At 38.2% G+C, this 72,089-nt stretch overlaps 2 protein-coding genes and 1 long non-coding RNA gene across 4 annotated transcripts; 2 read left to right on the top strand and 1 right to left on the bottom strand.

The window, feature by feature from the left end:
* Nucleotides 1-32,258: 32,258 nt before the first annotated feature.
* LOC138877066 (uncharacterized) lies at nt 32,259-36,307 on the bottom strand. Of its 2 annotated transcripts, none has more exons than XR_011402381.1 (4): nt 36,038-36,307; nt 35,895-35,967; nt 33,526-33,637; nt 32,259-33,353 (listed from the first exon to the last, which is right to left on the bottom strand). It is a non-coding gene; the product is annotated as an uncharacterized lncRNA (long non-coding RNA). The 2 variants fall into 2 exon arrangements; XR_011402380.1 differs by having other exon boundaries at nt 35,895-35,960; nt 36,038-36,300.
* Nucleotides 36,308-38,417: 2,110 nt separating this feature from the next.
* On the top strand, nt 38,418-39,089 carry LOC138878059 (uncharacterized). Its single transcript, XM_070157716.1, has 2 exons — nt 38,418-38,477; nt 38,565-39,089. The coding sequence occupies exons 1-2, from the start codon at nt 38,418-38,420 to the stop codon at nt 39,087-39,089; spliced, it is 585 nt and encodes a 194-aa protein (XP_070013817.1).
* Nucleotides 39,090-47,328: 8,239 nt separating this feature from the next.
* On the top strand, nt 47,329-48,277 carry LOC138878058 (uncharacterized). Its single transcript, XM_070157715.1, has 3 exons — nt 47,329-47,334; nt 47,421-47,689; nt 47,818-48,277. The coding sequence occupies exons 1-3, from the start codon at nt 47,329-47,331 to the stop codon at nt 48,275-48,277; spliced, it is 735 nt and encodes a 244-aa protein (XP_070013816.1).
* The last annotated feature ends 23,812 nt before the right edge of the window (nt 48,278-72,089 follow it).

Here is a 72,089-nt window from a genome sequence, read left to right as displayed (position 1 = left end):
AAAATGACATCAAAATCCACCATGCTCAATAGCAATAGATCTACTCGGGTCTTCAGACCCCCAATAGTCACCACACATGATCGGTACACACGGTCTACAACAACAGTATCACCTACCGGGGTAGATACATGAATAGGTAAAGCAAGAAACTCACGGGGCGTACCCAAATAACGAGCAAAGTATGATGACACATAGGAAAAGGTGGAACTGGGATCAAATAATGTAGAGGCATCTCTGTGGCAGACTGAAACAATACCTGTAATGACAGCATCTGAAGCAATAACATCTGTCCTGCCTAGAATAGCATAAAGATGAGCCTGGCCACCTCCTGATCGACCTTCCCATCTGGGGTGACCCCTAGCTGCCTGACCCCCACCCCTAGTTGGTTGGGCGGGTGGTGAAGTAACTGGAGCAGAAGTCGATGGCTGACCCCTCTGCTGAAGCTGACCATCACGTAGTCGAGGGCAGTGCCTCCTCATATGTCCAAACTCTCCGCACTCATAACAACTACCTGGTGCTAGAGATGTGGACTGAAGGGAACCCCTGGCACTGGAATGACCAGTAGAAGGACCTGGCATGGAAGAACCCTGAGTTGACGGGGCATGAGATGAACTCTAAGCTGGGAGGGCACTAAGTGATGACTGGCCCTGCTGAGTACCGTGATAACCATGAACCGAAGATGCCCCACGATAACCTGGGCAGGCTGACTGAGCAGGCCTGAAAGAACAACCTCTACCATGCTGGAACTGGCCCCTCGAAGGAGCACCACTATAACTGCTCGATCCTCGAGGCCTCTTGGCCTCCCTCTCCTCTCGATCTTGACAGCGAACCATCTCAATCTCGCGAGCGATGTCAACCACCTCCTCGAACGTAGTACCCAACACCCTCTCTCAAGTCATAAGAATACAGAGATGATAGTTAAGGCCATCAACAAATCTCCCGATCCTCTCACGATCTGTCGGAACCATCCAAATGGCATGACGAGCCAACTTAGAAAACCTCGACTCATACTGTGACACAGTCATATCCCCCTGTCGCAACCACTCAAACTGTCTATGCAGCTCCTCTCTGCGGGACTGCGGTACATACTTTTCCAAGAAGAGAGTGGAGAACTGCTGCCAAGTAAGGGGCGCTGCTCCAACCGGCCTATGCCTCTCATACGCCTCCCACCAAGTGAAGGCATCCCCAGAAAACTGAAAGGTAGTAAATGCCACACCACTAGACTCAAGAATCCCTACTGTACAGAGCATCCGCTAGCACTTATCCAAGAAATCCTGGGCATCCTCGCCCTCTGCTTCGCTAAATGTCGGAGGCTGGAGTCTACCAAACCTATCAAGACGACGCTGCTCTTTATTCGTCATAACTGGCACAACAAACTCCTGAGCTGGTGCAACCGATTGGGCTGGAGGTGCCCCCGGCGTCTGAAGTCCCTGCACTACCTGCTCAGGTGTGCAGGCAGCGGGGGTCTGATTGCCTCCCCTGGCTTGTGAAGTAGTTATTGCTGTAGTGGCTAAAATTGCTTGAGCCAGGCCAGTGCAAACTGATAAGATCTGTGCCAAGGCCTCCTAAAGACCCGGAATCACGATGGGCACAGCTGGTGCCTGAACTGATGCTGCTGGAGCATCCATAGCTGGAGCCTGATCCGGAGCTAGGGTAGCTGGTGGATCTACAGATGCTGCCCTCGCTGCTCTGCCTCTGTCGCGACCATGACCGCGTCCACGGCCTTTGGTGGTCTCAGCTGGTGGCACTGGTGGTCGTCCACCTCGTCCGGTAGCTCGCATCCTCACTAAACCGGGGTGAGAGAATGGAATAACAGAAGTTTAGTACTTGGACTAACAAGTTCGCACGGCAAGAATTTCAAGAATATGAAGTTTTTCCTAAAGGTTCTGCATCCTCTCAAGATTAAATACAGACGTCTCCGTACCGATCCGCAAGACTCTACTAAACCTGCTCATGACTCGTGAGACCTAAGTAACCTAGGCTCTGATACCAACTTGTCATGACCCTAACCCCGAACCCGGTCGTGATGGCGCCTCTCGTGAAGACAAGGCCAGCCAGACCAAAGCAGAACACCTCATTTAAATAGTAAAATACCATAAATAGTTCTAAAACATGATATAATAACCATAATTTGCAGAAGCAACAATAACAACAGTAGAAACCATCCCAACACATCCCAAACCGGGGTGTCACAAGTCATGAGTAACTAATAAATCCGGATACCGGTCTACTAGATACGAAATCTGATACAGAAGTTCAAGGACATGAAAATAGTAAGATAAGGGAGGCACGGGGCTGCAGACGCCAACAACTACCTCGTAGTCTCCGAAAACACTGCCTGGACTAGGAGGATCAGCACTCAGGAGCGGACTCTACGATGCCTGAATCTGCACACACGGTGTAGGGAGTAATGTGAGTACTTCGACTCAATGAATAATAATCATAAATAATGGCTGAAAGCAAGAAAACACGTAAAGGCACAAAGCAATTCTATATCAAGCACTAAAAATCACTTAAAGTAGTAAATCAGTGAACACGGCAAGTGAAATCTCTTTAAATCAAGTAAAACGGTAATTTAGCAGGTAAATAACAAGCAGAAATCCACCCCTCGAGCATAGTGTCAATCACTCAGAACAGTATCAGCTCCTCGGGCTCACTCTCATCATTTGGTGCTCATTCTCAGCTCTCGACCCATATATCTCTCATAATAACAGAAATCAGAATAACCGCTGTGGCGTGTAGCCCGATCCGTACATCGCTGAGGTGTGTAGCCAATCCATAAAGATAGTTGATTGTGCTCACTGGGAGTGTGCAGACTCCGGAAGGGCTCCTATAGCCCATGCGATATATAGCTGCGGTGTGCAGCCCGATCCATATAAGTATTGTTGCGGCGTGCAGCCTGATCCATAACATATATAATATCCTCACCATTGGGTTCTCAACCCCTCTCAGTCATTAACCTTACAGCCTCTCGGGCACAATAATAGGAGATAGAGATCTCAGCCCACAAATTCCTCTCATTTAGGAGTAGTATGATAAAACCAGCTCGAATCATTTAAAACAGATAGAAACATGACTGAGGATTTGATTTTTAACAAGTATAGTGAGGAAAATCAGTCAAAATCCCCGAAGGGTTCAGATAGTTTGTCACGAAGCCCAAATATGGCAATCAGCCCAAATCATGATGATAACAAATAAAATTTCACTCAAATACACGGTAAAAATCATCAATCGGGACGGACCAAGTCACAATCCCCAGTAGTAAAAGACCCCACGCTCATCATCTAGCGCGTGTCTCACCTCAATATAGCACTACGATGTGCAATCCGGGGTCTCAAACCCTCAGGCCATCATTTACAATCATTACTCACATCGAACCGGCTAATTCTCAAAGCTCGTGATGCCTTTGCCCCTCGAATTGGCCTCCACGCATGTCGAATCTATCCAAAATCCGAACGAATACGTCACAATATGCTAAGGGAACAAAGCCCAAGCGAAAACATTCGAAAAATATCAAAAATCCCGAAATTAGCAAAACCCGGGCCCCGGGTCCCCGTCTCGAATCGGGTAAAATTTACATTTTCAGAATCCACATACCCTCATGAGTCTAACCATACCAAAATTATCCAATTCCGAAACCATTTGGTCCTTCAAATCATCATTTTATATTTTTGAAAGGTTTCACAATTTTCTTCCCAAATTCCATCCTAAATCATGAACTAAATGATGAATTCAATGATAGATTCATGTACTCTAGCCAAATCTGAGTTAGAATCACTTACACCAATTAATTTCTTGAAAAACCTTCAAAGAATCGCCAAAATCCGAGCTCTCTAGGTCAAAATATTAAATAAAACCCAAAACCTCGTATTTATAGAGTACCTCTCAGATTTCAGCCTCCGCGGTCCACACAGAACCACCGCGGTCCACGTAAAAGCACCACGGTCCGCACAAAACCACCGCTGCCCGCACAAAACCATCGCGGCCGCACTTCATTTTATGTGGTCCGCATAGCACATACCGCGGCCGCACTTCCTTTTGTGCGGTTCGCGCGGGTGGGTTCCTAGGCCTGCAACCCTTCTAGACCTGCTACAGCTATGATCTTGGCCTAAAACATCCCGAAACCTACCCGAACTCCTGGAATTCCGAACCAATTGCAACAAAACATCCCATGACATCGTTCAAACTTGTTCAAAACCTTGGGACGCTCACAACAGCATCAAATCACCAATTTAACAGGGGATTCAAGCCTAAGAACTCCAATAACTCTTAAATTATGGTTTCGATCAAAAGTCTATCAAATCTCATCTGAATGACCTAAAATTTTGTACACGCATCCCAAATGACACAACAAAGCTACTGCAACTCTCGGAATTCCTTTCCGACCCCTATATCCAAATCTTGCCTATCAACCGAAAATCGCCAAACCCTATTACGGTTGTGCTTCTAAGTCACAAATCACCTCCCGAAGCTAATCGAACCATTGGAACTCACATCCGAACCTTCTGACACATAAGTCAATGTCCGGTTGACTTTTTCAACTTAAACCTTCATAAAAGAGACTAAGTGTCGCATTTCTTACCAAAATCCTCTCCGAACTCAAACTAATCAACCCGATCACATAGAACACGGATAACGAAGTGTAGAGAAGCTGAAATAGGGGAAAATGGAGTGGTAACTCATGAGACGACTGGCCAGGTCGTCACATTTCTTCTTAAGATTTTGAATGTAGAAACATCCGGTGAGTTCTCTGTGTTGAACCTGAACCTGTCCATGAAATCTGACGCCATGTTTGCCCAATTGGACCATTTCTTGGGATCTCAGCTGATATACCAAGACAAAGCATCCCCGGTAAGACTCCTCATAAAGAGCTTCTTCCGGATCTTTTCATCTTTCCCGACCCTGACAAGCTTGTCATAATAGGTCCTTAAATGAGCCTTGGGATCACCTGTGACATCGAACATCTCAAACTTAGGATGTTTGTACTCCTCAGGCAGTTCCATATCTAGCTGTATGCACAAGTCTTCATAGTTTAAACCTTATATTCCTCTGTCGCCTTCAAAACTTTGAACTCGGCTTGTTAACTTCTTGAGTTCTTCAGCCATGTTTTTACTGAGCAGGTCCTTCTCAGAGGATTCCGGTGTATAAGATATTGGTTGGGTGGAATGAGGTACAGTTTCCATATATATAGGGTTGCTTTGATGGGTGCCAGGGATTTGGGTGTAATCATGGTCATTGGTGGAGTTTTGGGGATCGGGAATGGGTTATGGCATGTTTTGGGGAGTGTGGTAAGTGGTAGTTGGTGGGTACTGAATTGATTGATGGTGATGTTATGGCGGAGTTGGTGTGGGAAATGGATTGATAATTTGGGGTGTAGTTGCATATTGATTTGGCGCGGGAGGATTTTGGTTTTGTGTGTTCTGAGGAGGTGCTGGATTCTTTGCGTTTTGTTGGTGGATGTTGGGGACATTTAAGGTAAGTGACAGGTTTGCCAAGTTGCGCACCTACTCAAGTTCTCCTTGAAATTCCAGTATCTTTTGTTCCTGTCTCAGGACTAGATCATTTGGGGTCGGAGTACTACGGCCATCGAAGGTTTCTGCGTTCTCAATATTCTCCTTTCGGATACTACTTAAGTCATCTATTTTTTCTTTTCCTCTGCCTTTTGTATTACTTGGAGGAGGAGGAGGAGGAGGTAGGCCTCTAGATCTGGTATGATACGCTGATGAAGCCAGTATGAGTGAACCAACCTAAGGGGATGAGAATAATCAAAATAAAGAAAAAACAAACAAAAAAGGTAACAAGTCAGCGAGGATTCTGAAATGTTTACAGTATTTAAACACATATTGCGAAAATGTAAATTCGCGTCTTAATTTGAGAACCTCGTTGTGCCCGAAGTAGGCCTAGCGACAAATAAATTTGGAAAACTTTAAATGCCAATAAATGTCATTTCATAATATAAAAATAGACGAATCCCAAAACGACACTAAGGCAATAAAAATAAGTCACTACTAGCACTTGGCCTTATTACATTTTTAGGAAAAAGCAAATAAATCTAGCCTATTTGGTCCCAGAAGGACCTTCCCCAGATTCGATCTTCCGGACTCCATCATATAGATCCCCCAGCTCGCGCAGCCCCAGGAGCAAGTAGGCTCTGGCTAGATGTCCTCCTTCAGCTCCTTCAGCGTTCTGGAAATTTTCAATCCTCTCTATAACTTTACCTTCCATCTCCACTATTCCTCGCTCCAGATATTCCAGTTTCCTGTTGGAAGTGACTGCCATCTCTTTCCACTCCTCGATCAACCTCACATTCTTCTCATGTATTTCCTTGTGCTCATTCTTAGAGTCGTGGACCCTCTTACACAGCCTGTTGTATTTGACTTGAGCTTCAGCTTCTTCATCTATGATTTTGTTCCCTTGACCGGCCCCTGGTGTCACCATTCCTTTCAGATTGTCCTCTAACCATGTCGGGTAGAGAGGCTCGCACCCTGCATGATACCTATCTGGCTCAACGGTGTTCTTCTCCACAATGATTTTGCAGTGCCACATGTGCTGAGCTTGGTACTTGTAAGGGACGTCATCGTCTTGGAAGTCTGCCCTAAAATGGCTCATCTTGACAACCCTTGGTACAACCTGTTTCTTGCATGCTTGCCTCATAACTCGGATAGGGACATAAGGGTATATCCCTCTCAACCCGATCAGCACCAAGTGCAAAGCATCCCCGGATGTAATGATGAATTCGTCTGTTGGGAACCATTCAAACATCCATTACACATGTTCCTTGGTCATATTGTTGAAGAACCCTACCCATTCTTTAGTAGTTTCCGGCTGAGCAAACCTGTCTGGAATGTAAGTCATCTGGAAGGTAATATGGTCGTTCCAAGCCCTTCGTGGAAATTCTTGGCGATAGTGACCCTTTTGGAAATGTTCCAACAACCACAACTGCAACAACAAGTTACAACCCTCGAAATGCTTGACCCCTCTTTGACAGTGCTTTAGAGCCTGTAGATGTCAGCTAAGATCATAGGAACTAGGGTATATGTCTGCCTATTAATCCCTTCCATCAAAGTCTTGGCGACCATGGCCAATCTAGTGTGGATTCTTCCCTTTTTCATTGGGAACACTATCAGGCCTAAGAAGCATACAATGAATGCAGACACTCTGTGGTGGATGTGACTCAAAGAAGTGAGAGAGATCTCATCATGATAGGTGCGAAAAGACTTGCTATGGTCATACCTCTCATACAGGTATTCGAAAGGTATGTAAGACTCCTTCAAGCACACTAGGTCGACATTCTTCTTCAGCCCCATCATCTTTAAAAGCCCCTGCCAGTACGGTTTTCTAGTACCAATAGCTTGGGACTATCCCAAACTAACCCTGCAAGCCCTCCAATTTATTCTAGAAGCGGTGTCATTTTTATGTCGCCGAAATGAAACATAGCCTTTTCACTATCCCAGATAAAGTGGCAGCCTCATTCATCTTGTTGTTTGGCTCAATATCTAGCAAGGAAGACAAGTTACCTAGGTACTTTCTCACATATTTCTTGTCACTTGAGGAAAGGTCCTCCCACCAATCTAGCAGCAATGGTGGGATGTTGTTAACCATACCGAATCTTGGGACCCCGTGCCTCATTTTCTGCAAAACAAAAGGGTTAGGCCTTACCCCCACCAGACTCGACTATTTATACATTTACGATCATCATATCGGCACTTAGTTCTCCAAATTAATGCACAGAACGTGGTTGTATCCGTTGGAATCATGGAAACCCCGGTGGACTTTGGATAAGGCTTATCTTAAAGGATCATTATGTGGACAACATAACTGATCCGACTAGGTTTGACCATGATGTATGCACAATGTCGATCAGAGTAAGGATACTATGGGGTTTTAGATTGGTACCCTCAAGCGGACAACTTGAGGGGGAAGGCACGGAACCGTCGATTACACCGCTGATTGACTAGTTTTACCGCAAATAAGCGTTTCCGAATTTAAGGGTAATAAATAGGAAGAGCGCAACTACTCACTACTACAAAAGGGGGCTTTAGCGGCAATTATTTAATGACGATAAGCTAATTGCCGCTAATTTACTCCTCTACACATAATATTACCGGCATTTGGAATTTTGCCAAGAAAGGGCGTTCTTGTAGAGGCAATTCAATGTAATTGACGGTGAAAGTTACTACTTAAATTTTAAATTCAATGTAGTGGACAATTAAAGTGAGTAACTAAAATTTAAGTGCGAATTTTTACAAATTTTATCCTCCCTCTAATATTTTTCCCTGTAAAATATTCCCTCCCTCTATCACACACACACAATTATGGTCAATTTGCATAAGGGTTCTCTTTACCATAGTAAGCCTCAGAAGCACTAGGGTTTCTTGACTCATCTCTCTCATAGTCGTCAGCCCCAGGTCATCTCTCGAACAATCACCAAGTAATCGCTTTGTTCTCTCTATCTATATTTTCTCTTTTTGGTTGTAATTTAAACTTGTGGGGAAGAAATTTTCAATTTTTTTTTGCCTGTTTCGTGAAATGTTCATTGAACAAATTATTCGTGTTCTTTGTATTAACCAGATAGTCATCATATTATTAATTAGTCTACTTTGACTCCAATTATACTTGACTAAGTAATTAGATTACTAGTTCCATTTTACTTGTAAATTGCCTTTTCGTTTCTGAATCATTGTTTGTAAGGCTTAATATTTTTTGTCGTTAAGCATGATATAGGACCTAAATGATAAATGCTTTATTAAAAATCTTAGTATTGAAATTAGAATGATGGAGATGAAACTTTTTGGTAAGGTGGGGGGTGGAGATACAGAGAATGGAATCCTTGGTGAGGAACAAAAAATTCAGTTTTGATAGGAGTATTTACAGAAAGTTTGATGACATTACAGAGATAGGGTAGTTTTCCCATCTTCTCTGCCAAATTAACCTTATTCCTGCCTTTTAAATCCTTTCAATTTTTTTCTTCTGCCGAAAGGACTAAAATAAGGGTTCTTCTTGTCTCTTAATAATTATTTAATTTATTTAAGTTATTTGTTTTACTTATTAGAGACAATTTATTTTAATTACATTTTATATGATTTGATAACATTAAAAGGAAGTTTATAATATCAGTGCATAGAAATTAAACTCTACATTATTATGTCTAACATTACACACTGATAGCTAAATATTTTTTTTTTCTTTAAATAATCAATAGGAAGTAAGTAAAACATAACTGAGCAGCGGTAATTATTTTCATTGAATATATATATCTTTATAACTTAAATTGTAGTCTTTTAATTATTAAATTGTTTTAATGTTTAAACTATTGCTAAAACATTCAAATGATATGGCCTATCCCAACTTAAATTTTATACATAATTGATCCCAATGCTTTTCATTATATAGAGTTAATTGTAAAGGCAGTTAACTTCTGTAATTTATTTTATTATCGGGTTATTTCTAGAATTTATTAGTTGTGTCTTAGATTATGTGCTCAAATTTGGACTTTCGCTGGTCTATTTTACCAGGAGAACATTTTGATTAGCTTCTTCATGATTTGTTTCTTTTTCAACTATATAGTCATTGAAAAGGAACTTGACCTTTGAGATTTTATGGTACTGGTTGTTATTTGTGTCTAAGTCTGTTATGAATCAATCATCAGAAAGTCACAAACTTGCGAGCTAAAAGTTTGTAGTATCACATCCACTTGATGATGTTTCAGTTTATCTTTGTACTATCTCAAACAGTGAAAAAGAGAAATGGAATTGAACCAAACTAAATCTAGTGTCATTTCATCCAATAGTTCTTTTTCCACTTGCAATGCCTATTACTTTTTAGGAAGCCTTAAAGTAACTGGGTAAAGTTGTTACCGTGAAAATAACCTCTTGTAGAAATGCAAGATAAGAATGCGTACAATAGGCTTTTGTGGTCTAGCCTTTTTTCGGACCCCACATATAACAAGAACTTAGTGTACTGAACTGTCCTTTCTAATGCCTATTACCTTTTAGGCCAGAATTCATAAGATAACTTTGTCTACTCTTTAAAATAGTGAAGATATTAATGTCTTGTTTGATTTTACTTTTATTTGATTATTTTTGGTGCTCTATAATGCTGAATCTTGGCACTTAATGAGTTATATAGGTATATTTTCCAATTAAAACATAAAAGAGATCAAGTATTTGTCTTTATGTGCAGTAATTTAGATCATAAAAGATGTGTCGAGTGTCATTCATTAAGTCTGATAGTTAAAGTTGTGCTGACATGCAGTTTAGTTAACTTTTACAATTAATGCACCGGAATCCGAATGCATATATATATATATATACTCTAATCAAAATCCACCTTAAGGTGGGGTGTAAATTAAATTTGCGCAAATATGTTTGTTAATGTTTTCTTTGTGTTGAAAATGGACTTTCATTAACTTTTCTTTCTTTAGATTTCTTTAAGTTTAATTATTTGCTGCTCCCTTTTTCCAAATCTAGTTGCCGCTTTCTCTGTTGGAAAGTTCTAATATTCCAACTACTTTCTAAATGGGAATTATTTTTGTATACAGTAGTTTATACTATTTTATATTTCATATAAAATGAGAGTAAAGCTTATATTCATTAAAGGTCGAGTTCTGCATTATTTTACTACTGTAAAACTTAAGCCTTGCTTTGACATTTTGTCTAACAAAATAAGAAAACGTAATGTGTGAGTACTTAGTTAAATACAGTTTGACAGTTTAGAGTTTGGTGCATTATACTACTCTTCATTTTGATATGGTTTATGACTCAGTATAAATGGGCATAGTTTCAACCTTAGCTATGAACTTTGATGTACACAATTTATCAACCAGTTCTAGATCCTTTGCTTATGGAAACTGAGGGATATATATATATATATATATATATATATATATATATATATATATATATATATATATATATATATATATATATATATATATATATATATATATATATATAACAGTCTATTGAAATCTATGTAACTCGGTCTCTCCCATGATTATTAGTTTGTTGAGTTAACTTGATACTTTTATATACTTCTGCTCCTTAAATACATAGTCTATGTGACAATTATTAGTTGAGTACATCTCCTAATTATTTTTAGATATTCCTTTGTTCTATGTGCCATGTTTTGTGAATATTCTTCTAACCCGTAATATTTACTTTTTTTAATTCTACAAGATTATGAGTCTGCCTTAGTGCTGGATGCTTGTCATTTCTGTTTATTTATACGAATGTACTAAGGTTAATCACTGGTAACTATAGTTGAATAATTTAAAGGAAATCTTAGCTCATTTACAATATTGATTAATTAAGCTTAGATAATTTTACACTACAGTAGAACTCTTACTTGTGAACTTCATCGCCTCTTTTGCAAGAGTTGTTAGCTTCATGTTAGAAAATGTAACCCTAGGCTCATCGAAAAAGTCATACCACTCAAAACATTCCTCCATAGCTGATAGAGGGGTCTGTTGAGAAAAGGTCTACTCGATGGTGGTTGAGGCAACAACATGGATATTCTTGAGCAAGAAAATATAAAGACTCAACAAAAGTGCTCGACAACTAAAAGAAAGTAATCTGAAAGAATAAGATTTCTTGTTACTGAATGCTTCTTGCTTGAAATATCAAATAACCACACTACTTGGGATGTTTTTATATATTAAATTTCATATTTTGACACATTTATTTTATTATTTCAGGTCATGCATTCTGATGTTCGAAAATTTCGCATGCGAAAGATTTCAATATGATAAAGAGTTGCGGAAATTATTTGAAGTCATTATCGATAGGATTGGTTATATTAGTACGAACAATATAAGTTTTCCTTTTAAGTTGTGACATTAATATTTTGGTCTACTTCTTTCTTTTGTTTGTTTTAGATTTAGTAAGTTATTTTATGAATTAATAGTAATATATTTTCAGTGTCAAACTTCTTTTCCACCAAGAAGCTCTCTTTACTAATAATTTCGTTGGATTTACCAATAATATTTTCTGGACGAATGTAGTAGTCATTGTTAATGATGGATAAACCATTATCGTTAAAGCTTGTGACTTTTAGCGATAATTTAATTAAATTTTCTAGCCATAAAAATGGTCACTAAAGGATAAATTAAGACATTTTCACAATAGATATTGTAGCTATTTTAATTGCCACAAATAATTGTTGTTAAAACTACTAACTTTTAGTGGCATTTTAATCAAATTTACCGGCCGTAAGAATGAACGCTAAAAGGTCATAGTTAACTGTTATGTATTGGATTCAGCAGCCAAAACAATTGCCGCAAATAATTACCGTTAAAACTAATGGTTTTTAGCGGCCATAAACCATACCCTTTACCAACTTTTGTTAGAACGGCCGCTAAAGGCTTTTCCGACCCCCGCATTGCCAGCTAAAGACTAATGACCGGTAAAGCTTGTAGCGACGATTTATTGCCGCTAAAGGTATTTTTAATTGTCACTAAAGCCTCTTTTTGTAGTAGTGACTCATTTAAGCGTTGCTATAGGATTTGATACGCACGAGTGGAATATGATGTGGAGCATGATATATGCAGCAATTAATAGCATGTTGTCAAGTATTTGCACATATGAAAAATAAATATAGTATTTAAATAATTAAAATACAGTTACGGAAAAAGAAAACAAAGAGAAAAGTCAGTTTTATGAATAAATGCTTAAAATAGGCAGTTAAGTTCAAATAAGGGGAAAGGGTACGGGATAAAACATGCTTGGACCGATTCACAAAAGACAAGTTCGTTATGGTAAGAGCCTAAAAGCATCCCCAGCAGAGTCGTCATGCTGTCGCACCCCCTTTTTTCCCTCTGGGGAGAGAAGTCCGAGTTTCGGCATTCATGGGGGGTAATAACTCATTTCCTTTTGGGAATTGGGTATTTTGAAGAGTCTCCACCTAACGGATTATGGTGCGTTAGGGCACCTAGAGCAATTAACTCTTGCATTAGTTTGTGTTACCAGAGATTTAGGGTAAGGGCTCGAAATAACCTTGAGGAGAAGGTGTTAGGCACCCCTCTTGGTCCAAAACTACGGGTCCCGGCCAAACTTATATTTATGAATTAGTCCTTTAACAGATAAGTAGTTGAAACAAATAAATAAAGCATGTTGGGCATTGTATGACTCAAATAATAAGACACAGAATTTGAACAAGTTGTGTGCATAAAAAGAAAGTAAAGTTTTTAAGCAAAGGGAATTTGGGAAAGAGGGGTCCTAGGTTGGTTAGCCTACAGGATCACCCCACGCAATGCCCGGTAAACGAGTCTCAATGAGGGGCTACACGTGATATTAGTGTGTAGTCATCATATCCCGTTATACCCAAGTCCCTCCCCTTGGTCATAGCCTAAAGCGTTCTAATAACTTTGACAATGTCCTATGTGTGCACTACCCGTCCTTTCCTTGTGGTCCTGGAGGTATTTTAGGATCTCTAAATCTGGGCAGTTTTAGACAACCCCTAAGGTGTTTTAAAAGGAAAAAATTCTAGGCGACAAGCAAGAACAGTTAGGACTACATATAAAACAAGTTAGAGGCTCACAGTTACCTCCTCAAACATACCACATGAATGCACGTCTTCAAACAACATTCAAAGAGAACAAATCCTAGAACATAATATCTAAGTGAGCAGGGGTTATAAAGCACTGAATTAGGCCAATATATGAATGATCCTATTTAACTTGCCTACTGATCAAAACTGTTAAATCTGAACAACTTTAAGTAGCAGAAATGCAGTTTCAAAGTTGCAGGATTTAAAAACGCCCTATAGGCTTGCTTAATGCAGAACAGTGATGTCCTAAGAGCATGATAACTACGTCTGATGTAGTAAATTAGTGAGCAATTTTAAACGGGCATTTGAGGTCCTATAGGCATGCATCTAGCAGTGGTGAATGAAGACAATGTTTAATAGATCGATTAAAGAAGCGGACAATTGATTAAGACAATTTCAAATGAAATAGCACGAATTAGACTAAATTAATTTTAATTCTATAGGCAGAAACTTATATCTAGTTGTTATAAGCATGATATCTAGTTGTTAAGATCTGATGTTAGAAACTTATAGGCATGATATCTAATGAAAACAAATGTAAATACCCGTTGTAACAGAAACTGAACTTGATCACATTCTATAGGCATGGTATCTACTTATGAAGTTGATTTTTTAAACCTATGGACATGATTTCTATTGCTGGAACCACTTAAACCCCATAGGCATGATTTCTAGCATGGTAAGGCAAACATAACAAGTATATTAATATGATCTTATATGCATGGTTTCTATCATGGTAAAGCAGACATAGCAAGTATAAAATCCTATAGGTATGGTTTCTACCCATGGTACCCCACAGATATGTAACTACCCACCCCTTTTCACTAATCACACCAATATTCGTTTACAAATAATTATTATAAACCAGATGAATGAATTACACAAATAGATAAAAGAAAAAAGAAGAAGTTACACTATAGGGAGCCTGAAGCAGGCCCAAGTGATTTCCCAAACCTCCAATAACTTCAGATGCCAAATTCCATAAACAATATCATTGTCTAGGTGCTCATAGTTCCCTAAGGATCTCAAGGATCCCGGACAGTGCTCACACCTAGACTTTATAACCAGAACTGAGTAAGTGCAGTATGGAAGAGCCAGCTCCAGTGCATCAAAGTTCAGAGGGATCCCAAGGCAGTCACACACTGGAGGGGCAGAACTTAAGGACCTAGGAGTAGAGTGGGGTGCTTAACATAGTTTTGAAAAGGTTTTGATAAGAAGAACGGTACTGGATTGATTCAATAAGTAAAGAAGTTTTATGAAAATAAGGATTGATCAGTAGTAAAACAGTTTGAAAACAATGGAAACATTTTTAAAGTAAATCAGCAAGCAAACAAGCTGGCTACAGGACAAACAGGTCCAGCATCTCTTAACAACAGAATTCACACAGGGGTAGTGGGAATTGGGGACATAAAGAACACATTAATGTCATAGTGAAGCACATAACAACAGGAACACAGAAACTTTTCTAAAGTTTTATTGGATTAAGGAATTAGTCATACAACTGGAAGTAGAGACATAGAGCATGAATCACAGAGCAACCATGTGGAAACATATTACACTTGGACAAATTAAACATAGAAACAGGGTTACCTAGAGATATTAGGCAACTTAGCAAAACAGATTAAACCAAAACCTAAGTAAACAGATTGATCAAAACATGCTGACATACATAGGACAACTCAAGTTGAGGCATGCTAGATAAAGCAATAGGAAGATCCTTAGACATATTAATCAAAAGTTAAATAGGACAAAATTCATATATGCTAGTGATTAAGCAGTGTAGTTTAGGCATGCTAGGTGAAACAATGATTTAGACATGCTAGTTACACATTGAACAGCCAAATAGTAAGTAGGAATAAGACTAGAAATCAATGAACTAAAGCAATAACAGAAAAAATAGGTTTTTGGACTTGAAATTGAATTAGGACATACCAGTTAAGGAGAGCAAACACAGAGTATAGAGCAGGTATAGCGCAATAACTAGCCTTGGCTTACAGCCAGCTAGCTCAGGAAAAGTAGCAAGTTAACAAGAAAGGGCAGGGAGCTTTTAAGTGTAAGAAAGAGTTATTGAACTAGTGTTCGTGTGTGGAGGTGAGAATAGAGGAGAATATATATAGTAGTTGAGAGCAGAGTAAAATAAGGTAAAGGAAATCAGTCTTCAACAATTAATGAAGCCACATAATCAGTCAGGCACAAAATCAGCAAGTCTTCCCTTAATTAAGGGATAATTAACCAACGGTAAAGAGCAGGACATATTTAAGGAAAGAAAATCAAGTAAGACTTAGGTTCAGAGTAGACAATTAGGGGTAAATACATAAGGGTTCAATTAAGAAAATAGTTAGTGAAGAATCAGTAAATAACACGGTTAATCAAATAAGGTAAGAAAACTAAATAAGGTTGCAAGAATATGGAAATAATCGAGAATCAGCATATAGGTATTATCATAGCAAATCAGTGAATCAAGGACTCGAAATAACACTGATTTGAGGAAAATAACATAGTTTTCCATGAATAAGCAAATAAGCCAAGTTTAAACAGAAAGAATCGAAGGTTTAAAGGAAAGTTTGCAAATCAAACCAAGAAATAGGGAATTCAGAATCAGTCGAAGAGAGAGTCGTGAACAGAGTTAGCATTTAGCATATAAATAAAGTAAGATATGGATAGTCAAGAGCCGACATACAACTCTAGCAAGCATGAAAGTAAAACAATATTGATTCAATGAGAAAAAGGCAAGTCTTGAACAGTCAAGATGGATACAAGCATATAGAATCAGTGTAAATTTATGCAAAGAAACTCAGTAGAAACATATCAAGGCAAGATAGTCATAAGGAATCACAGAACTCAAAAACGAGAACTGGTCAGTCATACTGATACATAGAACCAAACGAAAAACCCTTAAAAATTAGGGTTTTCAACATAGACGAGTTAAAGATGTAGTAAACTCATAGAACCCGTCAAGATATGCAAGAAATAGAAGCTTAAACAAAGAATCAGTTAAACAAGGTTTTAAAAGAAGTTCCGAAAACCCTAGTTTTAGAATAAGATGAAAAACACTTGAAATCATACGATTCTTGTAAAGAACCTCAAGGACAGTGTAAAACATTCAAGAAACAAACTCAAATCGTCCTAGATCTGTACAAATCTAGGAGGTATAGAAAAAAAATTAGGTTTTCGAAAGAACCCATGTAGAGATAAAGAAACCTGTTTAGAATTCCAAGGATCGTAGCAAATATAGAATGATTCCGCTTGAAATCATACTGGAATAGCCAAGAACAGGCAGGAGATGAACCTTAGATGTAAGTCGGCCTGGCCCTGGGCCCTTGAAGACCTTAGAGAAGGCAAGCGTGGCATGAGAAAAGCCATTAGAGGCTTAAGAGACGATGAGAGGTCACCGGAGATGGCCGAAGATGAGAGGTCGGTGGTTAATTAGGGTTAGGTTGAGAGTGTTTTGAGGGTAGAAAGTATTTTAGGGCGGCGGATGTGGAGAAAATGGTTAGGGTTGGGGGTCGTTTGAAATTAAAAAGGTAAGTTTTAATGAGGGTCATTGATTTGAAAGATCAACAGCCATGATCTGATGGGTTTTGGGTAGGGTAGGTGCATTTAGGGCATGAGTTGGGTAATTTAATTAAGAATTGGGCTGGGTGTTGGGTTGAAATTAGGCTAGAATTGAAATACAATTTGGCTAAGTTTTAAATAGCCAATTTAACCCTATATAATTTATAATAAATAATAGATGATTTAAAAAAAATTGTGTACTAAAATGATTTAAAATATATATTTAACGTTTTAAAAATATAGAAGATCATTTTATGCATATAAATGTAATTATGCGTTAATAGGGCTAGTATTGCAAACATATACAAATTAGTTTAATGCAATTATAAAAAATGCACTAAAAATACTTAAGCACTTTTTTGGAATAAATATAGGATTTATATGACTAAATTACCACAACAATAATTTGAAGGATAATTATTGGAAATTTTATAAGTAAAAGGGGAGGAATTAAATCATTTTAATGCCTTTAAAATTATAGAAAAATTATAAAAATCACGTGCATGCTTATATATACATATATATGCTATTTTTGAAAGTATATATGTCTATAAAAATATATAGGAAAAAATTGGGTATCAACAGGGAAGATTCCTGAGGCCGACTTCGAAGATGCCCGCGTTAAAGCATGTGATGCTAGACTTGCCTGTGGTTATGATCCCGCCAAGCCGGAGACCGGCGATGACGAAGAGGACTTGGATGGGCTTGCATCTGATGCTTGGTATGATGAAGAGTATGCTGATGGTGCGGGTAATGGTGGAGATGGTGCTGCTGGATCGGGCGGTGAAGGTGGTGATGGCGCAGGCGGAGATGATGTAGTGTGATTTTCTTGTACTTAGTTTTTTGTTCTTCTTTTGGTGGGGAAGTATTTCTGGACCTTTGTAAGATACTTTATTTATTTATTTGGAATGGAATGAATATGACTTTTTGTTGTATGTTCTTGGCTCTTTTCGTTTTTCTTCGAATGTTTTTCCTTTGTAAGAGTTTTTGAATCTTAGTTGATTCGAACGAGGTCGAATGTTAATTAATTTGAGCGAAGTCAAACGCTAGTTGATTAGAACAAGGTCAAATGTTAATAAATTTGAACGAAGTCAAATGTTAAGTAATTCGAACAAAGTCGAATGTGAGTCGATTCGAGCGAGGTCGAATGTTGACCCTTAGTGGATTCGAACGAGGTTGAATGTTAATAAGTCCAAACAAAGTCGAATGCAAGTCAATTCGAGCGAGGTCGAATGTTGACTCTTAGTTATTTCGAACGACGTTGAATGTCAATTAATTCGAGCGAGGTCAAATATTGACTCTTCGTTAATTCGAACGAGGTCAAATGTCAATTGATTCGATCGAGGTCGAATGTCAATTGATTCGAGCAAGGTCAAATGTCAATTAATTCGAGCTAGGTCGAATGTGAGTCGATTCGAGCGAGGTCGAATGTTGACCCTTAGTGGATTCGAACGAGGTTGAATGTTAATAAATTCAAACGAAGTCGAATGTCAATTGATTCGAGCGAGGTCGAATGTGAGTCGATTCGAGCGAGGTCGAATATTGACTCTTAGTTTGGCGTACTGTATGAACTTGGTAGAGATGAAAAACTCGTGTGTTTACGCTTTGTTTATACATTCATTGGAGAAGTTTACATGTTTTTGCTCTGTTCATGCATACATTGGAGAATTCCTATACATTGGAGAAGTCACAGTCTATCTAGTCCTTTCATTGGCGACCTGGAAAAGTAGTTGAGAAGTTGAGCGATGAATTTATACTTAACTTCGAGACACTCTCTTCGTCGCCTCGTTAACCTCCCCGAGAAAATCCAATTGGGACAAAACTCGGGTAAGGGAAAAAAGAGTACGACTAGGGAGACCCCAATCCTTAGAAGTTGAAGTATTTGAGGTGGGCGACGTCCCAATTGTTTGGTAGTAGTTTTCCCTCCATTGTTTCTAGATGGAACGACCCTTTGCTTACCACCACCGTGATTTTGTATGGGCCTTCCCAATTGGTTCCAATTTGCCTTCTCATGGGTCTTTGCTTGCTTGTGTTTTGGCTTTGAGTACATAGTCCCCGAATTTTAGTGGCCTGATCTTGGATTTTTTGTTGTAGTACCGCTCTGCCTGTTGTTTTTGAGCTATCATTCTTATGTAGGCCATGTCTCTCCTCTCTCTGGCTTCGTCGAGGTCTTGCCTTCTGCTTTCATCGTTGCTTGGCCCGCTCTCATTTGAATACCTTAGGCTTGGTTAACCGACTTTGACCGGTATTACTGCATCAGTCCCATAGACTAGTAAATATGGTGTTTCTCCTGTGCTCATTTTGGCATAGTGCGGTATGCCCATAGCACTTCCGGCAGTAGTTTCGGCCACAATCCCTTGGTGTTCTCGAGCTTCTTTTTCATGATGTTCAATATTATTTTGTTGGAGGATTCTACCTGACCGTTGCCTGCGGGATGATATGGAGTGGAGAGTATTCTTTTGATGTTCCATTTTTCGAAGAACTCGACGGTCTTTTTTCCAGTGAACTGGGGACCACTATCGCAACTGATTTCTTTGGGGATACCGAAGTAGCAGATAATGTTTCTCCATATGAATGTGATTACTTCTTGCTCTCCTATTTAGGCGAATGCACCTGCTTCTACACACTTGGAGAAATAGTCAGTTAAAACTAAAAAAATCGTACAATACCCCGTCCCGATGGGACGGGTCCGACGATGTCCATTCTTCATTTGATGAAAGGCTAGGGCAAGGTGACTGAATGAAGGTGCTAGCCCGCTTGGTGAATCATGGGGGCGTATTTTTGGCATTGCTCACACCTTTTGACAAAGTGGCAGCCTCCTTTTTCATCGTGGGCCATAGTAACCTGCTCGTATGAGGCATCTGACGAGAACTCGGTTGCCGGTGTGAGCTCCGTAGTGGCCTTCGTGTACTTCTTTGAGGACGCACTGTATTTGATTTGGTCCTAAGAACTTTGTTAGGGGGCCACCAAACGTTCTTTTGTACAAGTCGTTATTGATAATGTTGTACCTAGCCGCCTGCATTCGAAGCTTCTTGGCTTCTTTTTTATCGGGTGGGAGCACTCCATCCTGCAAGTATGAGATAATACGATTGCGCTAGTCCCAAATCAGGTTTATAGATCGTACCTCGATTTGGTCTATTGATGAATGGAGGAGAGTGACCACGTCCCCCTCTCCGGTTATGCTTTTGGTGGCCGCTGCCAGTTTGGTGAGGTCGTCCGCTTTGATGTTCTGTTCTCGGGGTATTTGGTCGAGCTAACATTCATCGAACTCGGGTAGTAGTTTGCAAATTTTGGCCTGGTATTTTTGGAGCCGTTGCTCCTTAATTTGGAAAGTCCCTGTGACTTGGTTGACAACGAGTTGCGAGTCACATCGAAGGATGACTCCCCGTGCTCTGTACTTTAGTGCCAACTTTAACCCTGCAATCACGACCTCATACTTGACCTCATTGTTAGTCATATCAGGGCATCGTATGGACCGGCAAACCATTTCTCATGTTGGGACCTCGAACATGAGTCCCAATCCAGATCCTGATACGTTAGAAGCACCATCGATATACAAAACCCATTGGTTGTGTATTTTGGCGGAAGTGCTGGCGGTTTCCCTATCGACTTCGGACATTATCTTCACACTAAAGTCGGTGACGAAGTCGGCAAGAACTTGCGACTTTATCATTTTTTGCAGCTGATAGGTTATATCGTGCTTGCCCAGCTCTATGGCGCACTTGGCCAATCCGCCCGACAATTTGGGTTTGTACAGGATACTCCTTAAAGTAAAAGTCATGACCAACGAGATGGGGTGGCACTATAAATAAGGTCTAAGCTTTCGTGAAGCTACGACCAGGGCCAGAGCTAACTTCTCAAGGTGGGGGTACCTCGTTTCAGCGTCGACCAAAGTTTTACTGATGTAATAGATCGGAGATTGCGTATCTTTATTTTCTCATACCAAGGCTACACTTACTACGATGTCGGACACGACCAAGTAGACAAGGAGGCGCTCTCCGGGTTCTGCCTTAGTGAGCAACAGTGGCAAAGACAGGTAGACCTTTAGTTCTTTTATGACGTTGACGCACTCGGAATTCCATTGGAGTCCGTTATCCTTTTTTAGCATGCCAACAAATTTCTGGCACCTATCAGAGGACCGCGAGATGAATCTTGATAGGGCGGTTATCCGGCTGGTCAGCTTTTGCACTTGCTTTTTGCTGATTAGATTTTCTAGGATTCCTTCTATGGCCTTGGTTTGGTCGGGATTGACCTCGATGTTTCGTTGTGATACCAAGAAATCGAGGAATTTTCCAGATGTCATGCCGAAAGCATATTTTTCGGGGTTTAATTTCATGTCGTACCTTCTGAGTATGTCGAAGGCTTCCCACAGGTGGTCGAAATGGTCTTCCTTTCTTTTTGACTTGACCAACATGTCATCTATATATACTTCCATGGTCTTGCCGACTTGATCTTTGAACATTTTGGTCACTAGACTCTGGTACATTGCCCCCGCATTTTTTAACCTGAACTGCATCACCCTGTAGCCGTATGTCCCCTAATGGGTGATAAGGTGGTTTTTTCTTGGTCCTCCTCCTCCATGAGGATTTGGTTGTAGCCCGAGTAAGCATCCAAAAAGCTCAGTAGTTCGTGCCCGACTGTAGCGTTGATGAGTTGGTCAATGTGAGGCAGCGAGAACGAGTCTTTTAGGCAAGTTTTGTTCAGATCTGTGAAGTCTACGCACATCCGCCACTTACCGTTCTTCTTTTTCACCATGACCACATTGGCGACCCACTGATGGTACTTCGATTCTCCGATAAAACCGTTCACTAACAATGTTTTCGACTTCCTCACGAACTGCGTTATTTATTGTAGAGTTGAACTTTCGCCTAATCTGCCTTACTGGGGGTAAAATGGGTCGACATTCAACTTGTGAGTTTCTATCTCCTTCGGGATACCTGGCATGTCTGCATGGGAAAAAGCAAATAGGTCTATGTTACTTTTAAGAATTGGTGAAATTTACCTGGATCTTGGAGCTTATGGACGATGAAAGCTTTCTTGTTGTGATCGTCATCGTCTAATTGGATAGGGTCGAGGTCCTCTACGATTGACCCTGTGACTTCTGTGATTTCAGGGTCTTTGATGACGTCTTTCCTTTTGTCGCCGTCTGACCCCGACTTTGTTAATTGCTATGCTTCCTCGGCCTTACCTTTCAATTGTTGGGTGTATGTCTAGTGTAACATTCTCAGGTCGTGCGTTGCTCTCCCTGTATGAAAAATACTTCCTAGGGGGTGGGAAATTTAATGACTTGGTATAAGCTGGAAGGGACGTCTTTCATGGTGTGTATCCACGGTTGGCCTATGATGGCATTATACGACGTATCCTGGTCCATGATGTAGAACGTGGTCTCCAAAGTGACGCCACCGGCCAGGACGTGCAGTGTGATTTCTCTAGATGTCTGCTCAACTATATTGTTATAACCTGTTAGTGTGATGCAACGTGGCACTATCTTGTTCTCGAGCTTCATTTGGGTGAGAACTCGAGGATGGATGATGCACCCGCCGCTTCCATCATCGACCATAATACGTCTTACATCAGTATCAAAAACACATAAAGTAATGACAAGGGCATCATAGTGTGGGAAAACCAAACCGTGGGTATCTGACTTATCGAAGATGATACTTTCTTCGAGTTTGCCATACTAGGTGGGTGATCGACCGCTTGAGTTTTTGGGTGGTGGTAAACTTCACGCTATTGATAGATGCATCGTCGCCTCCTTCAATGATCATTTGAATGGTTCGAACTAGGGAAGGTGGTTTGGGTGGCCCCTAGTGTTGTTCTCGCCCTCGGGCGAAGTTGGCCCTCCCACGATCACTTATCAACTCTTTCAGGTGCCCTTGGTGAAGCATGTTCATGACTTCTTGTCTAAGGGCGATGGAGTCCTCGGTTCTATGACCCCGTTACTGGTGGAATTCGCAGAGGGAATTTGACTTTCTGGTGCTCGGGTCGAGTTTCATCTTCTGTGGCCATTTTACCTTTAGGACGAGTTTCTCCAGTGCGTAGACTATTTCTGAGGGGGGAAACACAAAAATTGTGAGCTGATAATAAGGGGGGCATACCTCTTTCATTTCAGTAAACTCCCATTCACGGCTTGGATGGACCTTTATCTGGCGTGGAGGCGGAATGAAGGTGCCTCTGACATAAGGTTGATGTCTTTCTCTATTAGGTCGGGATCCTGCTAGATCGCTTCTGCTGTCATTTCTCGGGTCTTTCTTAGACTCCATTTGGACCGAGGTCAGACGTTGGGTAGGTCCGTTGAGATCGTCTTTGTCGGCTCTTACCTCGGCACAATAGGAGTTGTGTATCTCATCCTAAGTGGTTGGATGGTATTTCATGAGTTGGCTCAGCAACTTTTTGGTCGCCCACAACCCACTTCTACTTAGCCTATTCTTGAGAGCGGCTACCGCCATTCCTTCAGATATATTTGGAAGGGTCATTCTTACACGGTTGAACCGGATGAGGAAGTCCCTGAGCCTTTCGCTAGGAGATTGCTTAATGGTGAATATGTCATTCACCCTCGCCTCTGCTTTTTTGGCTCCGGCATGGGCGGTGACGAACTTGTCTTCCATTTCCGCAAACGTTTCTATGGAGAACGCAAGTAACTGTAAATACCAAGTTAGGGCTCCGGCGGTTAGGGTCTCTCTAAACTTCTTTAGCAATATGGATAATACTTGTTCTTTTGCGAGGATGTTGCCTTTTACTGCAGTGACATAGTGGGTCACATGATCCTCCAGGTCCGTCGTGTCGTCATATATTTTCAAGTATGGTGGCATTTTAAAGGTTTTTTTGTATGGCGTATGGTGCAGCCTCGTCGCTATATGGTTGCTCGACAAACCGAGCGGCGTCTCTTTTTGGTAGAAGTTTTGGGTCACCTGGTATTTTGTCTACCCTTTCTTGGTGCTCTTTCATTTGGCTACAGAGCATTTTGTTCTTGTTCTCCATCTCCTCCATTTTCCTCATAATAGTTGTGAGGGTATCATTACCTGCATCGATAACATTCTGAGTAATACCTTATACGGGGGGAGCGTGCTGCTCTTCAGCTGTTGATGCGACACCAGCTCTTATGTCTTCCCTATTCGACCTCCGAGCAGGCTTGTCGAGGAAGCCGGTTAGCGTATTTGTAAAGAATGTCTTAAGTAACTTTTTCACTACTGGTTGTGCCTCTTTTGTCGTGGACGTAGACGTTCCCTTTCCGTGCGAGCTCGTAATGTTGTCGGGAGGTGGAGGCGAGTTGTTTCGCCTGGGAGAGGTATTTGGTATTATGTCTTCACCCTCCGCTTTGTCTACTTCATTAATGGTGTTGAGGAGATTGGCGGTGAGATCGGCTATCGCCTTTCTCTTTTCCTCTCCATTGTCTGCCATGTCAGATTCATGCAAACAAGGAAATACGGGATTTTGCAAAGTTTTGTGTGTTTTTTTAGATCTAGAAGAAACTAAAATTTTAACTAGAAAATTCCCCACAGACGGCGCCAAATTGTTTGACCAAAAAGTGTTAAGTCTTTTTGTTAAACTAATTAAATAAATGATAATGGGTAAATTCTAGTTAAATATAATTAATCCTAGATCAAAGACTGATGGCTATGAAAACCGCATTCAAGGCTATTTAATACCAAGGGGGTGTTTAATAATATTGTTAAAATGAATGAGGGAATAATGATAAGCAATAAATATGATAAATGACAATGAATGTAAATAGGGAGAATAATTCAGCCAAATGTTCAATGAGGTGGATGATTCTCTCTCTAACAATGATGTAAGGCAATCAAACTTGGGAATATAGGAAACTTTCTCGGATCTGATGTGAAAAAGTTTGGGACCAACAACAAATCGAATCTTTTGTAAAGACAATGTTTGTAATTACTTAGGAGTCAACTTTTCTAGAGAGAGCTTATCATATAGAATATTACATACCTCATTCTTCTCTCTCTATTCCTACTTATATGGGATATTTTCCCCACTTAACTGAAGATACAAATGCAGAGAATATTCTTTGGAATATTCCTTTAAAATATCCTATTATTAAACTAGCTGTTTGGGCCGATCTGAGTGCTCGACCTCGACTTTAACTGCTCAGCTCCCTAATACGTTATTCCTTAAACGTCTGACCTCGGCCTAGTCAGTCTTTAGCTCTCTCTTAAACAAGATTACCCTGATCGGATTTTGGCCCATACAGTTTATCACATGAATCTTGGTCATGTCGGTTTGTCATTGTAGTACTATTTGGTCATCAAAACGTTCTGATTTTAAGGGGGAGAAATTTAAAAATAGCCAGATTTACAAGTGGTCGTTCAAAAATAGCCCATTCAAAAGTAATCGAAAGTTAGCTACTTTTCATGTAAAGATAAATCTGAACGAAAACACTGTTCAAAATCCGGAAAAATACTCCAGCATAATATACTGGAGTTTGGAGCACCGGTGCTCCAGTCTCCAGTATAATATACTGAAGCTAGCAAAGATACCGGTCCAGCATAATATGCTGGAAGTTCATACACAGGTGCACCGAACTCCAATATATTATGCTGGATCGGTCTCTATTGCAGCAAAATAATGGCTATTTTTATTGACAACGCTGACTATTTTTGAATGACCAGTCCGAAAACTGGCTAGATCGTGCTATTTTTACGATTTTAACTGAAAGGTTAACTAATGGTATTGGGCTAACTAGTAAGTACCTTTTATAGATGAACCTGGCCCGATAGTATTTCCAACAAAGACAAAGTGGCAGCTCCTGTTTGGGACTCATCCTTTTTGTCCTATGGGCCGGTTATGGGCCTGATGTTTCTGAATCGATTTGCCCTATTTTGTGGGCCTACCCAACCTAAAACCCTAGTTAAAATAGCACGGTCTAGTTAGTTTTCGGATTGGTCATTCAAAAATAGTCAGCGTTTGCTAAGTCATTGAAAAATAACCACTATTTTGCTGCAACAGAGACCGGTCCAGCATAATATACTGGAGTTCGGTGCACCTGTGTATGAACTTTCAGCATATTATGTTGGACCGGTATACTTTGTTGGCTCCAGTATAATATACTAAAGACTGGAGCATCGGTGCTCCAAACTCCAGTATATTATGCTGGACCGGTATATTATACTGGAACTCCAATTTATTAGACTGGAGTTATACTAGAACTCCAGTATATTATGCTGGAGTATTTTTTTCGGATTTTGAACAGTATTTTCGTTCAGACTTTACATGAAAAATGGCTAAATTTTGATTACTTTTGAAACTGTGGCTATTTTTGAATGACCACTTGTAAATCTAGCTATTTTTGAATTTCTCCCAAAACCCTGGTCTACCGTCAACACAAATTTTCTGTATTTTTCCTGATTTTCGTTTTTCTTTTGGTTCATCCGTGGAAAATTTACGCGATATAACAAATGGAATCTTATATAAATATCCCAAATAATTCCAACTTACCAACCTCTAGTCATTAATCACAGACTTACCAAATCTAGCCAAGCACATATAAAAATTGAAAACCTAAATACATAAGGTTCTTTCTCTCCAAGAATCACACGCAAAGATCTCCTTCTATATTTTTAAGCATGATCAGCAACATTTGATGCAAGATGGAAAGAAACTTTCATGGATGGCTAGCAAACAGGGTGATGAAATACATATAGAGAGAGAGACTAAACGCACGTACCCGCATTAATGAGTATTAAGATTTTCTAAAAAGTTATATAAATATTATAAAATATGTACTTGAGTTCTTAAATAAAAATGAAAGAAAAAAGTGTATGAAAGTGAACAATGTTGATCCTTTAGTTAAATGGATAAAAATCTCTTGTGTCTTTCTAGTACAAGTATTTGCTTTGTCATGAAACCAAAAACTCAAATTTATTGATTATCTTAGCTGCTTAATTATTGTACTCTTTAATTGTGTCTCAAGACAATTAAGAGAATGTTGAACCCATATATTTCTAATGATTTTTCGATTAAAAAAAATTAATTGATTTGGTTGCTACGTTTTGGGAAAGAATTATAGTTATGTTACCTAATTCATTTAATGAATGATTTTATAAAAGCTAAAATCTTAGGTTTTAAAATCCTACTCTCCCTGTTTCAATTTATGTCTCATACTTTCTTTTTTAATCTGTCCCAAGAATAGAATTTATACTTCCTTATTTAGAAATAATTTAATGTTAAACTTTTTAATTTACGCTTAAAAAGATGATTTTTAAATATTTGTGCTTGTTTAGACTATAAATTTTGAATTCTTTCTTCTTTCTTAAACTTCGTACTCAGTTAAACAATACATATAAGTTAGGTTAGAAAGAGTAGATATTAGTGTTTCCTATATAGTTAAAATAAAAAAAGATTTAATAAGCAAAAGTTTAGTTGATTTTAATGTGTTAAAATATTTAAAAATTAATTAAATGATTATTTTTTCCAAGGTAAAATATATGTTTAAAGGATAAAAATTTGATCAACATTTGGCATTGAAGTTTCATTCACAAAATTTTAATCGAACTTTTTACTCTTTAAAAATAAATTTTATACTGGATAAAATTGTATCAATATAGTAACATATAAGGTATTATAATTATATTAATTAATTTTAAAATTTCAAATGTTAGGACTTCCTACATTGTTCAAATAACGAAAGATTTTAAGGAAATATGTAAGAAGATTTACTTGAAACTAACTTAAAATTTCTTATAAATTACAGTATAAATTTATTGCTATTAATTTCAATTTATAAATTAGAGTATCATATATACGCTTTACTTATCCAATATTGAAATTGGGCTTTTGATTTGATAGAAGTATATATTGCAACATGTAAAAACACATAAAGTATATTGTAATATTTGTTATTACTATAAATTATTACTCTATTATTTTCAAATGTAGGATGTTATTTGTAAACTTACTTAAAAATAATTTCTTACTAATGTGTCTTTAAGTTTGGTTTAGATTGTACGGTCAACTTCAATATTTAAAGACTTAGAAGAGATCTATTTTTAGCCGTAAATATATGATGTACGTGTAAGAAAGAAGCTATATTAATTTATACAAGTAAAATAAGAATTTTTTCTTTATGTAACCTAAATGTTAGGAGTTTATTCTAAGTTAAAATAAGGAAACTTTAATAATAATTTTTTTTTAGTTAAAGTCCTAAATAATAGGAAATTAACTTAAATTACAGTATTGTCCAATATAAAATCTATTCTTGAAGGGTAAAAAAGGCAAACGACATTTCGCTAAGGGTCTTCGTGCTTTTAATATATACTAGTTTCTCGCCACGTGCATTGCACGTGTATACCTACTGAGTGATGGAGTATTACTTGTGATGTAATGCACGTGTATGTATTGTGAATGATCAATGTAGATCGTCGTATTATAACTTGTTCATCGAATTAAAAGTGATTGGATAACATTTGAACCTACTACGATAAATAATTAAAATTTAATTAGATACATGCGGGTTTTTTTTTGCTTTGATTTTGTTTGATACAACCATATAATGAAGCATATCTCACCTTATATTTCCTTAAAAGACCTAAAAATGCTACTCAACTTTCAGAAAAAGCCTATCCATGACATCCGTTAAAAAAATGCTCATTTCATGTCACTGCTGTTACACATATGGCTCACCTATGCCATTATTGACTAACGACTCAATTTTTATTTGGCCCATCCATGCCACTGTCGTTAGTCAATAATGGCATGGATGAGCCAAATGTGTAACGACAGTGGCATGAAATGAGCATTTTTTTAACGGATGGCATGGATAGACCATTTCTGAAAGTTGAGTAGCATTTTTAGGTCTTTTCCGTAAATTCGATTTTCGATTGCTCTGTAAAGATGATTTGGCTGAAATTAAACCTACTAAAATAAACAAGTAAAGTTTAATAGATACATGCAATTCTTTTACTTATTCGATTTTATTTTGTACAAATATGTAATACAACATATAATATAGATAAAACAACATTAATTAAAAATTAATAACTCTTTTTATTATGAAAAAGGAAAAGATTTTTTTCAATGCATCTCACCTCCCTTCTTAATCAACATTCTCTATGTTACAGTTGCCATAAGTTGTACTATTATTTATAACGTCCGTCTTTTTTCAAAAAGAATACCATAACTCATTTTTATCTATTACGTCTTTAATCTTCTCATGAACTAATAATATGAATCCTATCATAAAAACTAATAAATTCATTAGATTATATTACACACATATAAGATCGGCTATCTTCACTTCTTTGACTCTTTTTATTACAGTCAAACCTTTCTATAATATCCTTGTTTGTTTCGATATTTTTTGGTTGTTATAGTGGAGTGTTGTTATAGAGGATATATATAAAATAAAAATAAAAACTGGTTTCGAGAAAACCTTGATTTTTATAATGAATGACTATTATATAGAAATATTGTTATAGAAAGATCTGACTGTACCTATTTGGTATTAACGGTCCTTTATGTGCTGTCTTCATGGAAATATGCATTGTTTATGTTAAAATGTATTATTCATTTTTTGGGAAAAAAGTAAAAAAGAAAAATATTGACTTATATATATATATATATATATATATATATATATCATTATTAATTTGCAATTAGAAAAAAATGCAGTTACTTAAGGAAACAATAAGATTCACCCCCTGTAGCAATTAAGCCACAAAGAAAAGTATTATAGAATATACACTAACTCTGATTTTATAATTAAAGGCAAGAAAATTTAAAAGTCGCATAAGCTTCGCAAGACATGACTTCGAATGTAATAGTAGTATTATCCCAGCTCACAAGTAAAATTTTGCTATAAACAAATAATATAAACATTATCAATTTCGGAGATTTATTGCCTTTTGAATTATTAATGACAAGAATAGTCAGAATCCCTAGTTAGAGAAGAAATAAATAATTTAGCGTAATTTTAGTCCATTAAATATGATATATAAGCACATATATATAAAAAAAATTATAGATTGAGACTAACATCCCCAAAGCCATAGTTTATCATATTTTATTTTCTTAATAATTTAACCGTTATTTCCAACAAAATCACCACATGAAGTAGCAGTTATATGATTACACACACATATATATATATATATTAAATTATAAATTGCATAAATTATATTAACTTATCTATATAGTACATCAAATGAATATTTTTCATGAACACCTTTAATTTAACTTACCATAATCAAATCTCCCTCCAAACGAAGAAACAAAATGCTGACATTCTCCCAAAAAAACAAAACCGATAGTGAGCATTCACTCAACAGAAGTCGTAGCTCTCTATAAATCAAGTCAGAAGTAAGTAATGGAGGGAAAAATAAGGCCAAAAAACAAAAAAAAACGACATTATTCACCAGCATAGTATTCATTTTTCATTTTTCAGGAAAAAGAAAGTTGACAAGTATATATATATATATATATATATATAAAGTTGACAAGGATATATTTATTTATATTTCTCAAGAATAAATCATAAGATAATAAGTAAAAAAATAAAAAAACCTTAGCAATTCATATGTGCTCGTGCAATTTCCTATTTCTCGTCCAAGCCAAGTGGCTGGTTCATCTCCTATAGCCCGGCACCGTCATACAAAGGCTAAAATAACTATCTATAATATGGATCGCAATGTTGCCAAATGAACCTTTTCTTTTAATAACTGGAGACGTGCTCTATGACTCTGCCAACAAAATAACACCCATCTTTACCTTTCTGTTATGTCACGCCACATTTTGGGGTGGCCTTTGTTATTGGAATCACTTCAATACATTTTTTCCTCAAAGTGGTCTTGGTTAAATGTAATATCAAACGGATAGTCAAAATATATATGGTGGCAAACAGAAGTTTGTTTGTAGGTTATTTCCACTAATAGGCGTGACTGTTCATATGGCATGAACCGTTGGCTTTTTTCTTCAATTTTTGCAAGTAAGATATTTAATTTATTAGAAGGGCATTTATGTAATTAGACTTTAGATTATGGGCTTCCCACTTTTATAATATTATGTATATATATACATATATATATATATGATTCCAAAAATCTAGGCGAAAAGGGACATTTCAATGGTTATGGTTGAAATTCATTGAAAACATATAGATGATTCAATACACCGATGTATTTATTGCGTGAACGAATACAATCTATACATGTTATATCTCTTGTATACACGGATGTATACAGTCGATATATGATGTATTCTTTGTATACGCCCCATATTTCGCCTTGGTTGTGTTCATCGCGCAAACGAATACAATTGGTACAGGTCGTATTTGTTATGCGTGCGAATACAGTTGACACATGCTATTCGTTGCGCGTCTGAATACAAGTGATACAAGTTGGTAACAATTGAATAGTACTGTAGCTACTAATGGTAATTAGGCAAACTGTAGTTACTATGCTCTAAATTGTAGTGCTTTATGAAAATTCTCACATAGATGCAACACGGATCAAATTCTATTTTCTCACCCAGGCCTATCGTCTATCAGAAATTCAAACGAGGGAATTATAAAAGATGAGTTCTTTCGATAATATAGCTTTACTCAGAATACTTACGACATTTTTTAAGTATAAACCTATTAACTCTACTTTAACCTTTAAATAGGTAATAACAAGAACGAATGGGGTTAGTAACTAAATCTGTGCTTTGAAATAAAGAGAAGGAACAAAGCTCCCGCAAGGAGGAACTGGTTATGTTATTGTGTATCACAGATGAGAAGTTGAAAGGTTTTGTTTGTGAAAAATGCTTGCTTTCATCGTGATGATTATATACACTGATATACTAAACCATTACAGATTTCAACGTGGGATAGAAATATTTACTTACAATTTTGAGATAAAAAACATATATCATAAAATTTACATAATCCTAACAAAACGAGATAATTTTAGTCAGAAGAGAAAAGTACGAGGAATGAGGATAGGCCATGCAAGGCTACACATGCAATATACTTTATTATGATTAAGTAATAAATGAGGTGAAAATAAATACTACTATTAATTAGACCATGGTTAGATGATATATAAAAAGAGTACGTAGAATGCCATACCTTAGTTGAGGCTTATTTGCTCTCGTATTCTTTACCAATGTGTATAAGAAAATTTACTCTGTTATGGTAAGAGAAAATTTCCTAAAATAGAGTCCCAAGTCATTAAATACTCACTCCTACTATAACTCAAAAATCTTGGTGCAGGGTTAGAAGGGCACATTACAATTGTTAGAATCATAGTAGAAAAAGAATTCTAACACAGTAATGTATTCGGGAGTTTGCACTGAACAAATTAAATAGGATCTTTTCTTGGTCTTCCTGAGAACATATACCAGAAAATAGTTGCTTCCAACGGCGTCCCAAAATAAGCACCACTAGAAACAAAAAGAGATGGACGAGGCAAACAAGTCTTATGGGGAAATAGAAGAGATTTTAGATGACGTTGAGCAGAGGTTTAAGCAGATCAAGAAATTTGATTTACTTCCTCATCCTCCATATGATCACCACTTTTTAACGTACGACAGAAATTTCAAAAACTTGGTATCGGGAAGTGCCTTTCACCAAAGGATCGAAAACGAATGGCTTTCGTTGGAGAACAAACTTCCAAGTTCCATTCTTGTTAGGTCTTATGAGAAGAGGATTGATCTTATGAGAGCAGTCATAGTTGGTCCACTCGATACGCCTTATGCCCATGGCCTCTTCTTCTTCGACATACTTTTTCCAAGAAATTATCCGAATTGTCCTCCAAGGATTCACTACCATTCTTATGACCTTGACTTGAATCCATACTTGGATCCGAAGGGCAAGGTTTCCCTTAGCCTGTTGGAATATGGGATCTCGGTGACTAACTGGTACTGCGGTGTACAAGACAAGTGGAATCCACACAAGTCTGACATATTGCAAGTGCTCACAGCTATTCAAACTTCAGTCTTGAGTGCCAACCTCTTAAATCCTGGTGGTGGAGAAGGTTTGCGTGAATCCAACAACTTAGAATGGCTTAAATACAAGAAAGCCTTAACCTTGACAAGCAAGGGCATGCTTTATATGCTGAGGGAATCCCCTTTGAACTTCCAAGATTTTGTAGAGGGATACTTTAGGACAAGGGCTCACTACATTCTGTTGAACTACAGGAAGCAAATGGATGGTAGTGACGTCATGCTTAAACTTTTCCTTGAACTCTACAGGGCATTTGAACAGAATGGAACCTATTGCAAGCATCATCTTCCGGGAGTACTTCAAGGAGTGCACCTGCCTGAAGAGGAAAAGACCAACAAGAAAGGGTTTGTTAAGAATGTTGCAACCATACTGAATGACTTCCTAAGCTGAAGAATGCCCGAGAAAAAGATAGTAGTAGTAGTTAATTTATGCAGATGAGCAGAATTTAACTTGATCATTCTTTTATTTTTCAATGCTAGTGAATTTACCTTATTGAATCATCAATTTCTTCCCAACCATTTATTGTTGAGCTCCCGAGTGCGGAGCAGTAAGCATATTCCCCTGCTGCACATATTTCTGACTGTAACTGATCAACTCTCCCTTTAACACAATTTCATACAGCAGATGGAAATTCATTATCATAACAGTGCCTTCATCTCCTCTTATTGTGATCAATTAGTGTCCATTAGGAACAAAGGATCAATGACATGCTAAACATATAGTGCCAACGGAGATAAAGGAGTTAAGTAGAATGATTAATATTTTTCCTTCGATGACTCAAGCACACAATCTCAGCTTCAAACTATCTAAAGAGTTGCCCTCTTTTCTTTCAGTTTTTCCCCTTACCTTTCATTTCAGACCATGAGCTAGAGTCACAGAGCAAATCAAAGAACCCTACTAACTTGCCAAGTTTTGCAAATGAAACCTGAGTAGAATATTTCCGGAACTGACAAAAGAAACACAAAAAAAGCACCAAGTACTCCAAAAATAAAACTGAAATATGTTTGACATGAAAAAGGAATCTGTTAGCCTCCAACTTTGACATCATTATAACATATCCCACTTAATATTTCCATTTCACAGCTCAATAGTGAATTACTTCTTTTTCTCCCTCTCTGTTCACTGCTTATTATCAAAGTATGATAGCTTAAATGACTAGCATTCATCTTTTTACATAATGCTTTACGCTGTTTCCTTTCTGTAGCTTACAAAACAAACAAACCCACACTTCAGGTAACCCATGCATCCTGTTGTTACTTTATTGTGCAAAAACAGAACAAAAAGAAGATCCGGCAGAACCTCAGAGAAGTTCATCCATTTAACTCTAATAGTAATGAGATGTACCCAAGAACAGCAGAAACTGATTCAAAATCCAAGTCACTGTTTAAGCTCATGTCTCAAAAACAGCTAGATACCAAAAATTCAAGCATATAAAACGCCTTCCTGCTTATGAAAACTCTTTAATTATACCTGCCTAGAGAATCAGACCTACAGCAATTATATGGATCTTCCATTTGTCTTAACGTACGCATGTTGAACCATACGCACCAAACCAGGACTTGCACACTCAGAGGGAATATGCACTTGTTAAAGGCTCACATAAGAGTTATTCTATGATTCAATTGCTTCTGAAGCGTAATGAGCTGTAAAGTAATTCTAGAATCAATTCATAAGACTGAGTATACCTAAGAGCTAATGCTGTGATATGAGATAGGAAGATACCGGCCATGCTGCATATTAAAACCAGATGCAGTTATGGAAACAACTATCCGTACTGTATTGTTCACAATTTAGGCAGTGATAAGATGTATAATTACAAAAAGAAGAGACAGAAGTTAGTGAAACATAGACTGAGAATCTGAGGTTTAGCTCATAACTTCTTTGTTGGATTTTACTCTACAAAATTGCTAACACCAAAATCACCCATTTTCTCTATAGAAGTATGTCCAAGTTGCTTAAGTAAGCTGAATGTGTCAATGCTCAATATGCTATTATTTCATTTAAGCTGAAGAAAAAAATTAAGAAATCGTGAATTTGAAGTTGTAAGTGCCACAGCCACCCCATGACATGTTTAACGTGATTGTTTTACTTGACTGTGAATCTTTTTAGCAATATATTCTCATTGCGAGTTATGAGCGTTTCACTTTGAGCTATCTTCAAATCATTAACATCAAATTTTCCATAATTATAGAGCAGTCAGTTAGTTAAGCCCCAAGTAGATAAGAGGGAAGGAAATCTTAATAGGGAAAAGCATGAACCATTAACTATTCCCAAACAGCACTTCACTCACTAATCTAAAGATGAACTAAACCATTAATGAATGGACTTTTTGTAACTAATAAAAAAGTTGTTATTGTAACTGTTCTATGATTTTCTAAACCTGTTTAGGCAATTTTGAACTCTTTGTGCCGAAGGGGAGAAGTGAAAAGTCAGTATTCCTTTTTAAGTCGGGATTTGTAAGAAACTATATTCGCCAGTTTCTTCTTATTTCAGTTGGAAATCACTGAATCTCATATATTAATGTATAATAATTGTGACCATCTTCAGTTTATCTGCCAAATTCTTCTCTATTGAGTATTGTTTAATGGAATTACCTTGGTGGACAATGAAGTGAAGCAAGTGAAAACAATCAATCAAAATTAGTTGAGTCAAGTATATGAATCTTTTGCATCCATTCCGTTCTACTTAGATCCACAAGAAAATACAAAAGAAAAATCAATAAGCACATACTCATTCACTACTACTTAGAAGCTACAAAATAAAGCAAGCAAACAAACAAACAAATGAAAATATCATGGATTCTAATCTAAAAAAGCATCTGCAGATTTGAAGCATTCATTATATAAAAAAGACTTACCCCTACATGCTTCGGGTCAATAGTACATAGCATTCCCCTGTGCATTTCTGCAAACAGGCTTTCTCCCTACAAACTGGAAAGAATCAATCAAATCAGGCAAAATATATGCAATAACCCAGATGGGAAAACAAGTCAAACCACACCTGCAATCGTAAAGTTGGAAAAGACATATTGCGAGTTTGTGCGTGAATCTAACAAACACAACCCATGAGATAAAAATAGATTTAATGATGAAAAAAGGGTTGTCAGATTCACGCACAAACGTGAAATATGCCTCTTTCAGATTCAGAGGGTAAATCCCTAATAAAGATGAGTTAAGGGGACGAAGAGTTCTCTTCTGTTCCTTTTATAGGTAAATCTGAGCGCCTCACCACAAACAACTACTCTTTTCTCACCGGATAACTGTTACCTGTTTTCCGTAAATATAGAGGATAAGTTTATTAAAAATCTGAGGGTCTTTAATTTAATTAAGTTACCATGTCACACTAATTTATGGTAAGTTGTTGATATGATAGATCTAAACTCAATTTAGTATCAATGTATACTTAATAATAATTAATCAAGTGAGAAGCTTTATTCCTGTTGTTTTAATGCTGTTTCCATATTAATCTTTTGACTAGGTACCACTTTTATTTTCTAGACATTATGAATTTTACCACTTGGATACCCCATAGATGTATGGTACAAGAAAAATTTGACAAGAGTTTCTATTTAGGTAACAACGGGTATGACATTGTTGAGATTCAAATTCTTAACATTGCATATAAGTATATTTTGACCACTAGGAAAAAGGGTTCAGATATACTTCATACACTTGAAGTTATTTATATTTTTTATGTTTTTAATTGAAATTCTATTTGAACTAAAGAAAGTATAGTGAAGTATAATTTTAAACCTTAGTCAAACATAAGCGGTAAATCTAGACTTTAGCAAAAGATAAATTATACGAGACAATTAACAAACAACAAAGTATGAAGTATGAACAAATTAAACCCAAATTAAAAGATAACGAGGATATAATTAAAAATATTTTGATTCATTTACGAGTAAATCTAGCCATTTTCTCTAATTGTTGTTCCTTTTATAAGCAGTTGACAATTTCAATTGGTATAAAGTATGTCTTTCACAAATTCCCGCAAAAACAAAATATTGTCAACATGTGTTTTAATTCCAGCACAAACATGTCATTGAATAGTTAAATATCTTCAAAGTGTAGAAATTAAAAATTAAACAAAATTGTATACATATGTGACCAGGTAATCTTGAGACTTCTTCTCACATACAATAATATAAGAAGATTACTATAATTAATGGTAACCACCCCCCCCCCCCCCCTGCGAGTTGATTAACCACACATCTTATGAGATAAGACTAACCCCCCTCCCTCCCCCCCCCCCCCGAGAAAAATAACAACATCATCTGTGTAATGATTTACTCTTCTAGAAAAATCAAAATATTTCCAGCTATGCACAAGCTGGTTAATATATTTTATTTTTTTACATTGTTCCTAAAAGTGGTATTATAAGTTGGAATTTGAGGGTTTTGGTTAATTAAGTTTGAAGATTTTTTTTTATTTTTGGGATACATTGGAAAGACAAATAGATTATTGAAAAAATTTCATAAGCTATGTAACTTGAATCGGCTAGGAGAAAAGAATTTCATTTCCTTGAGAGTAGTTTTTGGAAATTTTCCGTATTGGAAATTTTGTTTGCCAGAAATTCTGGTTCTGGGCTTGAAGAAATTCTTGTAGCTTATATATGAAAATAATTAAGAATGCCCTCAAAGAGATAGTATTCTAATATGTGAATATTTGAGAAACCAAACTTTAGAAATTACTTGTCAAAACTTAAGACAAAATTATGTAAAGGTATAGTTAATCATAGTTAGTTAGTTTAGCTAACTTAACTACAGTTAGTGATGTACATCAGACATGTGATAGGTGGTTAGATTAATTAGTTAAATACATTGTAGTGTCTTCTCCTTCATTACGCTTAATAGAAGAACGAAGCATTTTTCTTCTCTCTAAAATTTTCTCTCGATCTTTCAATGTCTGATTTCTCTACTTGAATTGCATGCTATTGACAAATTCTTCATGGTATCAGAGCTGCTAATCGAATGATTCTAAGAAATTTATTCGTGAAATTGAAAGAAGTTCGAGAGAATCTACTCAATTTTTAGGAACTTTGAAACCTAATTCTGCAATTGTCAATGGCGATTCCTGAAAATTCTACTGTCAACGAGAATATTGGAGCTGATGCGAGCACCGGAGCAGTACCTAACTCAATTATCTTAGATCACAATCATCCTCTTTACCTACATCCATCTGATGGTCCAGGATCCATGTCGGTGGGACTCATCTTGACAGGTATGGAAAACTACTCTCTTTGGAGCCGTGCGATGAAGGTTGCACTGCTAGGTAAGAACAAGCTGTGTTTAGTTGATGGATTGACATCGAAGGAAGACTTTGGTCCGAGTTTGGGAAGTCAGTGGGATCGGTGTAATGCCATTGTGACTTCATGACTTATGAGCAATGTGAGTAGAGATTTAGTAACAGGAGTATTGTTTTCTTCAAATGCACAGAAGGTATGGGCTGCGTTCAAGGAGCAATTTGACAAAGTAAACGCATCAAGGTTATACTACTTGCACAAAGAAATATTCACTTTGACATAGGGGATTTCATCAGTGTCAACTTATTTTACCAAATTAAAAGATCTGTGGGAAGAATATGACTCAATACTGCCACCTCCTCCATCAGCCACTGAGTATGTTGATCAATTGGAGTATCAGCGATTGTTGCAATTTTTTATGGGATTGAATGACAATTTTGAACAAGCAAGGAGCCAAATTCTATTGATGTCAACTTTACCATCTATAGATAAGGCTTATACTATGGTGGTTCAGGATGAAAGCAGAAAATTGATTACTGGTGGTACCTATGGGCAAGCTGGGCATAATGATCCTACTGCCTTGTTTACTTCCTATTCTATATCTAGACCAAAGAGAAATTATAGTTTAGAACGTGATTATTGCCATTTGAAAGGTCATACTATGAATGAATGTTACAAACTAATGAAATGTGAATTTTGTAACAAGACAAGGCATTTAAAGGAGAATTGTTATAAGATTGTTGGATATCCATCTGATTTCAAGCAGAACAAGAAAGCAAATGCAGTTATGATTGATACAATTGGATAGCAAGGAATGATAGTTCCATCTACTGCAGCTGGATATCAACCAAACATGAATGTTGAACCTGTTCAATTGTAATGACCCGATTAATCGTTTTGAGCAATTGCATCCGGTTTGGCAGTTTAAGGTCACAAGTAGCTTCACACAGTGTATTATGACTTGTGTGCATCATCGGTTCGGGTTTTTGAAAAGTTCGGAAAGAATTTTTAGAAGTGACTTTCATTTGAGAAGCTTGAAGTTGAAAGAATTGACCAAGATTTGACTTTTGAGTATTTGATCTTGTATTGGAGTTTTCATAATTCCGATAGGCTCGGGTGGTGATTTTGGACTTAGGTGTACATCCAGATTTGGATTTGAAGGTCCGTGGGGTAATTTGAAGTGATTTGGCAAAAATTGAAAAAGTTAAAGTTTTGGAAGGTTGAAAGGTTTGACCAATAGTGGCCTTTTGTGATATCAGGATCAAAATGCAAATTCGAGAGTTGGAAAAACTCCGTTATATCATTTGGAACTTGTCTGCAAAATTTGGCGTCATTTCGAGTTGGTTTGATAGGTTTCGGCACGAGTTTTGGAAGTTAGAAGATTGGAAAGTTCATAAGTTTGATTCATGGTATGATTCATCGTTTCGACATTGTTGGATGTTATTTGAGAGCCTGAGCATGTCCGTGTTAGGTTATAGAACTTGTTCGTGTGTTTAGATGGGTTCGGGGGGTCCTCGGGTATGTTCCGGGTGGGCTACGGGTTATTTCCTTCTATTTTTGAACTGCTGTTTCTGCTATCTGGTATCTATCTTCGTGTTCGCGTAGTGTTAATTTATAGGGAGGAACATTTCCTCTTTGCGTTCGCATTCATCCTCTCGCGTTCGCGAAGTTCTGCCATTTCCCTTCTTCGTGTTCGCGTCTGTCCCATCGCGTTCCCGTAGTAGAAAATGGGAGTTGGGCAATGGTGGTCATTTACTCGTCGCGTTCGCGTCCTTCTTCCCGCGTTCGCATAGGTTCCTTCTTCTTATACTTCACGCGAGTGGCCCTTTGCTCGCGTTCATGTACGGTCATCCTGGCAGCCTTCATTTTTCTTCTTCGCGAATGCGTGCATTCTTTCGCATTCGTGATGCTTTATGACCTGAGCAGAATAAATAGTACTCTATTCAGAGGGTACTTATTTCCATTATTTCCTTTTGTTCTGGAACAGTGATGTATTCATTTTATATAACTACTCCTAGAAAGGCTTATGACTTGTACTACCGGTTTTGGAAATTATATATTGTTCAGTGTTATCAAATTTGAAGTTAGAGAATATTATCGTTATTTTTGTTAATGTTAGGCTTACCTAGTTTTAGGGACTAGGTGCCATCACGACTCCTTCGGAGGGATTTTGGGTCGTGACAAGTTGGTATCAGAGCTCTAGGTTTATAGGTGCTACGAGTCATAAACAGGTTTAGTAGAGTCTTGCGTATCGGTACGGAGACGTCTGTACTTATCTTCGTGAGGCTACGGAAACTATTAGGAAATTACACCCCTTTCATTCCTTATCGTGCGATATTGATTCAGCTCGAAGCATATATCTTATATTCCTTTACATCCACTCGTGTATGATATTGTGCTCTTAGTGTTCGCTATGCGCCAGTGGTTCGTGATGCTACAGACGAGCTACGAGGGAGCCAAGGATGCTCAAACATTGTCTCAACATATCGTCCAGACTGAAGATACAGAGGTATTGAGAGACTATTTAGTTGTTCACATGGAGGTGCAGCGGGTTTCGGTATCTGGTGGATGGGTACGAGCTTAGGAAGGTTTAATTTATTGACTAGTCGTCAAGATTGTGGTGGGATCACGAGGTGGATGATGATTGAGGATAGTTTGTGGTACTGGAGTACTTTGTGATTGGTGTCGTGCGAGCGGTGAAAGTTAGTTTTGCGGATCATCAGATGTTATTTTCTATGGCTTTGCGCCAAGTGGGGGAGTCCACTAGCGGCATTTAGATTGCAGAGTCAGATTTATATCAGTTTTGGCCTGAGGTATGGATATAAGTGGTATTGGAAGGTTCCCAAAATTTGTATATGACTAAGGCCTGGGATCTTGCATGAAATGATGTTGGAGCTTACGGTGTTTCTGTGTCATTAATGGATCTACATTTCAATATCAAGGGGAGTCGGAGGAACAACTTCAGATTCACAAAAGGTCTATTCAGCGCGAGCATCGTGGTTGCGGCATTACGGGGTGCTTCAGAAGAAATGCGGTAGTTTATGAGCTTCTGGGCTATGTGGTTCGTGCTAGGATTATTTGCACGCATGTTGTAATTCTGTTTAGGCCTTATGGCGATGTGGGCGACATAGCCCTCGTGATGTTGATTTTCTCATTGCACCTTAGTTGTGCTTGCTTTCTTCCATGTTTTATTATTTCTATTCATTTTCCTACAGTTATACTTGTGCACTCTGCTGTGCTTAATATCAGTATTCATGTGATCAGTGAACCCGAGCACTTTAGCTTGATGAGTATTTGGGAGCGGGCTGCACGCCGCAGTGGATGTTATGTGGGATGCCCTTTCCTTGTGTTTTTTTGGTGTTTTGTTTCCCCTATATGAGATAATTTAATGAAAACTGTACTTTTGTTGTTACACATGTTGTACTTGTTAGATAATCCTTATACCTTGCTTTTTTTCTATTTGTACTGCACAATATGAGTTATTGTTGGGTTGGTGTACGAGCTGTGTGGTGTGAGAATCTGTGTAATTCCATGATAAGTTGTTAGTTGGGCTGCTTGTATTGGCTGAGATGAGATTCTTAGACTTGAGGTTAGCACTAATGTATTGGAGGTGAGGATTGTTTGGAAATATGAGGTCGTTTTTTCTAAGATTTGGGCAATGGCCCTTGACGGACGAGAGAGCTTCTTGACTTGTTGACTTCATGGGCGGTTATGAGTCCCCGCATGTTTCTTTATCATGGGCAGCATTGTGGAGGTCCGGAACAAGGTTATATTCAATGTGAAGTATATTGCCGATGTCCAAAATGTTATTGGGCAGCTATGGTGGTCAGAAGTTATTGCTACGAGCATTTGAGTTGTGTGGAACATCGCGTGATTGTACCCTGGGTTGGAATTATGGCTCGATTCGGCTTGTTCAGGTTTATACAGTAAGGTGATGCAAGATTCGAGTCCGATGATGAATTTCAGATGTTGAGATTTGGGTTCTGTCCTAAGGTTATGGACTAAGGATAAAGTGAGATCTTCAGTTAAATTGCGTTGTCAGTCCTACATAAGTTTGGGTGATGGGGAATCACCCCCGGGTGTATGTATAGCGAGCTCATGTAGTGGTTTGATGACTTTGGAACGACTCCGGGCACGTTCGAGGACGAATGTATGTTTAAGTGGAGGATGTAACGACCCGACTGGTCATTTTGAGCAATTTCATTCGGTTCGTCAGTTTTGAGGTCACCAGTAGCTTCACACAGTGTATTATGACTTGCGTGCAACATCGGTTCGGGTTTTTGAAAAGTTCGGAAAGAATCTTTAGAAGTGACTTTCATTTGAGAAGCTTGAAGTTGAAAGAATTGACCAAGATTTGACTTTTGAGTATTTGAACTCGGATTGGAGTTTCAATGGTTCCAATAGGCTCGGGTAGTGATTTTGGACTTAGGCATACGTCCGAATTTGGATTTAGATGTCCGTGGGGTAAATTAAAGCGATTTGGCGAAAATTGGAAAAGTTGAAGTTTTGTAAGGTTGAAAGGTTTGATCAATAGTGGACTTTTGTGATATCGGGGTCAGAATTCAAATTTGAGAGCTGGAACAACTCCGTTATGTCATTTGGGACTTATATGCAAAATTTGGTGTCATTCCAGGTTGGTTTGATAGGTTTCGGACGAGTTTTGGAAGTCAGAAGATTGAAAAGTTCATAAGTTTGATTCATGGTGTGATTCGTCATTTCAGCATTGCTGGATGTGATTTGAGATCCCGAGCGAGTCCGTGTTAGGTTATAGAACTTGTTCGTGTGTTTAGACGGGGTCCCGAGGGCCTCAAGTGTGTTCCGGGTAGGCTACGGGTCATTTCTTTCTATTTTTGAACTGTTGTTTCTGCTATCTAGTATCCTTTTTCGCGTTCGCGTCCTAGCTCTCGCGTTCGCGTAGTGTTAATTTATAGGGTGGAACATTTCCTCTTCGTGTTCACATTCATCCTCTCAGGTTCGCAAAGTTCTGCCCTGTCCCTTCTTCGCATTCGCGTCCGTCCCATCGCGTTCGTGTAGTAGAAAATGGGAGCTTGGCACTAGTGGTCATTTACTCTTCGCGTTCGCATCCTTCTTCCCGTATTCGCATAGGTTCCTGCTTCTTATTCTTCGCGTTCGGGGCCCTTTGCTCCCGTTTACGTAGGGTCATCCTGGCAGCCTTCATTTTTCTTCTTCGCGAACGCGTGCATCCTTTCACGTTCGCGATGCTTTATGACCTGGGCAGAATAAATAGTACTCTATTCCGAGGGTTTGCCATTTTTACCATTTTTGGAGTTCTAGAGCTCGGTTTTGGGCGATTCTTTGTGGGTTTTCAAGGAAAACGATTGGGTAAGTGTTCTTCACCTAGAATTGATTTTATTCCATTATTTTGTCTTTATTTTTATCATTTAATTTGTGTATTGGGTTGAGGGAAAATAAGGATTTTGAAGAATACTTTCAAAATGTAAAATCATGATTTGAGGGATGAAATGGCATCGAAATTTGATAAATTTTATATGGTTGAACTCGTATCGGAATGGGTATTCGATTTTTGTAAAATTTGTCAGGTTCCGAGGGGTGGGCCCAGGAGTTGACTTTTGGGCCGATTTTTAGAATTTGATAAAAATTGAGGCTTTATAATCCGGAATAATTGTTTATGTGTGTTATTTGTGCTTTGAAGTTATTTTGGTTGGATTTGAGCCGTCCAGAGGTCTTTTCACCCGAGAAGTTCATTATTGAGTATCGGTTTCTCTTCGTTGAGGTAAGTATCTTGCCTAACCTTGCGTGGGGGACTTTCCTTTAGGAATTGAGTCTTCTATGTTAATTGTAGTCTGCGTACGCAAGCTGACAAGTGCATGCCCGGTCTTATTTGTGGAATACTTGCCTTTTAGGGTTCTTAGGTCCTTATGTTCACTATCTGATATGATTGGGTTTCCTATTTGCTAGAACCTTTGCATGCTCTATACGATGTTGTTAGAACTTCTTTACCTCTTACTTGTTGTTTGATCCTTATTTGCCTTAATTGAAGTGATTGCCCTCCTTATTGTTTTGTTACTTCTTAATTGTAAGTTTCTCTATGACTTGGTGCATATATGCTACCTGTCCAAATGGTTGTGGTCGCCTGTGTAGTTATCATATGCCTTATTTGTCTTGTTATTTTTGTAAAGGTTGTTGTACTCCTTGATTTTACGTGATTCTCTTGTTGCCGTGTACTCATACTCTTAGTGGTCGAAATTATTACAAAAAAAATTGAGTTGTTGCTTTGTTGTTGTTGATTTAAATTATATACGGTGGTATCGGGTTGCATGCCGCAACAGGAGGAATAAGGGTGATATATTGAGGAGGAATAAGGGTGAATTGATATTGTATGGTTGGATCGGGTTGCACGCTGTAACAGGAGGAATAAAGGTGATATATTGAGGAGGAATAAGGGTAAATTGATATTGTATGGTGGGATCGGGTTGCACGCTACAACAAGAGGAATAAGGGTGATATATTGAGGAGAAATAAGGGTGAATTGATATTGTACGGTGGGATCAGATTGTGCCCCGCAACAGGAGGAATAAGGGTGATATAATGAAGAGGAATAAGGGTAAATTGATATGATATGGTGTGATCGGGTTGCGCATTGTAACATATTATGTTTATTTTATGATATTGATAATGTACGATGGGATCGGGTTACACGCCGTAACAGGAGGAATAAGGGTGGATTGACATGGAGTAATAAGGGTGAATATACATATCTTGTATTTTTGGTATCACTTGTTTTACTGTATTGACTTTAGTTCATTCGTGCAAGACTTGATAATTTGTATTTCTGGTTTCACTGAGTTTTGAAGATCGAGTTATTGATATTGACTTATTGACTTGCTGTCATTTCCTGAGTTCTTTCCCTAATACTATTATTCTGGTGAATTAATGTTCAAAGTAAATTTACTACGTGGTGTCATATCCTCCTGCCTTGCTGAGTTGTTATTACTATAGTGATTTAAAATAAAGGAATCAATATCATGTTACCTTGTATGACTTTTAAACAAGAAATGGTTTCTCAACTAGATTTCCTTAACCCTTCTGAGGCTGTATTTTTCTTAAAAGAAATTTCTATTAAGTCTTAATTTAATAAATCCCATATTAACAGAGATAGCTTATTTGATGTTGTATTTTTATTTGAAGGGGTTATTTTCTTCACTCAAATGATTTCTAAAAATAACTTCATCTTTTCTCGCTAATTTCCTATTTGGTTTAGAAACTGTAATTTTCTTTATGTTATATAAATGGAATTTTCTGAACATCTTAATTTGCGTTTGTCACGGATATTATGTACTAAGTAGAACGTGAATTTTATTATTCAAAGTGAGATGGAAATATGTGGGCACGAGGTGCCATGCATGTTAAAGGTTTGGAAGTTGTGATTTTGAGATGAGGTTACGAGTATCGGGATGGTTGGAATTTTGTGTATTAGAAACGATGCGTTTGGTTGAGTTAATATTGCTTTACCTTATTTGATCACATTTTACTGGTCTGTATCCCAACTGTGTTGGTGTGTAATTACCTGGTTATCTTTGATATCATCCGTGTTTTCCCCTTATCGTCCATATTGTTTTAATTTGATTCCTCCCTACTATTAGCATTACTTTGTTATCTTTATCTTATTAGTTTATTATCATATCCTGTTCAATTTATTAGACCAGTAGGTGTCTTGACTGTTCCTCGTCACTACTCCACCGAGGTTAGTCTTGATACTCACTAGGCACTGCTGTGGTGTGCTCATACTACACTTCTGTATATTTTTGTACAGATCCAGGTATTTGATCGTTAGTGGTTGTGTGGATCGTTGCTGTGGAGACTCAAGGTAGACCTGCTACTGAGTTCGCAGGCCTCGGAGTCACCTCCTATTGTACTTATTTCCATTGTTTTCTTTTATTCTGGGACAGTGATGTATTCATTTTGTATAACTACTCCTAGAAAGGCTTATGACTTGTACTACCGATTTTGGGAATTATAAATTGTTCAGTGTTATCTAATTCGAAGTTAGAGAATATTATCGTTATTTCTGTTAATGTTAGGCTTACCTAATTTTAGGGAGTAGGTGTCATCACGACTCCTTCGGGGGGATTTTGGGTTATGACATCAATTATTCACCAGGGAACAGTGCACTCAACTGCTGCAATTGTTGAATAAAGGATCTACTACAGGAGCAAGTGCCAATATGGCAGGTAAATGTTTCTGTGGTAATGTAGCATTATGTGAAAACCTATAACTTTGCAAGTAGATAGTAGATACTGGTGCTACTAACCATATGACTGGTGACAAAAGTTTACTGAAAAATGAAACTTCAGTAGAAAATTCAGGGCAAGTACAACTACTAACAGGAGATTCAACTCCAATTTCACATATGGTAGAGTGTCAGCTTACTAGAAGTGATGTACTGAAAGATGTGCTATGTGTACTAGCTTTTAAATTCAATCTCATGTCAGTTTCTAAAGTGACAGAGGATCTCAAATGTAGCGTTACTTTCTTTCCTCAATGTTGTATGTTTCAGGACCTCTTATCTGGGAGGGTGAAGGAGATGGGTAAAAAGGAGGAAGGTTTATACATACTATCAACAACATTAGGGAAGACAATAAATAAAGCTTTTGCAGTAACTAGTAAAGGAAGCATGGAGATGTGGCATAAGAGAACAGGACATGTTCCAGTTTAAGTCCTCAAAAGGATTTCTAGTCTGGAATACTGTAGTGGTAGATTAGATAATAATTCTTTGTCAAAATATGAAGTTTGTCCCCTAGCTCGACAAATTAGAGTGCCTTTCCCAACTAGCACTAGCAAAAGTTTACATAATTTTGATTTGATTCATATGGATATGTGGGGACCTTACAAAGTTGATACTCACAATGGAATGAGATACTTTCTTACCTTGGTTGATGACTTTACCCGATGGACTTGGGTAGTTCTTATGAGACGTAAAACTGATATTATTTTCTTACTCAAAAACTTCATTACTATGATCAACACACAGTTTGGCAAGAAAATTAAAATGTTTAGATTAGACAATGGGAGTGAGTTTTTTAACAATGCCTGCAAAGACTTAGGTCAGATGCATGGGATTGTCCATCAAAGTTCATGTCCATAAACTCCCAAACAGAATGAAGTTGTGGAAAGGAGGCATAGGCATATTCTTGAAACTGCTCGGGCAATCAAATTTCAAGGCCATTTACATGTTAGATATTGGGGGCACTGCAATGATGCTGTATACATTATTAACATAATTCCTTCTTCTGTTTTGGGACACAAATCACCCTATGAATTTCTCCTTGGTAATCCACCTTTACGGACACATTTAAAAGTAATTGGAAGCCTGTGTTTTGCTACTAACTTGACAAGTCATGATAAATTTGCACCTCAAGCTGTGAGGTTTGTCCTTCTGGGATATGCTACATATCAGAAAGGTTACAGACTTTTGGACTTTAAAAATAGAGTATTTTTCATAAGTAGAGATGTAGTCTTCTATGAGGACATGTTTCTTTTTCATACAACTGAAGACTCATCAGAGCTATAATTCCTGGATATAAATCCAGTGCCAAGAAAGATTTTACTGAGGAACCCAATAGAGTGAATAATTCTGTTGCAGACAATCATCTTGATGCAATTGGTGTGCTATGCTCACCTACTGTAATTCCTATTCCCTTAGCAGAGCAGGATATCCCATCTTCTGCTGAACATAACAATGTTGATATTCCTGCTGAGTCTTCTACTACTCCTCATGTTGAAGAACCAAGGACATCAACTAGAGTGTCTAAGCCTCCAATATGGCTTAAGGTTTATGTTAGAAATGACAGGGTAAGTTTTGCAAGTTGCTGCAAGTATCCTATTTTAGAGGTAACTGGATATGAAGTAATCTCTCCAAAGTACCAAAGCTACTTAGCTAGTTTTTCTGTTGAGGTGGAACCTACAATATATTCAGAGGCAGTCAAAGACAAACGATGGGTAGAGGCAATGTAGACATAAATCAAAGCACTGGAGGATAACAAGACTTGGAAATTGGTATCGTTGCCACAAGGTTAGAAGGCAATAAGATGCAAATGGGTTTATAAGATCAAATATAAGTCATCGGGAGAAGCATAATGGTTCAAAGCTCGTTTGGTATCTAAAGGGTATAACCAAAGGGAAGGATTAGACTATCAAGAATTTTTTTTACCAATGGTGAAAATGGTTACTGTTAGAAGTGTGTTGTCTATTGAAGCCTCAAGACATTGGTCCATCCACCAAATGGATGTTTATAATGTCTTCTTGCAAGGTGATCTAACCGAGGAGGTATACATGACAATACATCAAGGTTTCAATGGATCAAATAACAAATTTACAGTTTGTAAACAACTTAAGTCCAAACAGTCCCTCTATGGACTTAAGCAGGCATCTAGATAATGGAATCTCAAGTTAACATCAACTTTGGTAGATGCTGATTTTCAGCAGAGTCATTTGGATTATTCCTTGTTCATCAAGAGAGCAGTAGATCATATGGTGGTAGTCTTGGTCTATGTTGATGATCTTCTTATCACTGGTGACAGTCCTGTATTGATTCAACAGACCAAGGATGATTACAAGCCTCATTCAAGATCAAGGACCTATGAGAGCTTAAATACTTCCTAGGCATAGAATTTGCATGAAATAGTGATGGTATATTAATGCACCAACGCAAATATGCTCTAGAGTTCATAGCTTAGTTGGAGCTCTCAGGTTCCAAGCCTGTAACTTGCCCTATAGAACCCAATGTGAAGCTTACAACTACTAAATTTGATACTCATACAGGTTCATCTGATAACATATTGTTGACAGATCCTGGCCCATATCAAAGGCTCTTGGGAAAGATTCTTTATCTGACCATTACAAGACCAGACATTTTATTTGCTATGCAGAGTCTGAGTCAATTCATGCATAGCCCTAAAGTCTCTCACATGGTAGCTGCACTCAAGGTGGTCAGGTATATAAAAAATAGTCCAGGCTTGGGGGTTTTCTTAACTGCTCATTGTTCTGAGTCACTCTCAGCATTTTGTGATGCAAATTGGGTTGCATGTCCCAATATACGCAAATCAGTTACATGTTATTTCGTTAAGCTTGGTACTTCTTTGATATCATGGAAGTCTAAGAAATAATCTACTATCTCTAGAAGCTCAGCTGAAGCTGAGTATCGTAGTCTAGCTTCCACTGTTGCAGAGGTTGTATGCGTTCTTGGTCTACTCAAGGAGCTAGGAGTCCAGCATCATTCCCCTATGCCTATCTACTGTGATAGCAAGTGAGCTCTTGCTCTTGCTGTCAATCCTATTTTCCATGAACGCACAAAACACATTGACATTGATTGTCATTTTATCCGTGAGAAGATTCAACAGGGCCTCATCTCCACTCTCTATTGTGCTACAACAGAACAAGAAGCCAACACTTACTAAAGGACTTGGTCGACCTCAACACACATACTTGATGTCCAAGCTAGGACTTCTGAATATATTTCCCAGTCCTAGCTTGCCGGGGGTGGGGGTGGGGTGTAAAGGATATATTTAATCATAGTTAGATAGTTTAGTTAACTTAAGTACAATTAGTAATGTACAGTTGGCCTGGCATGTGATAGGTGATTAGATTAGTTAGTTAAATACATTGTAGTGTCTTCTCCTTCATTACGCTTAATAGAAGAATATAGCATTTTTCTTCTCTCTAAAATTTTCTCTCGATCTTTCAATCTCTGATTTCTCTACTTGAATTGCATGCTATTGACAAATTCTTCAAATTACAAATTAAATGATAAGGGGATGCTTCTGCACATTGGCAAGCAATTTTACAGACTATAGATCCCGTTGCATATATAAACAAAAAATAGTTTGCGTTGCTGGTACGAAAAGGGTCATGAGTTTTAATTAAAGAGTAAATTGTAGTATACCGCATTAACCATTTTATTGTACCAATTTTGTTATCAGTCATTATATTCCAATCAATCAATTTCCTTTTAATTTCCAGAAAGATGAGAAAAAAGTTAAAAACAGAACAACTTGGGTCTGAATGGGAATCACTTTTATGCGATGCTTCATAAAACTTGAACCAACTACAAGTGAGTAGCCATACGTGGTATCTTCCTTCCTCTTAATTTTCTTGTTTAATTAATAAAAGACCTATCTTCCAAAGTTGGAACACTTTAATTAATTCACTACCCTTATTCATTGGACTAACAAGTGAATGTTATGTCCTATTCTTGAAAAGTTCTAGAGTTTCAAATATATTATACATGCATGATCAATAACGAACGAAGTATTCGTCTTTGTTAGTGCAAACAAATGAGGCGTTAATATCTCAAAATCCCATAGATCAAAATAAAACTCATGGCTTCTATGTAAAGGCTAAACTTCTCTTCTTTTTTTTTTCGTAGAGAAAAATGTAAAAGCTCAAGGAGGCACCATCTTTTGATGACAGAAAAAAATCAAATATTTATCGTTTCATTCTCTCTTAGCCAATTGTAATGGGCAATTTCCTGAATTTTTAATGTACGTTAATAGAAGGTCTCATGTAAAAAGAAAGACTTAGTTTTCCTCCTTTATTGTCTTCCAAAAGTATGACTTATAGTAGATACATACGATTACATTAATCCAAAAGATAAGCTTTAAGAGATAATTGTATCTTTGCGACGCTCATGTATTTGATCAGAAATTCTGTATAGTTCAGCTTTTATATATATATATATATATATATATATATATATATATATATATATATATATACACACACACATTGTACAACAGGTAGTATGAGTAACTTTATTGTTATCATGGTATATTCAAATTAAGACGCCGAGTAGTCAAAATATTGTTCTACAATATATATAATTTTTTTTCCTTAGAAATATATATATTTCATTAACGTAACGCTGTACAACAGGTAGTACGAGTAACTTTATTGTTGTTATAGTAAATTCAAATTAAGACACGGAGTAGTCAAAATATTGTTCTACAAACTAAGATTAAATTAAAGTCCACAAAATCCCCAAAAAAACAAACCTTCAACCACATATATTTGAACTATTTATTCACAAAACCTTTATCTTATCATATTCATATCCTCTTCCCCCAAAGCAAATATTCTAAACTACGCATCACCCCGCAAGAACTAAAAACTGGAAAGTAGCTTTTTCCAGTCCATCCATATTTGGTGGTGGTTAGGCCTTCCCCAAAGTTGCCTTACAATTTCGAATAATTTAGGGGCAAAATTAGTAAGTTTCTCTTGTTTTAAAAAGGTTTTTAATTGACCTCCATTTGCGGGGAGGAGCAAACGTGAGCTAGTTGAGTAACGACCGAGGTAATTTTCAACCAAAAACAAAATGGAATAAAGTTACAAAATTCCAAATTGTTTAACGATAACATTAGCAATTTTCCCTAAATCTTATGGATATATTTGGTTACAGGTTCATCCTTTCTATAAGGTGTGGGTAGGAGTGTGTGTGCATATTTGACCAATAAAATTCTCAACAAATATTTGATTTTAATCCAAAGTTTTAACAATACAATGAGTCCAGTATAAAATTGAATCCATTAAATTTGAATTTTGAAATCACCTATGACTCTTCCTCTAGATAAATTGATCTAGGCACATCATATTTGAAAAGACACATTACATGTTTGTGCGTGAATCTAACACGCCCCATGCATCATCCAAAAGAAAGAGCTAAAAACAATTTCAATGATGAAAAGGATCATCTGATGATAGATTCATGCACAAACAAGAAATATGCCTCTTCCTGATTTTTCTCTGTTTTCGATACCATCATTTTAGCTAGGACAATAATTTTTTGGGGGAAAAAATGTAGCATAATAGAAATTAAAGGATGGACCTGTTGTTAAGGGAAATACCTAGCTAAGATGAGTTAAATGAAGAAGAGTCCTTCTCCTTCTATAGGAAAAAAGTTAGAACCTTAACAATCTAATCTGTATTGTGTAAATGTGTCCTTATTTTACTTTCTATTTTTTCTTTTAAGATGAGAAAATCTGTTTACCAGATTATTTTTCATTAATTTGAGGGTCAAACTATACCATATCCCAAGGGTTCATAATTAAATTACCTAATAAAAATATTTATTCTAGATCTTGTTGTTTTAATGGTACTTCCAAGTTAATCTTTTGACTAGGATCCCTTATTTTACCATATATCGCAACAACTTATCGTGAGCTCTATATACTGTATATCAGAAGATTTAAAAGAAATTTAGTATCAAGGAATTCATAATTAATCACCTAATAAAAAGATTAATGATTATTGTGCTTTAATGGTATTTCCATGAAATTTGAACACATAATATATTGTGCGTGCTACAGATCGCATTTGCAATATTTACATCATTATATCGTTCATTTGAAAACGGTTTGTATTGGTATAAAAATAAATATGACACGTGGATCAATGGTATGTTGACAAGCGGCATACGAATAAGAGTCATAAAAGAGGAATAGAGAGGTGTGGGGAAAAACACCACCGAGATTGTGTACGAAGATATCATACTTGACAAATAAGAAAGAATAAATAAGCACGGGATGCATGAAGACCACAAAAGAGGAAGATTCATTAACAGTAGCGAGTATGAAAAGTGGATCAACATAATCCATGATTATGCATGATTGTTTATTATTACCATAACCATTGCGAGTAATTTGAGTAACGAGCAATTAATGCAGTTAATGTTAGTAACGGACATGAATTAAGTAAGGAAAAGCAATTACATATTGTATTCTTATATAAGCGACACATACCTTACTTTGTACGTTCATCAAAAAAATCACAAATTATGCAATGAGTCTTTTTCATTTACTTCTCTGCTTGATTGAAGGTTCTTACTCACAATTCTTGGGAGGAAGCAACAATCATCAATAAGATTTACTTTCCTTTGTTTACTGAATATTTAAATTCAAATTATTTTTTACTCTTTTATATTTGAAAAAGTGAAGTAAACTTGATTATTAGAAACCCAATTTATTCTAATATTAATTTTGACCACAAAAAATATTTTTTAGTTAAACAAATTGGTTCCGTTGCCGGGGAATCTAGTAATCATTTCACTTTTCATATTTTATCTTTAACAACAAAATATGTCTATTACTAATAAAATTGTTCAGGTAGGTGATAAGGATCAAGGAAGGCAATAAGGTGGAACTCCACCACATCATATACCTACAACTACTTCACAGCGTTCCCGAGAAAATTCACCTGAAAGGTCTGCTAATCCTAACGCTAGACAACAAGTTAATGAGCAAGATAAATGGAAGCGGTTTATTGCTCAACAGATTGATGAAGCTTTGTGTGCTTTTACAAGTGGATTGCCAAGTGTTGTGCAAGTTCCACCACCAGTAAATACAACTGTAGAAAACCTTTGTCCAGGACTTGAAAACTCTAAAAGTGGGGAAATGCCAAACGATTCTGGAGCCGGAGAGTCAGATACACCAAATAATTTTAATTTATAAAATATGGTACTAACCTTGCAAAAACAGCTCAAGGAGAAAAATGAGCGGATAGAACAGATACCAAGAGTATCGCTCGTAATCAAAGGAGTGGATATTGACAAATATTCACAACAACCTTGGAAGCGAAGTGCAACATCGCTGCAAATTCTCAAAAAGTTCAAAATGCCCGATATTCCTAAGTATTATAGGGCTACTGACCGCGTGATCACTTTATCGCGTTTACCACAGGAATCAAGGAGAACGATTTAACCCAACAGGAAATTGAATCAATTTTGGTGAAATTTTTTTGCGAAACCCTTACAAAATGTGTTTTAACTTGGTATTAGCTCTTACCGGAAAATTCTATTGACTCTTTTGCTGAGCTTGCAGATTCATTTATAAAAGTACATACGGGAGCTTAAAAAGTAGAAAAGAGAACGGAAGATATCTTCAAAATGAAGAAGGAAAGTACGGAATAGGGAATTCGTATATCGATTACAGCAAGAAAGAATGTTGTTACTACGTACACCTGATAATTGGGCAGTTGTGACATTTGCAAGTAATTTGAATGAGAAAAGTTCAGAAGCCATGAGTAGATTAAAAGAAAACTTGCAGGAGTTTCCTACAACCACTTGGAATGACATATATAACAGGTACAGTACAAAGTTACAAATATAAGAAGATACAGTGTCTCATCCAAAAGTAGAGGAAATGTTCGGGTTTAGACGTTCAGAAATAGAAAGGAGGTCTGGAAAGAACATGTATGAGCCGTACTGATGCAAGATCAAGAATGCTAAAAATTTATGAAATTCAAGAAGCGAAGAATCCATCCAAAATTAGGATTTCTTTTCCTTAAAGATTAGGATTTGTTATTTCTTATTTTCTAGTAATTTAATTCTTGTTTTAGTAGGATTATATTTGTAGTTCTAGTCAAACTAGAATTGTTAGTTGGTATCCCATTCTTACTAGAATTCTTTTTCCTATTTTAGTTAGGATATATTTTCTTAGCCTTATTCTTATTCTAGTCTAATTAGGATTAGGTTTCCTTAACCTCACCAATTTTACTCATTGTAAGGCCTATTTAAAGGGCTTAATATGCCGAAAATAAACAATGGTGATTAGTTTTTCTAAGCTATTGCTTCAAAAACGTGATTTATTTTATATTTCATTGTCCTTCCTGTATTCAACTCTTCTTGCAATCTTGCGGGATTGGGGAACGTGTGGGTGAGGTTTCTTTCCATCTTACATTCTTCTAACGTGAGTTTGAAGAACGCTTTCGCTAGTTTTGTGAAAAACTTTAGTGGGGTGCTTTTGTTTTTCTCTCTTCTTTGTACTTGAGAGGTGCAAAACCTTGAAAGTACATAAATTTGGTATCAGAGCTCATGTTCCAGGTCCGAATTCTTGATTTGCTACTTTATTCATCGTGTCACCAAACAAGAAAATACCAAGTTCAGGATCCTTTTCAAGATCCTCTTCAATGGATCTTCAATTACAAGTTCATAAATTAAGAATTAGAATCCTTGAACGAGACAACGAAGAAATTAAAGTGCAGCTAAATAACTTGAAGGAATCAATGGAGAATCTGACTAAATTAGTTGAAGGTTTGGTGTTTCAATATCAACTACCAACTCCGCCACAACGCCTACAACCGCCACATCTACCACTTCTATATCCACCAATTCATTCACAAACAACTGAAGAGGTTGAAGCTGACCAAGGCACAAGAGAACCAAGGCACTATGCCCATTATGATAAATATTCAGATAATCAGGGGCGTGAAGAAGACAAAGCCGATAAAGACCAATATCAAAGAGACGAGGAACATGCATTAGATCCAAAACTTGAGGAATTACCACCAAAGTTTTATGACGATCCATTGGATTATCCAGCCATATGTGTTGTTGACTTTTCACCGTCCAGAGATGCTCAACACAATATTGACTTGATTGTTGGCTCAATCAATCCAAACAAGGTAACATATTGCGTTAATTCTAAAGTTCATAGAAATATGCTAGAACAAGAGAAAAAATTACCTATAAAGGAGTGGGTAATGGAGAGTTTGAGACCAGATATTGGAGAGACAAGATGTCTTAACGTCATAAGTATATATGGCTATCATCAAAGTGTCTGTTGGTGTATGAGCGATGCAATTGATGCATTCCCAAGAAGAGCGTTGATCTCCATGCTTAACTCAAAGCTAGACATGGAGTTAGTTAAGTCTATACCAACAACTTCATATCGTAAGTTGAAGTTTGAGAGTCCATATAGATAGATTACATGGAGAAGACTTGGTAGAAAGTTGAAACATAGAAAGTGGGGTTTAGTTCGACCATATGCCAAATTTGCTTATAACGTGAAGAAGCTCTATGATAAACTAGCAAAATGTAACTTAAAACCTGGTGAGCATTGGGTCCCCATTTTTTCCCCCTTGGATCTCCGTTCTTACTATAGCAAATCTTGCGCCATCTATGGAAGCTGTTAGACTCGAGGACGAGTCTTTTTCAACCAGGGGAGAATGATGCAAGATCAAGCATGCTAAAAATTCATGAAATTCAAGAAGCGAAGAATCCATCCAAGATTAGGATTTCTTTTCCTTAAAGATTAGGATTTGTTATTTCTTATTTCCTAGTAATTTAATTCTTGTTTTAGTAGGATTATATTTGTAGTTCTAGTCAAACTAGAATTGTTAGTTGGTATCCCATTCTTACTAGAATTCTTTTTCCTATTTTAGTTAGGATATATTTTCTTAGCCTTATTCTTATTCTAGTCTAATTAGGATTAGGTTTCCTTAACCTCACCAATTTTACTCATTGTAAGGCCTATTTAAAGGGCTTAATATGCCGAAAATAAACAATGGTGATTAGTTTTTCTAAGCTATTGCTTCAAAAACGTGATTTATTTTATATTTCATTGTCCTTCCTTTATTCAACTCTTATTGCAATCTTGCGGGATTGGGGAATGTGTGGGTGAGGTTTCTTTCCATCTTACATTCTTCTAACGTGAGTTTGAAGAACGCTTTCGCTAGTTTTGTGAAAAACTTTAGCGGGGTGCTTTTGTTTTTTTCTCTTCTTTGTACTTAAGAGGTGCAAAACCTTGAAAGTACATCACGTACATGGTACCTGCAGGATGAGATTCCAGATCAAAACAAGAACATGCACGATTTGATCAAGGTCGAGACAAAAGGAGACGAGTTCCTCTTCCCGATTCAATAAGGAACGGGATAAAGCAAGATATAACGATCCAAGCTCCCAATCAAGAATAGGAGATTATAATTTAAACGTCAGCACGTCTGAGTTGGTAGGTGTGTTGAGATGTATGTGTGATAAAGAACGATGGTCGACAGAGATGAGGACAGATCCCACAGCAAAAGAAGGCAAGAATTCTGGTGCGAATTCCATAATGATCATGGCCATTGAAAAATAGATTGCAGGCTCTTGCAAAGAGAGGTTGAATATTTATTGAAAAATGTTACCTCACTGATCTGATTAGTGAAAAAGGAAAATAATCTTACATGAAAAACAAGAGCCATCAAAAATTCCATAGCCAAAGAGGACGGTAAATATTATAACCGAGGGTGAGGAGGTCAACGGAGTAACGTATACAATAACAAAAAATACAGCCAAGATCTCAGTTACCCAAGGGAAGCGAGTTCGTCAAGCTTTAGAAGGATACAACATAACGTTTGACAATGAATATGTGGATGGCTTAATCATTTCCCACAATGATGCGCTGGTAATATCTTTGCTTGTTCATGATACTAATTTCAAACGAGTTTTGATTGACTCAGGTAGCTCTATGAATATCATATTGCTAAGAATACTGAATGAGATACAAGCGACCAATCATTTCATACCCAAGGTCCGGCCGTTGTCTGGGTTCGATAATTCAAGTGTCGTAATGAAAGGAGAAATTATGTTGGAAACGTTCACAGAGGGTGTCGTCAAGTTGTAACGACCCAATCGGTCATTTTGAGCATTTGCATTCTATTCAGCTATTTAAAATCTTGAGTAGCTTCATATGATGTATTATGACTTTTGTGAATTGTTTTGGTTTTCAGGTCATTCAGGATTGATTTGGAAGAATGATTCTCAACTAGGAAGCTTTAAGTTGAAAGAGTTGACCAAGTTTGACTTTTGTGTATTTGACCTCAGATCAGAGTTCTAATGATTCCATTGGGTCCAGATAGTAGTTTTGAACTTGGGCGTATGCCTGGATTTGCATTTAGATGTTTCTAGAAGGTTTTGGTGCTAATTGGAAAAAGGTGGCAATTTGAAGGTTTGGAAAGTTCATAGGTTTGACTAGGAGTTGACTGCGATGATATTGGATTTGGATTCATGTTCCATGACTTGGAACAGGCTCGTTATGTCATTTAGAACCTGTGTGCAAAATTTAAGGTCAATCCGAGTTGATTTGATATGGTTTGACATGACTTTTGGAAGTTGATAAGTTCAAAAGTTCGTAAAGTTTGATTTGAGGTGCGATTCATGGAATTGATGTTGTTATGTGTGATTTAAGTCCTTTATTAGGTTCGTGCTATATTTTGGAACTTGTTGGTATGTTCAGACGAGGTCCCAAGTGGCTCGGGTGAGTTTCGAGGTAGAATCAGGTCATTTTCTTCATGATTGCATTGTTGGTTTTCTGTTGTTATCTAATGTCTCTGGTGTTCTTCGCGATCGCGGCTAATCAGGTCATTTTGTTCATGATTGCATTGTTGGTTTTCTGTTGTTATCTGATGTCTCTAGTGTTCTTCGCGATCGCGAAAGTCCAGCCGCGATCAGGAAGTGTGTTTTGGTCACTGGTGGTTTGTTCATCGCGAATGCGACATATGGTACGTTTCACGGAGGTTTGGATTGGTTACTGTTCGCATTCGCATATGAGGCACCACGGTATCATAGTGTTGTGGGGGAGCTGGAGAATTCTTAATCGCGTCCGCGTAAGCTAGGTCACGTTCGCAAAGCTTTGGTGTCTGTGGTCATCACGTTCGTGTGGCTTTTATCGCGAACGCATAGAGCATTTTGGTGGCAATATCATTTGTTCTTCGCGATCGTGAAGGAATTTCCGCGATCGCGATGTGTATTGTTGCTTAGTGATTATAAGTTCTCTATTTTCGGACTTTAAGTCATTTTATCATATTTTGAGTTTTGGAGATCGTATTTGGGCGATTTTGGAGGCGATTTTCACCACATGGATTGGGATAAGTGTTTTCTACTCAGTTTCAATTATATTCCATGATTTCATCTTTGATTTTTCATTTGATTGGTGATTTCAAAAAGAGATATTGGGGGTTTTTCCTAAAGTTTTCTAAAGTGAATATTTTGAGTTTTGAACATTGATTTTGAGTCGGAACTGAGTGAAAATAGTATAGTTGAACTCATATTCGAATGGGTTATCGGAATTTATAAGTTTTGTCGGGTTTCATGGTACGGGGCCGTGTTTGACTTTTGATTGACTATGAGTAATTGATTAAAGATTCAATTTTTATCGTTTGGGGTTGTGATCACGCCCAACTCTAGTCCTAAAAAGGATAAGTGGTCGCTGCAAATATAATTCGGTCTAAAAGTCCGGAGTCTAATCCCACAGAGAACTAAGGTTTAGCTACAATTCTTCACTATCACCAAGAAGACAAGCTTGAACAATTCCTAAGTTACAAATATTAAGATTCTTATATCTAACTAATTAACTAATAAATTAAAATATAAAATTAAGAACTAAAGATATTAAGGGTTGAAGACAAGATTAAGGAGGTCTAGAATTATGATTTCCCCAATTATTGGAATCCTACCCGCTACGCCTCCTATAATTTTGCCGAAATATTCTCTACTAATCGTGAGCACTTTAGGTGTCGTAATTCTCTCCCAAACAGCTATAATAATTTACTAGATATATTCTCCCGAATTAAGCTAGCTGGCACATTTTTACCGCTCACTATGACTGATAACTGTGATTTCTACATGTTTTATACCCATTCTTACCTAAGCTTTGTGCATTAACTGCCATAAATTAGTCCCAAAATTCTTACAAGTTGGGCTTGATTGCAGGTTTGAGCGACAAGATGACAAATACCAAAGATCGGCTAAAAAATGAGTGAAATCTGCCAAGTGTCAAAAGACAACTGAAATGGGGAACAAAATGACCTGTGCGGTCCGCACTGATTTGTCACGTGGCCGCACAGGAGAGTTCAGAGGCTGGGCAATTTCCAGGTCAACCTGCGCGGTCCGCACTGTTTTGCCACGCGGCCGTGCAGGATAGTTCAGAGACCATGCAATTTTCAACTCAAGATGCGCGGTCCGCGCTCCTTTCCACGCGGTCCGCGCCCAAGAGTGTCAGAAACTCGGTCATTCAAGGCAAAAGCCCACGCGGCCGCACACCTAATCAGTGCGGTCCACGTGGAAACGCCCTACGCGGTCGCACCTCGCATTTGCGCGGTCCGCGTCCCCAAGTGTCAGAAGCAAGATATGAAGACCCAAACCCCTACGCGGTCGCGCGTCATTTGTGCGCGGTCCGCGCCAGACCCTCAGGGGTATTTTTGTCCGGTTTTTCCTGTGTAGTATAAATAGAACATTTTACTTTTTAGGTGCAGTTTTGGAGAGTTTAGTTTTCAGTTTCTGGTTTTTATCAGATAGCAGCTGAACTCGAGATTTCATAGTTTTAGCTTATTTTGAGCAATTTATTCTAGTATTAACGTGGATTTGAGTAGATTAACATTGTAGTTAATTATTATGTCAATTTCATCTACTATCTCTTCAATTTCTGTTTCTATTATGGCTAGCTAAACCCATTAGCTAGGGTTGTGGCTCAACCCTAGTGTGGGTAATTAATGAGTGTGATTGTTTAGTGCATGAATGATGTTGGGTATTTGTTATTTGGATTAATCTTATGTTTTCATTAAGATTTGGTGGTTGCAAACACTAAGTCTAGCTTAGTGAGTCTTGACTCTTCTTGAGAAAGAGAGTCTATGACCCCAAGATTAATTCCAACAAGGAATTGGGATGGACCCATGAGAATGGTAGTCCCAATTAACGGGTTAAACCTCGAGAGAGTAATTACCCAACTTGAACCATAAGTTGCTTGGGCAAATTGGCCTACCCAATTGGTCTCGAGAGAGTCAATTGGGCAAAATCACTCTCTCTACCGAGAGGTGTGAGAGTGGGTGCAAAAGTGCAACGGTTATAGCATAAGTCCCATATTCATCATTCTTGCATTAGGAATCTCTACCCGTTAGTTGACCACCTAGGTACATGCCACGACCCTAGTGCCTTTCTCTATATTGCATACAACTTAGAATCAATATCTTAGCCTAACTTAGCTTTAAACTTGTAGTTGATAAATTGTAGTTGATAGTCAAAAGAAAACCGAAAATGTTAGAAGATCAATTAGGAGCTAAAACATAGTCCTAGACCATACAAACACTCAACTCCAAATTGAAGCTCCCTATGGAAAATTGACCCCGATACCACTATTGGGTAAAAGTATTAGCGCCCACTCTTCCTTAGGTTGAGTCCGCTGCGATCACTTTTTGGCGCCGTTGTCGGGGATCATTATGGTGTTGACTATTTGTGTAGCTAGTATTGTGTTTTGCTTCTCTTTCCTTCTTATTTACTAACTTTGTTTGTGTCAATCAATCAGGTACAATGGCTCTTAATGCAAATGACCCTCTCGGCAATGTGATAGCGGGGGAGGAGGTAGAGGATCTAGAACAAGATGAGGTCTTACCTCAACTTCCACGGAGAGGCCGACATGTCAATATAAATGCAAATGAGAACAACAACATTCCATACCCTCCTCCGACACCGCCGAGAGTGGCTCCCAGAGTTCTACCCAATCAAGGATACGCCAGTGCTATTGTTCCTCCCCGAATCCGGGCGGGGAACTTTCAAATCACAAATGATATGCTTACCTTGCTCGAGCAAAGAGGTTATTTCATGGGTGCCTCCGATCAAAATGCCTACAAGCACTTGAAGGGGTTCGTGGATACATGTTGGGGTAGCAAGCAGACAAACGTGTCCGAGGATGCGTTGAGATTGAGGCTTTTCCCGTTTTCTCTTCGGGGTAAAGCATTGGATTGGTTAGAAAGGCTCCCCAATCATTCTATTACAACATGGGATGAATTGGCGGACAAATTTATTGCCAAGTTCTTCTCTCCAAGTCATATGGCAGCTCTTCGGGATGAAATTCTAGCTTTCAAGCAAGAGCCAACGGAACCTTTGCATGAGATATGGGAAAGATATAGAACAATGGTGAAAGAGTGCCCTAATAACGACATGACCGAGGCTATGATTCAACAAACCTTTTATCGGGGCATCAACACCACAAATCAATGCATTGTGAACCAATTGGCCGGAGGGAACTTTATGAAACTTTCTTACCAAGAGGCATGTGATGTACTTGATGAAATGGCCGACACCTCTTCGGCATGGCAAAGCCGAGCAAACGTGCCCCAAGGTGACCCCACGGTCATCTATTGCACAAGGAATTACACGATCATGGCCAAGCTATAGCCGATCTTACAATAACTATGAATCAATTGGCAAAGGCGCAATTGCAACAAGTCCAAAACCCGCGCCAAGTCAACGCAATGGAAGGTGTTTCTATGTTGAAAAGGAGGCAAAAAGGACAACAACCTCAAGGTAATTGTGAACAATATGACAACAACAATGATGGTGGTGGTTATTCAAATGAGTGCTATGAGGATCAAAGCGAAGAGGTCCAATATGTCAACAACTATCAAGGGAATAGAGGTAACTCTTCAAACCAACAATGGCGTCCTCAAGGTAATTGGGGTAACCAACAACAAGGCAGAGGTAATTGGAATAACAACAACCAAAACAACAATTGGGCTAATCAAGGCAACCAAGGAAATTGGCATGGTAATATCAATAATTGGGGCAACAACAACAATCAAGGAGGGTGGAACAATGGCGGGAACCAAGGAAACCGGGGGCAAGGTTTTCAAAGGGCCCCCATGTACCAACAACCGAACAATCCACCCCTTTCCTTCTCAAGGTCCGAGTTCGTCCGGAAGCGAGATGGGGAGAATTGAAAGCATGTTCGAGCAAATGATGAAAAAGAACCAAGATTCCGAGGCCCAATTAGCTTCGTATAACACATCTATCCGGAACTTGGAAGTGCAATTAGGCCAAATCTCTCAGTCTTTAAATACTCGCCCAAAGAGTGCTCTACCAAGTGATACGGTAGTAAACCCCAAGGGTAGGCACAATATCATGTGATGGCAGTGACAACGCGAAGTGGAAGAGGCGGTGATGTGCATGCCTCACGAGGAAACCAAGTTATGGTAGATGAAGATGAGTTACGAAATGATGAGATCCCGTTGGTAGTTGAGGATGTTGTTGAACAAAGTGCAAGTGATGATGTGAGAATTGAATTTGATGAGGGTGAGGAGGAGACTCAAGTGGCCGTGAACCCGTCTAAGGAACACGTTATTGATATGCCCGAACTAGTGGTACAAAAATCCAAGGCACCCTTGCCTAGACCTCCTCCGCCATATCCTCAAAGGTTGGCCAAGCAAAAGGGTGACAACCAATTTAAGAAATTCACTGAAATGATGAAGAGTTTGACAATCAATGTGCCTTTGGTGGAGGCACTCGAGCAAATGCCGGGATGCGCAAAGTTCATGAAAGATTTGGTTACAAAAAAGAGATCAATGGAGTGTGAGACAATCAAGATGACCCATCAAGTGAGCGCAATTGTGCATTCTATGGCTCCGAATGCATTTGATGTACAGTGTGTTCCGGACATATCCTGACACGTTCGTCATTGTTTTTATTTATGATATTCTGGTACATTCCTGGAGTCGGGAAGATCATGAGCAACACCCGAGGACAGTGCTTCAGACCTTGAGGGAAAAGAAGTTATATGCAAAGTTCTCGAAATGTGAATTTTGGTTGGATTCTGTGGCATTCTTGGGCCATGTGGTATCGAGTGAGGTTATTCAGGTGGATCCGGAGAAAGTGGAGGTAGTGTAGAGTTGGCCCAAACCATCCTCAGCTGTAGAGATCCGCAGTTTTCTTGGCTTGGCGGGTTATTACCGTCGATTTCATCCATTGCAGCCCCTATGACCAGGCTGACGTAGAAGGGTGATTCGTTTTAGTGGACGGAAGAGTGTGAGATGAGCTATCAAAAGCTCAAGACAGCTTTGACTACAGCCCCAATTTTGATATTGCCTACAAGTTCGGGGTCTTATACTTTCTATTGTGATGCCTCGAGGATTGGACTTGGAGCGGTATTGATGCAGGACGGTAGGGTGACTGCCTATGCGTCCAGACAGTTGAAGGTACATGAGAAGAATTATCTTGTCCATGATCTCGAGTTAGCTGCTATTGTTCACGCCTTGAAGATCTGGCGTCATTATTTGTACGGTGTGCCTTGTGAGATTTATATTGACCATCGGAGTTTGTAGCATCTGTTCAAGAAGAAGGATCTTAATTTGCGTCAGAGGAGGTGGTTAGAGCTGCTGGAGGACTATAATATCACCATTTTGTATCACCCGGGCTAGGCCAATATGATGGCCAACGCTTTGAGTCACCGGGCAGAGAGTTTGGTGAGTTTGGCGTATTTACCAGTAGTAGAGAGGCCCTTGGCGATGGATGTTCAGGCCTTAGCCAGCCAGTTTGTGAGATTGGATTTTTCGGAGCCCAGTCGGGTTCTAGCTTGCGTGGTTTCCGGGTCTTCCTTGTTTGATCATATCCGGGAGCGTCAGTTTGATGACCCTCATTTGCTTGTTCTCAAGGATAAGTTCAGCACGGTGATGCTAGAGATATGACTATTGGTGAGGATATTGAGGATGACGGGGTATTGAGGATATAGGGTCAGATTTGTGTACCCAATGTTGATGGGCTTCGGGAGTTGATTCTAGAGGAGGCCCATAGTTCGTGGTATTCCATTCATCAGGGTGCCGCGAAAATGTAATAGGATTTGAGGCAGCACTATTGGTGGAGGCGGATGAAGAAAGATATAGTTGTGTTTGTATCTCGGTGCGTCAATTGTCAGCAGGTGAAGTATGAGCACCAGAGACCGGATGAGTTGCTTCAGCAGATAGAGATTCTAGATTAGAAGTGGGAGTGGATCACCATGGACTTCGTAGTTGGGCTTCCACGGACTTTGAGGAAGTTCGATGCCATTTGGGTGATTGTGGATCGGCTGACCAAGTCCGCACACTTCATTCCTATGTGTACTACTTATTCTTCAGAGTGATTGGCGGAGATTTATATCTGGGAGATTGTTCGTCTGCATGGTATTCCAGTTTTCATCATTTCAGATAGAGGCACTCAGTTCGGATCATGATTCTAGAGGGCCGTACAGCATGAGTTGGGTACTCGGATGACTCGGATGGAGTTGACTACAACATTTCACCCTCAGCCGGACGGGTAGTCCGAGCGCACTATTCAGATTCTTAAGGATATGCTTCGTGCGTGTGTGATTGAGTTTGGAGGGTCTTGGGATCAGTTCTTGCCATTGGCGGAGTTTGCCTACAACAACAGCTATCAGTCCAGCATTCAGATGGCACCGTATGAGGCTTTATATGGGAGGCGTTGTAGATCCCCAATGGGTTGGTTTGAGCCTGGTAAAGCTAGATTATTGGGCACAGACTTGGTTCAGGATGCTTTGGAGAAGGTTAAGGTGATTCAGGATAGAGTCCATACAGCCCAGTCCAAACAGAAGAGTTACGCAGATCGGATGGTTTGTGATGTTTCCTATATGGTCAGAGAGCGGGTTCTACTTCGGGTTTCGCCTATAAAGGGCGTTATGAGATTTGGGAAGAAAGGGAAGTTGAGTCTGAGGTTTATTGGTCCTTTTGAGATATTGCGGCGTGTTGGGGAGGTTGCTTATGAGCTTGCCTTACCTCCCAGCTTTACAAGAGTTCATCCGGTGTTTCATGTTTCGATGCTCCGGAGATATCATGGTGATATGTCGCTCGTGTTGGATTTTAGTTCAGTCTAGTTGGATAAGGATCTATCTTATGTTGAGCAACCAGTGGAGATATTGGATAGGCAGGTTCGAAAGCTGAGGTCAAAGAACATTGCATCAGTGAAGGTTCAGTGCCGGGGTCAGCCGGTTGAGGAAGCGACTTGGTAGATTGAGCAGGATATGTGCAACTGTTACCCTCATCTTTTCACTACTTCAGGTATGTCTCTATGCTCATTCGAGGATGAACGAATATTTAAGTGTAGGAGGATGTAACGACCTGGTCGGTCGTTTTAAGAATTAACGCCCCAATCCCCTGTTAATTGCATTCCCCGTGTTTGCTTCTGCTATTGTGAATTGCTGGGAGGATTTATTTGGAGTTTCGAAGAGTTTTAGGACACTTAATCCCTCAATGAGAGATTAAGTTTTAGAATTTGGACCATAGTTAGAGCAGTGTGAAGACAGCCTCGGAATGGAATTCCGTCGGTTTTATTAGCTCCGTTGGGTAATTTCGGGCTTAGGGGAGTGTTCGGATTGTGTTTTGGAGGTCCGTAGCTTATTTAGGCTTGAAATGCCGAAAGTTGAATTTTTTTAAAGTTTTCGGTTCGATAGTGAGATTTTGATATAAGGGCCGCGGAATGAAATTCCGGAAGTTGGAGTGGCTCCGTAGTGTTGAATGTGACGTGTGTGTAAAATTTCAGGTCATTCAGACGAGGTTTGATAGACTTTTCTATTGAAAGCGTAATTTGATAGTTTTTGGAGTTCTTAGGCTTGAATCCATGGTTAATTCGATGTTTCGATGTTATTTTAGGTGTTTTGAGGATTAGTATAAGTTTGGATAGTGGTATATGACTGGTTCGTGCTTTTGGTTGAGGTCCCGGGGTTCTCGGGATGATTTCGGATGGTTGACAGGAAGTTGAGAGTTAGAGTGTGCAACTGAAGCTGCTGGATTGCTGTCATAACCGCACCTGTGGCACCGTAGAATGGGTTGGAGACCACAGATGCGGCCAGATGAGGAAAGGCTAGAAGTCGCAGGTGCGGAAGTGTCCACGCACTTGCGTGACCGCAGATGTGGTAAATTGGTCGCAGGTGCGAAAATGGGAGATTAATGAATTTTCGTAGGTGTGGTTGAGTTTCCGCAGGAGCAGGACCGCAGGTGCAGTCCCTTGGCTGCAGAAGAGGATTTGCTGGGCAGAAAACAAGACATTTCGAGGGTTTGAAATCAAAAGTTAGAAAATCAATTTGGAGCTCGGGAGAAGGCAATTTTGGGAGAATTTTGAAGGGGAAATCAGTGGGTAACGATTCCTTATCCCTTTCTAGTTGTATTCCTATAATCTAATCTTAGTTTTGTCATTTAATTTCGGATTTGGGATGAAAATTAAGGAAAAGTGGAGAAAAGTTCTTAGGCCTAATATTGGGGTTTTGATCCAGATTTTGATGTTAGATTGGAATAATTTTGGTATAAATGAACTCGTGAGAGTATGAGGATTCCGAATTTGTAAATTTCACCCGATTCCGAGACGTGGGCCTAGGGGTGTTTTGGTCATTTTACCTAATTTCGCGTATTAGCTTAGAACTAATTAGTGGAATCAGTTACTTGAAGTTATATTTACCTTAGGCAATTGATTTGAATAGATTTAGGTCATTTGGAATCAAATACTCATGGCAAGAGCGTGGTTTCGGGTTGATAATTGAGCCGGTTCGAGGTAAGTTGCTTGCTTAACCTTGTGTGGAGGAAACTCCCCTTAGGATTTGGTATTATTGATATCTGAAATGCCTTGTACATAAGGTGACGAGTGCGTACTTGTGCTAATTGTTGAAAAGTCGATTTTCATTAAGTAACTATAATTGTGTTTCCTTTCCTGTTTATACTACTTATGATTTAAGCCCGTTGTTAGTGTATGCAGAGAAATCAGGGGGTCTATTTCCCGCCATTAAGTTACATTCGGGAAGTCGTGTCAGCATCTCGAGGCTGCAGGATTACGATCGAGCTCCCTCCCTCGAGGATCGTCTGCGACCTGACAGAGATTCCGAGGATAAGGAATTTGTCCGCGACCCAACAAGGGTTCCTAAGATAGGGGATTCCCGAGGCAAACGGCTAGAGTTAGTAAACACTAGTACCATGCCTAGCCGTCCCATCCCCATGTCTTTACATTCAATGCACTCTTTACTATATACTATTCCCTCTCCTATATAAGGGGAATCCATGCCACTTTGTAAGGGGTTGATGTTGCTCCATTTTCTCCACAAGTGCAATAAATCTCTCTCTCTCTCTCTCTCTCTCTCTCTCTCTCTCTCTCTCTTCTATTTAAACTCACTCGCTCCCACTGGTCCGAGACCACTTTAATATCCACCGCTCCCTTACTTGTTCTTCGTTATAATGCTTAGTATTGGCCATAAAGAGCCTTGTTTAATCATATCCTAACTGTTATCCCATTACCGACTATCCCCGGTAGCTTGAGCTCGACCCCGACATCGACCCCGAGGTCCCTCATCCACCAGTCCTATACCCCGACAGCGTGCCCCTTGGTTTGATTACTATCTCGTTTTAGTTTGCATTTCATTGTTAAACTTCACATTCTTAGCATCGATTTCTCTAACAACTAGCTCGAGAATAGATCACGTATTTTTAGAATCCCATTTACAAATTTAATTGTTGTTACCATTTTCACAGTAAACAGTTAGTTTAGGGAAGCATGTCTAATTGACTTAATTGCTTTAATTGCTCAAAACTGCCTTATTTGGATTATGTGCAGCATGCTAGGCTAGAAATACCTATTTTACCTTGGTATGGAATTGTGTATTCTTTGTGTTGTTGTTGTGTGTTTACTTTTGGTACTATGGGACGGTATCCCGGGAGATCCCCCTGCGTGTTTACTTTGGAACTACGGTTCGGTATTCCAGGAGATCCCCCTGCACTGTTATATTGGAACTACGGGACTGCACCCAGTAGATTTCCCCAGTACTGAGTATTTACATTTGGAACTACGGATCGGTATTCCGAGAGATCCCCGCGCATTATGAGTTAAACTATGGGACGGTATCCCGGGAGATCCAGTGAATATTTATATTTGGGACTACAGGACGGTATCCTGGGAGATCCTCGGTTGTTATCTCTGTGTTGAGCTGTATTCCTTCTGTGATTATTTGTCTCTGTGGTAGCTGTTGTTGTTCTTCCTCTCCTGTGTTACTTCTTAATATTGCACTTAATTATGTCATCTTATTCTATACTGTTATACATTGTATATTATATAACCTCAGTAGGGCCCTGACTTTCCTCGTCACTACCCGACCGAGGTTAGGCTTGTCACTTACTGAGTACTGATGTGGTGTACTCATGCCCTTTCTACGCAAGTTTTTCATATGCAGATCCAGGTACTTCGACTCGTCCTACCACTCTTGAGGCGAGGTGATTTTCCCAGAGACTTCTAGGTATATTTGCCGCATCCGCAGACCGAGGAGTCCCTTTCTATTCCCTCTTTAAGTATTAGCCCTTCTATATTTTCTTTTGTTATACATTCTGGAGTTAGATACTTGTAGACATTCAAAAGCTTGTGATTTTATGAGATTCCGGGCTTTGGAAAATGTAGTTCCAGTTTGAGAGTTGTATTGTATATGCCGAGCGGCATCTTAAATGCTTCGTTTTGATATTTTCTACAGTTTGGCTAGTTTTATTCTATTATTTTCTGTTTTCTACAATTTGTTAGGCATACCTAGTCGTAGAGACTAGGTGCCATCATGACAGTTCACGGAGGGCAAACTTGGGTGGGGACACCAGGTGTACAGTTAAAATTTCAATAAGTATAGAACAAATATATGATCAAATAAGGAAATCTCAGGTAAAACCACACTGATGCTCACAATTCTTTGTTTTTAAAGTGTTCTACTCCATAAATAATCCTCATATAAATAAGATATACAAGTAAATCAGGGAAGCAGTCAAGGAAATTGCAAGTAAAGATGAAATACAATAACCAAATATTAGCCTATTATAGCGCGCAATCTGATCCAATGACAATAATGCCTATCACGGCGTGCAACCTGATCCAAATAACAATAACCAGCTCTCCTAGATTTTACATTAACCAGGAACCCGTCAGTTTTTCATAATCCGCATGTACATCATCAAGAGACAAACATGAGAGGGTGACCCTAGGGGTATGGATCCTTATCCCCACGCAAGCACAACCAATTCAACGTGCTATTAGCTCAGCATGCTCACAGGCTCAATATCATAATCCACCAGACATGATCATAGGCTCAATATAATGGATCCACCCGGCCTGGTCACAAGCTATATCACAATCCGCCCCGCGTGGTCATGGGCATAATAACATAATCCACTTGGTGTGGTCACAGGCATAACAACACAATCCACCCGGCGTGGTAATAAGCATAATAGTACAATCTTCCTAGCGAGGTCACAGGCATAACAACACAATCCGTCCAGTGTGGTCAAAGGCATGACAATACAATCCTCCCGACGTGGTCACATGCATCCAATCCAAATCATATCACATAGAAGAAAGTATACAAAAACACATGTAAGTGATGAATAAATATCAGATTTCATGCTCCTGGACTGGTATAATAACATGCTAAAGTGTAGCCATGTGCAAAGTGTGATATCAAGTATCAAGTTTAATTGGTAATTTCATCACAGAATTAGCAAATACCAAGTTTATTCAGGTAATTATTCTCTTGGTAACCTCAAACATGACTCAAATAATTCACAACAATGTAACAAATATGAGAAACATCATAACTTAAAGCTTAACAGTTAATTCTAGGTATATCATAGCCTAAGTACTATCCCGATCATGGACAAATACCTCAGTGCTTGCACATGGGCTTAAATCCCACACATATGTGCACCTATAACACGTAGCTATCACAAATAATTCAGGCAACAAGTGCCTCAACCAAATTAGATAAGATAATTACCTCAAACATGCCAAAACAAATATCGAGCAAGACAAACACCACTCTATAAATGTCATTCCATGCGTATCGACCTCCAAAAGGCTCGAAACTAGCCAAAAGTAACTCAATAACATCAAATTATCCCATAGGAGACAAACTGATAAATGATGAAAAGTGCATATTTTTTAATATATTTGCATATTAATTCTTGTGTGAGTCATGGGAGATTACATGGTTTGCAAAGTTAAATATGCTCATTATGTGTTTCTTATGTGTAGGAACGAGTTTGGATGATAAATGATCAAAAGATGACAATGCGACACAAAAAGAAGAGGTGAAAAGAATTGGGAGCTAGTCCAATTTAGTGCGTTGCATGAAAATGGACGCGAAAAAGGAGAAAAATGAAGGCACAAAACAACAAAGCGAAGTGAAGGCACGGATCGCTTCGCGAACTGAAAAATTGCAAAAGCTAAGTCTGAGTCTATGGCCGTGCGCTACGCGAAGGCAGACGCGCCCTCCAGTTCTCCTATCCGATTTTGGATTGACTTGGACAGCCCTCCACCCTACCTAGGTAATATAAATACATCCTAAAACATAACGTTGGAGGAGAAAACACTACTTTAGGGTTACACAACACCTTTGGAGGCAAAAATATACTAGGAGCAAGGAGGAAGACTCAATCACGAGTTTTTTCTTTCTTCTTCCTGTTTTTTATTGTTGGTTATGAATTTTAGTATTGTATTTTCAAATACTACTATGAGTAGCTAATTTATTATTTAGAGTTTTGATGGAACCTTTTGGAGGATGAATTCTTGTTAAGTTTAAATATAATTTAGCCTTTGAATTTCTTTACTTGTTCAACTACATGCTTATTTCTGTTGATTGAATGACCATCAATTGACTGTGACTATTTATTATGTATTGCTTGGGAAAGGGAACATATTTAGGTAGTTGTTGAACAACATCACTCCTTACGTATATAAGGAATCAATACGACAGGTTTAAAGTTGGGATTAGGAATAACAAAGTCTTGACGTGGTCATAGTGAGTGGTAAGAATGTGCCAGCTAGCATAGTTCAGGAGAATATGTCTAGTAAATTATTGTAGTTGCTCGGAAGAGAGTTACGATACCTGAAGTGCACACGATCAGAAAGAATAATGTCACGACCCAGATTTTCCGTCCTCGGGAGTTGTGATGGCGTCTACTAATACGAGCTAGGCAAGCAAAACCCTTAAACTAATTACTTCATTACCAATTTCTTTCTTTTTTTAACAAACATAAAGTGATAACGTATAAACAGAGGAATTTAATTTAAGTAGAAGAAAAACATAAAATATGTGAAGTCTATATCTATTACAACTGCTTAAGCCTTAATCACCCAAAACCTGGTGTCACAGTACCACAAACGTTCTAAGACTGCTAAATACAAGGTCTGAAAATAAAAGACACGATATTTCTGAAGCAAAAAGATGAAACAGGAAATAAAAGATAGAGGAAACGT

The sequence above is a fragment of the Nicotiana sylvestris genome, chromosome 9 (genome assembly GCF_000393655.2).
Source record: "Nicotiana sylvestris chromosome 9, ASM39365v2, whole genome shotgun sequence".
Lineage (NCBI taxonomy): Eukaryota > Viridiplantae > Streptophyta > Magnoliopsida > Solanales > Solanaceae > Nicotiana > Nicotiana sylvestris.
The sequence above is the reverse complement of the archived record's forward strand: the minus strand, read 5'-3'. Positions and strand labels throughout refer to the sequence as shown.

Bases quoted from the DNA above. Each gene is read 5' to 3' on its own strand.
- LOC138878058 (XM_070157715.1), top strand. The intron at 47,690-47,817 runs GTTTGTCCTTCT...ATACAACTGAAG, and splicing joins TTTGCACCTCAAGCTGTGAG to ACTCATCAGAGCTATAATTC.
- LOC138878059 (XM_070157716.1), top strand. From the start codon at position 38,418: ATGAGCAATGTGAGTAGAGATTTAGTAACAGGAGTATTGTTTTCTTCA. The intron at 38,478-38,564 runs GTATGGGCTGCG...ACTTTGACATAG, and splicing joins TTTCTTCAAATGCACAGAAG to GGGATTTCATCAGTGTCAAC.